Genomic DNA, 71,929 nt, shown 5'->3' with positions numbered 1-71,929 from the left:
TCAGTCCATAGAAGACCTTAATTACTTAGGCCTATTAGGCTATTACAATACCTATTTGCTGAACTTAATGCCTGAGGGCCTTAGTTGAGGGAATACAAACCTCATATATAGGGTAATTATGTTTAATTACTCAAGTTGCATAAACTGTGATGAAAATGAACATGTATGAAATCACACTACTAAATTCTGGATTTAACTGAAATTAACCAGTTTCCTGGGATTGTCATTAATTTTCAGGGGGTGTGACAACAATGGTACCATTTCTTCAAAAATTCTTCCCGTCAATACTGAGAAAAGCAGCAGAGGCCAAAACAAATATGTATTGCATGTATGATAGCCAGGTTTTAACATCATTCACATCTTCGCTATACATAGCAGGGTTAGCAGCATCACTTGTAGCTAGCCGGCTCACAACAACATTGGGCCGCAAAAATACCATGGTGCTAGGTGGCTGCACCTTCCTTGTAGGTGCTGCCATCAATGGTGGGGCAGCCAATGTTGCTATGCTCATCTTGGGTCGTATCTTGCTCGGATTTGGGGTTGGTTTCACTAACCAGGTAAGTGATGTAGGTTTAGGCATTTGCACCATGTTTAATCTTGACTCACATTAATTGTGTAGACCCTTAAAATGTAAATGGATCATGTCATCTATCATCATCACTATATCCCTCATTAGATACTATATAATATGTACAATTTAGGACTTTGATACATTTTACAAAACAACCTCTCTCTCACTCCTTGTATCTGCCTAGGATACATTTCTACTCATTGTAGAAAAGGAGCCAGAAAGGCCCTTGTCAAATTTGTTTTGATTTAGGGATGTAATTATGACAATTCTTTGAACATTATACCAAATAGGACAAAACTTAGGTACAGTATTTTAGGTGCTGTTTTTTAGGTTCCACTCTTAAGATTTAGTCATATAGCTACTTAGCTAAAAAATACACTTCCATCTCATGAGGAAAAATTCATATAGCAAAATCTTAAAAGGGGAATCTAAGGAATAGCACTTAAGTACCGTACCTAAGTCTTGCTTTACCAAATAATTTGGTCTCTTACAAATACAATTAATCATGAATTTGTGAGGTTGAAGGAACAGTATATGTGGTCCGCACATCCAATTGAACAAAAATTAAAAGTTGGTCAGTTCACAAGACCTTTTGGCCATAGTTAAAGCTCATTAGTTAGTTAGCTCACTAGACTTTTGGAGATTTGAGCAGATGTATCGCCCTGTAGGCCTGGACTTAAAAGTAATGCGTAGTTTTGTGATGGTTTCAACAATATTGACATTTTTTTCTAATGCTACATATAGGCAACTCCCGTGTACCTCTCAGAAGTGGCACCACCTAGATGGCGAGGTGCATTCAATACAGGTTTCCAATTCTTCATAGGAATTGGGGTGGTTGCAGCCAATTGCATAAACTATGGCACTGCTAAGCACAGTTGGGGTTGGCGCCTCTCCCTTGGCCTTGCGATTGTACCCGCTGCCATAATGACAACAGGTGCACTTCTCATATCTGACACACCTAGCAGCCTAGTGGAACGTGGCAAGCTTGCACAAGCTAAGAAATCGCTTGCTAAAGTCCGAGGCAAAGACACTGATGTGGAACCTGAACTGGCTGATCTTATTAAGTCATGTGAGATTGCTAAAACTGCTAATCAAGAGCCATTCGTGACCATATTTGAGAGACAATACCGGCCTCACCTTGTGATGGCAGTTGCAATACCATTTTTTCAGCAAGTCACTGGGATTAATATAATTGCATTCTATGCACCGGTTCTTTTCCAATCGGTTGGTTTTGGTAGTGACTCGGCCTTAATAGCATCCATTATACTTGGGGTGGTCAACTTGGGATCAATCCTTGTGTCTACATTCGTGGTTGATCGGTATGGTCGAAGATTTCTTTTCATACTGGGTGGGATTCAAATGTTCGTCTGCCAGGTATGCATCAAATCTAGTTATTTGGTTGTGCAACATGCGGGTTTTAAGTTACTAACATTTCTAAGGCAGTAATGCACCACAAAATTTGGTTCTGCAACATGGAAATAATTAGGTTCTTTGCTTCTTGGCCAAGCCATTGACTTGTTAATTCTAGTAACATGCATTTTATTGAGCTACATGCCTATAATTAAAATTTAAAATTAGCCCAGTCTACTGATTCTCAGTCACTATATGTGTGGAATATTTGTGAAGGTCGCGGTGGCTTGTGTTCTAGAAGCTACAACAGGTGTTTCTGGCACCAAGCACATATCAAAGGGCTACGCTATATTAGTACTCGTGCTAATGTGCACCTATGCAGCTGGATTTGGTTGGTCATGGGGTCCTCTAAGCTGGCTCATTCCAAGTGAAATATTTCCTATGAAAATACGGCCCACAGGCCAAAGCATTAGTGTTGCTGTCAATTTCGCAACCACTTTTGTGTTATCCCAAACATTTTTGACCATGCTATGCCACTTCAAATTTGGTACTTTCCTGTTCTATGCCGGTTGGATTGCAGTTATGACCATTTTTGTTGCATTTTTCTTGCCGGAGACAAAAGGAATCCCTTTGGATTCAATGTATACAGTGTGGGAGCAGCATTGGTATTGGCGTCGGTTCGTCCAAAGGCAGCCTAGCCAAAATTTATATGATGGGAAGTGATTTTCACACTCCTTACCGCATTACCTCCCCGTATATTATTCATTCCACGTTTTTAAATGTAGACATCATGTATGAAATAATGTACGTTGTGTGTACAGAGTGTACATCAACAAGTATGAGAAGACAAATTACCATTATTTGAAAATATGCTTTACTGTGGCTCTTTAATGGGTGGAGAAATCCTGACTTGGCATCAAACAACTGCCTATCCTTAGATGTGCACCACTGTTTACAACAATAAAATAGTTAGATGATAAATTGCAAATTATGCCTTTTGAGGCGGTGGTGGTACATTCTCAATTTTTTTGTGTGGAGAAAATGTACATTCTCATGTTAATCTGCTGCAAATGCAGTTTTATGAATCATAGAGAGATTGTTTGTGTCCCCAAAGGTTCATTTCAATATGAGCCATTACAAGTAGACATATGATATGATCCCCTTTCAAAACCTAACTTGGGTGGCTCTAAAAATTCCTTAAATTAGACCTTAATAAGAGCCATTACATTTTGTTCACTAATTCGGTAATCGATAATTAGACGCAAATGAATTCACGTCATGAAAAAAATAAAAATCTGGTTTTCTTTCTTTTTGCTACAAACAAAATATATAAGCCTCCCCTGGGTCCCAAAAAAAAAAAAACTTTTAGGAGGTAAAATTTTCAAAAAAAAAAAAAGACTTGGCCCCCCTTAGTTTCATGAACCACAGCCGGCCAGCCCATGTAAATAAAAAAAAAAAAAAAGTAAAAAAAGAAAAAGAAAAAAGAAAACCCAACCGTCCAAAATGGCAAAACCAAACGGAACAAGCGAAAATGTGAAAAATGAAGGAAAAAAGAAAAGAAAAGAGAGAAGAGGGACAGAGAGTGAGAGGCGAGACTTAGAGAGATTCACGTTGCCGCTTACTCTCCCACCACGTGTGAGAGAGAGACCCATCCCCAAGGACAGAGCCAGGACTTGAAGTTAGGGGGGGGCGATTCTGTTGCTAGCTGTGTATGACGTCTTCAATCTTTGAGTCTACTGTTTGACTACTAAGGATTTTTGCTTAAAATTTTTTAAATGGCCAAGTTGTTTGTTTTGGGTAAAATAAATTAATTGGACTTAATTTTTTTATTTTTATAATTGGTAATTTTTGTTGTTGAACTAATTTTTTTGGGCTTGTATATTTTGCTTTAGATTTAATCTATTAATTTTTATGTTCTTTAAAAGGTGAAAAATGCTAAAACTACAAAATTTTTACAAATTGCTAATGTGGTGAGTGATTATTGATAAGTAAAAAATGATGCAAGTGTATGAACCAATAAGAATTTACTACCTCAATAAATTGTATAAACGTTGTAAAAACGTTTGTGGCTATAATTCATTGCTCTAGCCTTCACAATTTACAAGTATTTAATCCATCATTTCCTTCAAAACCTAATATAATATTCGCGAATCTCAGAATCTATCAATCTGTGCTTGTGGACTTGTGGTGGTGTCGGTAGTGGGATTTGGTGAGTGTGAGAAATATGGAGACAAGACAAAAACAAAGAGATGAATAAAGGCCAAGACCAAAGACCAAAGACAAAAGATAAAAACAAATCATATAATATAGAAAATTGTCACACAAATTTAAGAAAATAATAGTGATTCACTTGCGTCTATTGTTAACTCATAATGCTAAATTAGATAAATTTATAAATTGAAAAAAAGTGAGAAATACTAAATTTATAATTAAATGCATCATGCATATTACCTAGATTCTAGTATTTGTCTTTAGTTAGTAACAACAATCGTTTGTGAGATAATATATGTGACTCTTATTTTATTTGTAGATCATGAAAAAATCAACTACTACTAGGTATTTGTCTTGGTTGATATATATATATATATATATATTTTTGAAAGCTTGTCGATAGTTTATTAATTCTATATGGATGCGTATTTGAAAATTTTTTTTTCGCTTATCTCCATCCCCAGCTTGAAATATGAGTCCGTCCCTGTATATATATATATATATATATATATATATATAGTTTCTTGTTTCAAATTCTTCGCCATTATCCGAAGAACATAAAATATATTCTGGCGAGGATTTGATTTCTTTTTTTCCTGGATAAAATTAGATAGAATTCTGGTTTTTTGAAATTAATAAATAAACTTATTCATTGCCGAAACAAACCAGCCCAAGGGGCCAACCGGCCCATCCTTCTGTGAGTCTCAGAGTAAAAAACACAGCCCAAGGTGCTACATTATGGACTAACTAGTCACTAGTCGAGTAGCATCGCTAGGAATAAAAATACAGTACCAAATTATAAAACTAGATGGCAATGACAAAAACTCTTTTAAGTTTTAACAATAGCTTGGATTTCCCAATCTACCTCAGTAGAAAGATTTCTAATAGTTGAGATCAAAATAAGATAGTGCCCTTCATTATTATTATTCTTTATTCATGAGTAATGAGTATGAGTAAATGCCTTATCATTTGTGCTTTCAGAACAATTGAGATGATATAGCTTGATTCTAGTTCTAGATGTTCAAGCATGGCTGCAAAAGCAATAAATTCTGAAAAATACATCTGCATGTTAGCACACATCAATGTGCTCATGGTTCCATGAAATTTAGGATTGCGTCATGTCCAATTTGTTCATGCATTTATTGTGAATATATGGCGAAGTAATGAATGGACACCTGAATATAGCGAGGAAAAAAAAAAACAGAAGCCTTGTTCACCCTCATACTGAATTTTTGAGTTTCCAAGTTTCCAATTCTTTGGATAGTGGGACTAGACATGAGTGTGTCAACTGTAAACATAATTTTGGGTAGTAATCAGAGTGCCATGAGGCACAAATTTAAACTTTGCCATTAAGGACTTTTATTTATTTATTGAGAAACACCATAAGGACTTTTGGTTTGGAGGGATTGAGGTAAAGATTATACCATTAAGGCGATTATATTCAATGTAATGGTGCCTTAAACTCGACCTTGGGTTTGAGAATACTTCGATAATGTTTTGTTTTTGGCTAATGAGGGTGTACAAACTCCCAAGCTTTCTAAGAAATATTTGATAATTTTTAAATCAGTGACTCTCAATCCTTTAAATCTAGTTTTTATTTTTGAGAAACAATCAATTGAATGGTACGCTAACTTGCTGTAACTAGATTATTTATTAACTTACGAAGCAAGTGGAATCAGGTGTTTCAAAGTGTGATCTAATTTAACCAATTACAATCCCCAAAAATGTCAGTTAGGATCTAAGATTTAATTCTTTTGAAATCTATATAGTGCTTATGTTAGCACTCCTTAGTCACACGTTTTATTAGGGTGGTAAATGAACCAAGTTACTGTATTTGTGAACAGTTCGAGCTCAACTCAGGAAAAAACTTGTTTATGTTCGTTTGTTTAGAAAATAAGTTAAGTTCAAGTTTTAAGTTTAAGCTCAATTATTAAATGAATCAAGTTTAAACATAATAATGTGTTCATGAACAAGCTCGTGAACATGAGGGTTCGATTTAACTATATGTAATTTTATATTTTTATATGTGTACTTATCTAAAAATATATTTATATAGACTTAAAATTTGATTGTATAAGTTTATTAATAGGTTCATATGATATTATATTATTATTTGTAGATTATTGATGATATAAAATAGTCTATTTGTCATAAAAATTCATAGAATTGTGAAAAGTAAAACATTTTAGTCATGATTTCACAATATATAGGAAAAAAATAAGTTAATCAAGTAGCCCGCGAACAAGTTCGAACTTGTTAGATAAGAAAATGAGCTAAACTTGAATATAAAATTTTGTTTGGTGATAAACTTAGAATCACTCTTGTTTGAAAAAAAAATTGAATAATAATCAAACTTAAACTTTAAATTTTAATACTTAACTTGGTTTGGTTTGTTTATAGATTAGATGATTTATTTAGCTTAATTATAATGTAAGAGAAAATGGGTCAGACATGCTTGCAAAGGAGGTAAAAGGGAAGTGCTATTCAGTGGAGACAAAATTCTTATTCTTTTTCTCTGTGTACGAGAAGTTGATCACAATTCATGTAAGCAATCAGAGCAGAGAAAGCAAGACTCAACAGATATAGCTGAAGTTCAAGAAGCAATATCTGAAGCACTTGTAGTTTAGTAGTACTGTACATAAAACGACATGTAGTTTAGCTTAATTTTTTTCTTTTTTGTTATTAATGATTCACACATGAGTGAGGTGTTTAGTCACATGTGAGAGTGGTTGTTGTGATTCTGTTAGTTTTGTTAGTTAGTTGCTTTTCTCTTGGTTGAGCCCGATACTGTCTATAAAGGCATAAGCTAAATTAATTCAATACAATTTCAGTTTTCTCAAATTTCTGATTTTTCATATGGTATCAGAGCAAGTCTCTAGACACTTCCATTTCTAGGGTTTGTCAAATTTGGAAATTTTCATTTTCTTGTCCACCATTGTTGCTCTCTTCAAGCTTTCTCAAATCTTTGCTGATTTTCTTCAAGCTTTTCATTTTTCTTTAATGGCTGACACAACAGCAGTTAACACTTCCACCACTGAATCTTCATCTTCTTTGCAAAATTCATATAATCTCAATGATCCTTTATTTTACATCTTGGAGAAAATCCAGGGGCTCTTACTTCTCAACCATTAATTGGAGGAGAAAATTATCCTACTTGGGCAAGATTAGTGGGAAAGTCTTTGATTGCCAAGAATAAGCTTCGTTTTATAGATGGTTTTTTAACCATTTCTTCTGCATTGGTAGATTCACCAACAGCTGTTCAAGCATAGATTCGTGTTGACAATATGGTTGGTACTTGGATCATCAATTCAGTTTCACCAAAGCTCCAAGCTAGCATCATATATAGAGATACCGCGCTTGAGATTTGGATTGATCTTAGGGACACATTTAGCCAAGGAAATGGAACTAAGGTCTTTAATATTTAGAAGAAAATTGCTGAGATTCATCAGAGAGAACAATCACTCACTGATTACTTTACTCAGCTTAAAGTTTTGTGCGATCAGCTTCAGAATCTTAGCCCATTTCCTCAGTGCACTTGTGGCAAGTGTGTGTGCAACATTAATTAGAGGTTGAAAAGTCTTCAAGCTAAAGAATCCACAATGAAGTTTCTCATGGGAGTAAATGATGCATTTTCTCAAGTCAAAACACAAATCTTGCTAATGGATCTATTGCTTTATGTCAATAAGGCATATTCTTTGTTCATTCAAGAGGAAATGCAAAGGTCTGTCACCAATTTTGTTAGGGTTGAATCCACTGTTTTGGCTACTAAGTGTTCAGGCAACAATCCTAAAGGGAAAGAAAGACCTTTATGTACTCATTGTGGGAAATTGGGTCATACTATGAATAAATGTTACAAGCTACATGGTTTCCCGCCAGGTTACAAATTTAAGAACAAGAATGTAATGGCTCATCAAGTTTCATTTGTTACAGACCAATTCCAAGGTCATTACCTTGCTCCAAATGCAAATCATAATTCTGTTGCTGCTCAAGCACCTGCCTTTACATCTGATTAGTACCAACAACTTCTATCTTTAATTGGTTCTTCTTCAATTGGAGTTCAACAGGCTTCACCAGTTCAAGACCTCCATATGGTGTACATTGTATCTTTGCCATCCAATGGTGTTGTAGGTAATGCTTCTTACTTAACACATTCAGTCTTTTTTGCTAAGGTTGTGAATAAAAAGGCTTTTGGTGTTGAAACTTGGGTTATAGACATTGGTGCCATAGATCATATAGTATGTTCAATGCATTTATTGACTTCTTTTATGGAAATTTCACCCACTATGGTTGAATTGCCTAATGGGGAATTTGCTCTTGTGACTCTTGTTGGTACAATTAAGGTTTCATCCTATATTACCCTCACAAATGTCCTTTGTGTGCCTTCTTTTTCATTCAACTTGTTATTTGTCAGTGCCTTGACTCATTCTCAGCCCTTTTGTCTTGTGTTTCTTTCAACTTACTGCTTTATACAGGACCTTACCTACTGGAACACGATTGGAATGGGCCAAATGCATGATGGGCTTTACTTGTTACAAGGATCAAGACTCTCTAAAGCTTTTAAGTCCCTTGATGATTTTCTTCTCAGGCATAAGTTCAGCTCATTTACTGCTTTTTCTTATTCTGTTTCACATGCCAACTTGTATTCCTTATGGCATTCTAGACTAGGACATCCATCTGATATGAAACTTCACTCTTTAAGTCATCTTTTTCCTTTCTTGCAAAACTGTTGTACTAAAGATTGCAATATATGTCCATTGGCTAAGCAAAAGAGGCTGCCTTTTCCTTTTGATAATAAAAGAGTATGGATGTTTAGGGGCCATTTTTTGTTCCTACTACTGCTATGCATATATATTTTCTTACCATTGTAGATGATGCATCAAGGGCTACTTGGGTTTTTCTTTTAAAAGTTAAATCAGAAGTTAGGCCTTTGATTGTTTCATTTTACAATATGATACACACACAATTTCAAACTACCATTAAGTCCATCAGAACTAATAATGCTTTAGAATTCAATATGGTTGATTTTTACAATTCTAAGGGCATTATTCATCAACAAAGCTATGTTTACAGTCCATAACAAAATTCAGTTGTGGAGAGGAAACATCAGTATATCTTAGCCACTGCTAGGGCCTTGCAAATTCAATCTAATCTCCCTCTCATTTTTGGGGGTGATTGTGTTCTCACAGCTGTCTATTTGATCAATAAACTTCCTACTCCTTTTCTGCAACATAAGTCTCCTTACGAGGTTCTTTTCAAACAAGTCCCTTCTTATTCTCACCTTAGGACTTTTGGTTGCCTTTGTTTTGCTACTAATGTTAGTCCACATAAGCATAAATTCTCTCCTAGGGCTAGGAAGTCAGTTTTCTTGGGTTATCCTTTCAATATTAAAGGTTACAAGTTGTTTAATATTCAATCCCACTCTATTTTCATCTCTAGGGATGTGGTGTTTCATGAATTTGTTTTCCCTTTTGCTTCAAACACTAGCATTCCTTCCATTGATCTGATTCCTTTACCTAGCATTCCACCTATTTCTTTTGTTTTTCTTGATTCTACATCTTTTTCATCAATCACTGCTGATTCCATTGTATAGATTCATCATGATCTTGATACAGATGATTAAGCTTTTTCTGATACTTTCGATCATGTTATTTCTGATGCTCTTGATCAAGATGTTTTTGATACTCCAGTTGTGCCTCCTGATGTTCCTAGAAGGTCTACCAGAGTTTCTAAACCTACCTCTTACCTTAAGGCTTATCATTGTAACCAAGTCTCATTAGCATCCATTTCTAATTAGTCCCATTCAGGTACTTCCCATCCCATCTCTTCTTATCTCTCTTATGACAATTTATCTCCTGCCTACAAGTCCTTTTGTTGTTCTATTTGTACTACCACAGAACCTAAGTTCTTTTCACAAGCAGTCTTTGACCCTAAGTGGCAAGAAGCCATGGATGCTAAAATTCCAACTTTGGAAGCCAATAATACTTGGACTATTACTACATTACCTCATAACAAACATCCTATAGGGTGCAAGTGGGTCTATAGGATTAAGTACAAGGCAGATGGGTTTATTGCCAAATGGTTCACTTAAAAGGAGGGCCTGGATTATCTTAAGACTTTTAGTCCTGTTGCCAAAATGGTTTTTGTGAAGTGTGTGCTTGCAGTGACTGCTGTGAAAGGTTGGTTAGCCAACTTGATGTGAATAATGCATTTCTTCATGGTGACTTGCATGAAGAAGTGTACATGGCTCTTCCACCAGGATTTCACAACAAGGGGGAGCATGGAGAGCAGCTTGTATGCAAGTTAAACAAATCTCTTTATGGCCGCATGTAGGCTTCTAGACAATGGTTCTCCAAATTTTCAAGTACACTAATTCAGCTTGGATTCACTCAATCTAAAGCAAACTACTGTTTCTTTACCAGGCAGCAAGGAACTTCTTTCATTGTTTTATTAGTGTATGTTGATGATGTTTTCATAGCAAGCAATGATAAAGAGCAGATTGATCAGTTTAAGGTGTTGTTGAATTAGAAATTCAAATTGAAGGGTTTAGGTGAGTTGAGGTATTTTCTTGGTTTGGAGGTTGCTAGGACAGCCAAAGGCATCTTTTTGTGTCAAAGGAAGTATGCCCTTGAGATTTTGGAGGATGCAGGACTTCTTGGTTGCAAACCTATCAAGATTCCCATGGATCAGAACCTAAAGCTTAGCAAGTATGAAGGTCTATTACTTGATGATCTAGGAAAGTATAGAAGATTGGTAGGAAGATTGCTATACCTGACCATTATTAGGCCTGACATCACTTACTAGGCATAAGTTAAGCCAATTTATGGCTAAACCAAGAAAACCACATCTTGAGGCTGCACTTAAGATTCTGCAATACTTGAAGAGTGAACCTAGGAAAGGTATTTTCTTCTCAGCAAGTTCAGAGCTTCATGTGAAAGGTTTTACTGATTCAGACTGGGCTGTATGTACTAAAAGATCAGTTACTGGATATTGAATATTCATTGGAGATTCATTGGTTTCATGGAAATTAAAGAAACAGTCCACTGTTTCTAGATCTTTAGCTGAAGCAGAGTATAGAGCAATGACCATTTCAACTTGTGAAATTGTTTGGATTCTCTATTTGCTTAAGGATCTTCAGGTATATCACAATAGAGAAGCTTTGTTGTTTTGTGACAGCCAAAGTTTTGGTTCCAAAAAAGATTGAAAGAGACCTTAATACATTTAGATTTCCCTGTGAAATTTCATATAATCAAAATCCAATTCGGCAGTTCACCTTCCAATTCGTACGGTTAGAGAAAAACCCGAACTTTCTCTTCCTACACAAGCCCCACTGTTCTTGAACTATATTTTATTTTTTTCACAGCTACCCATTTGTTTTTTGAGCAATTGGAAGCCCAATTCTTGCCGATCTAGATTGGGTCTGGCAAAAACTGTATCTGGGTTCTTGAATTTATTACAAAACTTCATTTGGTTATACTTTATAATCTTTCTTAGTTAAATTAAGTCTTACTACAAGTGTAGTTTTGCAGCCAAAATAGGCATTTGTCCCTTTCGCCCAAAAGATGTAGCAAAATGTCCTTGTTTTGAAACTCAATTTTTAGAAAATCAAATAATGTGAGAAATTTTACATGGAACTCGAGTTCCATGTTTTTTTTTTTTTTTTTTTTAAAGTTTGATTTCACATAACTCGATTTTCTAAAAATCGAGTTTTTCATTGAAACTCAATTTTTAGAAAATCGAGTTTAAAACATGGGCATTTTGCTAGATAGTTTCAAAACATGGGCATTTTGTTGAAAAGTTTTGGCGAAATGGACAAATGCCCATTTTGACCGTAGTTTTGCTTAGTGCAAGTGCGTTTAATTTTAGTGCTTTAATTTCCCATGCTATTTACTATTTTAAAAATATTTATGTTTTATTCGAGTTAATTCAATTATGCATTCAACTATGGTTCACTTTATTCAATTCCGTTGGATCATGTCTAATCAAACACACTCCATCACGCTTTGGTTTGAGTTCTCCAAGATGAAAAACATTTGTCACCAACATTTAGGTGTTTACATTTCTCCCATGTTCATCGTTAAGAAAATAATGTAGCTCATAGTCATGATAGGTACGGTAAGAGTATTACTAATTTTTTGGTTTGGATAGAAGAAGTTCCACCATAAATCCATGATTTCATACAAGCCGATTTGACTTTCCTAGCTTAATGAGAATTTCAGTCTTCTTCTCTAACAACAACCCAAAAAAAAAAAAATCTAACCGATTGTCTCAAGTCAAAAAGCATTTCACAAGACAAACACAAGCAAATCTTATCCCATTGAGCTAGTATATATGGTAGTTTTACTTGGTGAGGATTTTAATTGGAGAATCAACATATTTAGGAAACAATATTACTTAAGGTATATTGAAAAGCCCTTTTTGCCTTATCATTATGATTGAGTGTTTGTAAGCGTATCTACTGATTCTAATCATATAAAGAATTAGACAGAGATAGAAAAACATATTACAATTATCCCAACAAAAACAAAAACCTATTACGTAAAGTGGCTCTCAAAAAAAAAAATTTGAAAGTGAAAAAGGAAGGGGCTTTGCATTGGGATCTTATAAATTAACATAATCTTAAAGGGTACACCAAAAATAACTGATACTTATTTTGTTCTGCTGGTTTAAACTGATACACACTTTAGTAAAATATTCACTACTTTCGCTATATAGAAAAAGACCATACTTAGCTCAATCTACTTGTACAATGTACTTTAAAAAAAGAAAAAAATTATGCAACTTTCCAAACAAAATTTTTATATTAGCAAAAGAAAGTCTCATTGAGGCTTTGAGTTTTGTTTAAATAAATTCAAGGGAGAGCTGCAGTGTTTAATATATGCTTTAAAAAAAATAAAAACAAAAAAACTTTTGAGAATAAACTAGTAATGCATGAAGTTTATTGATTGTTATTGTGCCATAGAAAAAAGATGTGAACCATTTTCTGTATGTGTGTTTAACTCGATTAAAAAGGTTGGAGATAACTAATCGAATAGTTGTCTTAAATATCCTGTAAATGTAATGTCTTGCTTCCCAACAACATAATTATTTATAAAAAAAAAATTGCATGGCAGAAAGAATATTAAATACAGAATTTCCTGCTCACAAAAGTGCACCTTTATGAGAAATAAGTGATTTGGGAAAACTGAAATTGCATTGAATTAATTTAGCTCATGCCTTTATATACAATATCGGGCTCAACCAAGAGAGAAGCAACTAACTAACAAAACTAACAGAATCACAACAACCACTCTCACGTGTGACGTGTGAATCACTAATAACAGAATAGGAAAAATTAAGCTAAACTACAGGTCATTTTATGTACAGTACTACTAAACTACAAGTGCTTCAGATATTGCTTCTTGAACTTCAGCTATATCTGTTGAGTCTTGCTTTCTCTGCTCTGATTACTTACATGAATTGTGATCTTGATACTCCCCCCCAAGATGGACCGTGGGTTGATAAATGTTGACCAGTCCCATCTTGGACAGAAGCTCTGAAAACTGTTTATGACTTAAGGCTTTAGTGAGCAAATCAGCTAATTGTGACTGAGTTCTGACATGAATAGGCTTGACAACTTTCTCCAGCACCTTATCCCTCACAACATGACAGTCTATCTCTATATGCTCTGTCCTTTCATGGAAAACAGGATTAGAACCTATGTGAAGAGCTGTTGATTGAGATGCCTATTTTCTCAAATGGCACCCTTTTGATTTTTTTTTTCTTTTTTTATAAAAAAAATTTAAAGTAATAGTTAGAACACTCTATTGGGAGATTCTGGCATTTTACCCTTAATTTTTTTAAAAATTGGCAATATGCCCCTGCTTGCAAACTATATAGGGGCGTGCCCCTGTTTCGATACTCTATTACCCTAAAATCGAGTTCAATTAAATACTCGATTTGTAGAAAATCGAGTTATGCCCGATCAAACTTAAAAAAAAAAAAAAAAAAAAAAAAATTGCATGGAACTCGAGTTTTAGGAAATCGAGTTCCATGCAAACAAATTTTTGTAAGTGTGAATCGTGTGATTGCGCCATATTCAGGGAGCCCTACAGTGGCGTTTTTAAGCTTTATAGTGACATTTTAAAGCCCTATAGCGGCGTTTTCCTGCAAATTTTATATAAGTGTGATTGCCCCATATTCAGGGTGTCCTATAGTAGCGTTTTTAAGCCCTATAGTGACGTTTTAAAGCCCTATAGCGGCATTTTCCTGCAAAATTTTTTTAAAAGTGTGGTCGCCCCGTTCAAGGAGCCCTTAGTGGCATTTTTAAGCCCTATAGTGACGTTTTAAAGCCCTATAGTGGTGTTTTTAAGCCCTATAATGACGCTTTTAAGCCTTATAGCGGCGTTTTGGAACTCGACTTCCCTAAAATCGAGTTCCATGCTTTTTTTTTTTTTATTTATTTATAGTTTTATTGGGCATAACTCGATTTTCTATGAATTGAGTATTTCATTGAAACTCGATTTTAAGATAATCGAGTATCAAAACAGAGGTATATCCCTATATAGTTTCGAAATAGGGACATATTGCTAAATTTTTTTAAAATTAAGAACAAAAGGCTAGAATCTCCCACTCTATTGATGCTTGACTTAATTTGGGTCTTTTTATGATAAGGGGTGGGACATTTTTATAAAAGAGTGAGACCTTTTTGTTATGTGGGCCTTCGGCCTAAGTCTAAGTGGCTTAGGCTATAGGCTGATCCCGGACGGGACACCCATGATATCATTTGGCCTTGCTACCATCCCTTGTGAGGCTAATATTGGGAGGTAATTAGAATGAGTAGTATTTAACTATTTATTACACACACGTCCATACACATTTTATTCTGAACTGAAATTGTGAGTTAGTGACATTATTTAACTTAAATCATGTCTCCAACTTAAGATTTCAATTCAAAATTAAATGTGTGTACGGATCGTGTATAATATCTTTTATCCGATCACAATTAATGTTCCACTAAAATGGATCAGTATGTTTCCATCTTTTACTCAATCACAATTAATGTTCCACTAAAATGGATCAATATGTTTCCACGCATTACAACGTTGACAGTCCAAAGCACATCTTAATATCCACATTTCTTTCATGCATCTTTTTTCTTGATTTTTTTTAAAATTTTTTTTTTTTTTCTGGTGGGACACTTGCATCAAAAAAGTAATTGCAATTAAGTTTAGCAGATTTTACCAGTGATTTGTTGATGATAAGATTCAAACATTTCCAATTCTGATATATATGCGAAGAGTAATTTTGAGGCTACAAGTTACAGCTAGTTATGAGAAGAAGAGAGGCATAAAGAAAAGCATAAATGAAGGGAAGTGGGGTGGGTTGGGAGCATTAAACATGATGAAGAAACCGGTGATGAGAGTGACGAATAAAGCGAGGGTGTTTCGATGGACATCCTTGAATTCTGCATTGAAGTGAATTCAAGATGAGTTAATGAAGGCAGTTGGACTTACTTGAAGTTGAACCGTCTCTCTCTCCTTCTCAATGCTTTTAATGGCTTGGGTCCCTTTTTAACTTCTTTCCCCAATATTTCTTCTCTTAATTTTTCTCATTTTATTTTCAATTTTTTTGACATGGCACTTTACAAAACTAACCTCAGTTTGGGGAAAAAAAAATTTCTGTCCTAACTTTTAGAAATTAAATTCTATAACAACTTATGTAAACTCTTTGGTTTATACCCTCCAATAAAGACACGCCGAATCATTATATTACTAAAATATAAATACATTTGATTACACATGATAAAATCTCAATAAATACCATATTTCAAGTTTTAAGTAAAATGTTGATGTGGTATTATTACGTGTAGTATAAAGTATTAAGTTTTAAGTAAAAAGTTAATGCAGCAATCTTTTATTAGATAGTGTAAAACCTATATTTAATTTGCACCACTTTCTTACCAAATTCATACTCTTATTTTTAGTGCAGTCCTAACATATCTTCTACTACTACTAGCAATGAAATTTGGCTGTATGGTCCATCTAGGACATCAATGTACTTGTGGTCGGTGAAATTTGGCCAAGCCAAGGACAACCCTTAATGTCTAATCGTTGACGCATCTGCTAAGATCTTTTACGGAACAAAGGAACTTAATTGATTTCATCAAAAAAATAAAAAAGGAAAAAAAATAAAACTTAAATGATAAATCCCGTGACATGGGTTTTACTTTGCTGCTTGTACTCTCCAAGTTATGACTTCCGAGCAGAGAAGTTTATAATAGTTTCGCAACAAATTTTAAGTTGTTATTGATTATAATTTGAAATCACTATTGATACTATTTTTCTGTTCATTAGCCACTTATGATTTGTTGTGAAAAATTGTTGGACATAGTATTTCTCTTTTCAAGTATGATATCCCCTTTTATCACGATGAACTTTAGAAAGTATTTTTTTGTCCATAAATAATAGTCAATAATAACCTACTACTTATGATTTACTATGAAAATATTATGAACATAGTATTTCTCTTTTTGAGTATGGTATCCTCTTTTATTACGGTGAAGTTTAAGAAATATTTAGTTGAAACTTGAAAATATACATAGCAGGGATGTATTAATCTTTAAATTTTCCACTTAACTCTCTCTTTCTCTCAAATAAGAGGTTTTGTTTTTGATCATGTCTACATAAAAAAATCGATTGGTATTTTAGTATATGATGATAAATAACTATTATCATTGAATCGGCGTTATAAATTAGAATCATTTCATACTTATATAATAAAAAGCCAAAAGCCTTATATCAACACATCTCTTGATATTTATAATGAAAGTATTTATTGCTATAACAACTAGGAGATGGGGAATTGAATTAAGGCTCTTCTTATAAATAAGACCAGACAATACCATTGAGTTGCAAAACTCTTGAAAAATAATTTAATATTTCATGAATCCAAAAAGATGAATGTGGTGTCACAATTAAAGTGGTTATTCAGGTTATTCCTTAACGAACCTAATGCTCTAAAAAATAACCATTTTTGCATTCTTAGGAGATTTTTCTCACATTTTGATAAGAATTAATACATAATTAAAATATGGCCTTAATAAAAGAATATTAAATATTCAATTATAACCATAAGTATAAGTGCTTATTGGGTGTGGGTAACAAGAGTCAGGGTTCAAGTTTTCAGGAGGAAGATTCACACACATATATACTTAGATTAGGCTAGAGTAAAATTTTATCTTCTATATATATAAAAAAAAAAAAAAAAAAAAAAATTCAATTATAAGCTAAATGCATCTTTTTCAATTTTTTTTTCTTTTTATTTTACAATTATTAATAATTCACGTGCACAAATTCAACATGATTATTGTATATGTATGTTCTTGATATTTGTGCATAGTTTCATTTTATTATTAAAAAATCATTTTTTGTTGAATGTAAAAGAAAAAAAAAAAATCTTAAGGTAAATAGTCAACAAAACCCTTTTTTTCCTTTTAAAAATCTTGCATTGGAGTGGATAATTGAATATTATGGTGTGTGAAAAATGTGTATGGAGATGGGGTGACGCCTAAGCGCACAGGGCAATTACGAAAGAGATGGACACTAACGCGCTTCCAAGTGGGATAATTGAACAATTAATGTTCCCCTTAGAGTCTTAGACCAAACCATAAACAAACTTAACTCATGGGACTGGTACCTGGGTTGATTGAATAGCTGGGAGTATTGAAAGCTTTTATAGGCTAGTTCTTGGAGTGATTAATATAGGTCATCCATGAATGTAGTTTCGTTTTAAATGGCTGAAGGGGGGGTGTTGGGAGCTTTAAAAGTTCTAGTTCTTTGAGTGACCAAACTGTGGAAGTTGGAGTTATTGTCTATATTAAAGATCCATAGCATTCTAGTCCTTCAACTGTATATAGACTCACCACATTTAATGAACCTATTCTAACTCCTCTCACCGCCTCTCATTAAACGAAAACTTGGCTTTTCGGCTTTTGGCTTGGCTTACCTTATATCAGTTATATGTACTAGTATGTTCTCTCATGTCTCCAAAATCACATTGATATCACTAACGTTGGGGGTACCGGCCTATTATTGCGTACTTTGGGAGGCATCAAAATCAGGTATCGCAGTTTAGTAAAAGCATGAGGTTGAGTGTTTGACCTGGATGAAAAGGAGCTTACTTTCAAGTTGGTTTGGATTTCACGTCCTTGGCTTTAAGGGCAGGCTTGCAGCTGTGTATAGTAATTGAAGAAGAGCCAACTTAATTAGAAGCATGTACGTCATGCATAGGTGGGCTTGGAGCTGTGTAATTGAACAAGAGCCAACTTATTAGTCCTACATTCAAAGTTTGCTCCTATTAGATTCTCATTTGCAGATATAGTTGAACACAGCCTATATAACCAAAAAAAACATTTACACAATTTCATCACTCTGTCTAAGAGAGAGAGAGAGAGAGAGAGCGAGAGAGATCTTTGAATTGCAGCTATGGTTTCTTTGCAACCACCCCTTTCTCCAGATCGAAGAAAGGAAATCCCAGAGTTTGAGAATTCATCAAAGAAGAGAAAGATGGAAGAGTCACAAACAGAACAAATTTTTGAGAAGAGATCAAAAGCTGAAGGCACAAAGTCTATATTTGATATCGAGCAACACCTAGAGACTCCATTACCTTTGGAGTGGCAACGATGCCTTGATGTTCAGGTATACCCTACACATGTTTATTGATATTTGGTTAATATATTGTAAGATACTCCTGGTCCAATATGATGTCAAAACTTGTACAAGTGTGCTCAAGCCAAATTAATATAGTACATGTACAGCATATAATTCTAACTTATGAAATTTTTGTCATTCTTTGTATTATGCAGTCAGGTCAGATACACTTTTACAATTCGAGGACCCATAAGAGAACATCAAAAGATCCAAGGAAGAGTCCTGAACCAGCGAGTCCTGATGATCATATGAGCTTAGACCTCAGGCTGAACCTACCATGCGGGTCACTCAGAAAGAGCCATGTGGAAGACAATTTCACCAAGCATAGTTCAGGTAGTCCTGCACTTGGTTCAGGTGATCTATTCATGGAATCCAGCACACCAAAGAAAAAATTGGGAGGGTTAACAAGTTGTCCATCGTGGTCGGCATTTGAAGGGGATCACCAAGAAATGGTAGCAACTGTGTGCACAAAGTGTCACATGTTGGTCATGCTTTGCAAGTCCTCTCCTGCATGCCCTAACTGCAAATTCATGCACCCACCAGATCATAGCCCTCCGACCCTATTCAAGAGAAGGTGTACCCTCTTGTTCTAGTTGAAAAACAAAGCCTAGTTTAGCTTAGGATTTGGCAACCGCTCCAAACTTATGTTACAACTACATATTTGTCTTTAAAAGCAAATTAAAGTATCTTGCCAGGCTTTAGTTTTTCCACCTCTGGGAAAAAGAAATGACTGCTCCAAATGAGGAGAGACTAAGAGGGTATAACTAATATAAATAGTGCATATATACCAAGTGTTTTATCCTCCTAAATTTGTCTAATGCACATATTAGCTAGGCACCTTTGAGACTCTGCTTACGATGATATATGTATATTAGTTGAATTAGTTCTCAAGAATAAGAACATACCCTCAACCTGCCTCAGATTCACATAAATGTTACAAAGATCAAATTAAGTGTTATATCACATTTCTTATATAGATACCATATTGTATTCATATAATTTAAAAGTAGATGACTGAAATTTATAAAGTTGCAGTAATAAATTGTAGTGGATATCGAGATATGCTTCCAGTTGGAAGTTGCTGAACAGTGTAGCTTGGATGCTTTCATTCAGGGACAGATGAAATTTTAATGGCAAGTCCATGAGTCATAATTATTAATGGATCATGCTAACGAGTGTCTTTAAGGCATTGATTAACAATTTAGTTAAAAAAAGTTTTTATGGAAAAAAAATAAATAATTAATGTTTTGACAGCTTTTTTCATTTCCTATAAAAGTGATGCCAAAATTTTTCTAAAATGGATTGTTAATTAATGCTCTAAAGACACTCGTTAGCATTTCCCATATTATTAATTATCTGATGCATGAAACTTTTTTTTTTTTTTTTTGAGAAGACTGATGCATGGAAACTGTTTGTATATAAATATATCTAAAAACACAATAAGTTGGTCCCTCAAACTCTCATAGTGTTGCCTGAAAATAGCGCACCTACCTGGAAAATATAGTTGTGTAAATATTCCATTGTGCAATTTATGGATAAGGATAAATATTATTGCACAGAGCTTAATGCAAACACTTTTACACAAATAAAAAATGTGCGTATTAAGGTGTGTGTAATAAACCCTACTCAATTAGTGTTTATATTGTGTTGTAAGGGTAAGCTAGTGATGTAGAACAAACCACCATGACCTCTCTAGACTCTCACATGTACCTGAAATCATCGTGTAAGGCAAAAAGACACTAGTAGAAATCATGAGCATCGGAGTTAGAATTGCATGAAATTTGGCAAGCTAAAGTGAAACGGCCTTTTGAACAATAGTCATGATTTCATGAGGTACCCCATGAAAATAGCGAATACCTCCGTTGAGGCCCTAAAAATTGCGATTTTTCTGTTTATAGTAATTTTTGTTTCCTTAATAACTTTTTACTCAAAAGTCAAAATAAAGTCCCGCTTGTTTTGGGACAACCCTTAATGTCAATAGTTTATGATTTTGCATTTAACTCAACTTTACCATTTTTGATAAATTTCTGTATTTTGTTACCTAATCATGTAATTAGTGCGAATTAAGGTTTTAAATGTTTTTCTCAGTATTTATATGTTTTGTAGCCATGAGAGGCAAATTAGACTATTATCAATAAACACAGACTTTTGTCAATTTTATTCTCTGGTGGATTCCAGTTTTATCATCTTATGGATTCAAGGAACCTCTCGTGGATTTGAGGTTTATTACCTAGAAACTAACAGTTTAGTTTCTGTTTAATTAAGAGAGCAACGTGTGTACTTTTTTCATACTTCTGCGACGTCAATTGGTATTAGAGCCTTGACATACCCTGGTCTGATGGCTAACCAGCGAGATAGTGACCACCACAACAACAATGGCACCAACGACGTCGACAACACAGTCCTCACTAGGGTTGAGTTCCTTGATTTTCGTGATGAAAATCAACAGTTTCGTGATTCAACCCAACAGAATCTGAACCGGATTCAAGAAGCGCTTACCACCCTATTTACTCGAAACCCTAATCGTGATGACGAGGAGCGATGTGATAACCAAGCGAGAGTATTTGGATTGGGTTAGTGAGGTTGAGAAGTTTTTCAATTATATGGGTACTCCATAATATAAACAAGTGTGTTTGGTGGCATACAAGTTGAAGGGATGAGCATTTGCCTGATAGGATCGTGTTCAATTAAACCGTACCCGTGAGAGAAATTTTTTGATACAATCACGGAGGAGGATGAAGAGATTAATAGCAGACCGATTCTTACCACCAAATTACTAGCAGGAGTTATTCAGACAGTACCAAGATTGTAGGCAGGGTAACCGGATAGTTAATGAGTACATGGAGGAGTTTGAGATGTTGGCAAATCGCAATGATTTGGAGGAGACTAGAGATCAACAAATATCCAGATTTGTATATGGGCTACGAATGTCCATCTGAGATTAGATATCCTTACAAACCCTATATACTTTAAATGAGAATGTAACATTAGCTAAGAAAATAGAATATCAACATCTCAGGGTAGGTTCGAAGTTTTCCAATCACAATTCGAAGTCATTCAATTCCATTGCTAACAAAGGTAAACAACCCATGTTTACACCATGATCAAAACCCATGGTTAGGGAGAGTAGTGGTGTCAACCAGTCCACAGTGGTAGTAACAGGTTTCGTCGTACAGTCGTCAATGAACATTAACCCCTATGCTAAGCCAACTGGGAATAAATGCTATAGGTGTGGAGAACCAGGACATCAATCTAGTACTTGCCCTAAATGAGCTGCAATGAATCTGGTGGTGGTTGAAGAGGGCGAGACAAAAGGTGAACAGGAAGGTGAAGATGTGTATAATGATGCTGATCCATATGCCTATGACCTTAATGAGGTCCAAGATGATGAAAAAGATGTGCCATTAGGGAGATCCTTAGTGATTCAAAGGTTGTTGCTCACACCAAGGGTGGATTACAGTGATCAACGAAACGAGATCTTTCGAACGCGTTGCACCATCAGTAGAACAGTCTGTGATTTGATCATTGACAATGGCAGTGTGGAGAATATCGCATCTAAGAGTTTGGTTATCAAGCTAGGACTGAAGACAGAAAAGCATCCATCTCCTTACAAAATAGTTGGATCAAGAAATGTACGGAAACTCTTGTCACTCAAAAATGTCATGTTACTTTTTCTATGGGTAAATGCTATGTAGATGAAGTAGTTTGTGAAGTTGTTGAAATGGATGCATGTCATTTAATATTGGGTAGACCTTGGCAGTATGATGTAGATGCTATTTATAGGTGTAAGGATAATGTATATGTGTTCTTTAAGAATGGCAAAAAAATTGTCCTTGGTCCTATTAAGGATAGCAACATACCCAAAGCTTCTAAAGTAGAAGGAAAGCCATCTCTTTTCATAGTCAACAATGAGGATGAGTTTGGCAAAGAGTGTAAGGAGATGAAATAGGTTTATACAGTAGTTGTGACAGATGGAGTGCCGAAGAAGGTTGCTGAGACACCTGAGACAATTCAACCAAGAGTTTGAGGAGCTTTTTTCAAAGGAGCTGCCTACAGGTTTACCACTAATGCGCGACATCTAGCATTGCATTGATCTAGTTCCTAGAGTTAGTCTACAAATCTGTCGCACTACAGGATGAATCCTTAAGAGGGTTAGATTCTACATGGGCAGGTGGATGAGCTTCTTAGCAAGGGGCAGATTAGGGTATGTGTGTGGATAGTCGAGCCATCAACAAGATCACAGACGGATATTGATTCCCTATTCCCCAGCTAGATGATATGTTTGATATGCTGAGTTGATCGAAGTGTTACACCAAGCTGGATCTCAAGAGTGGGTATCACCAGATTTGAATTTGACCTAGAGATGAGTGGAAGACAGCATTCAAAACAAATGAGGGATTGTATGAGTAGATGGTAATGCCTTCTGAACTGTCCAACACTCCCAGCACTTTCATGAGGTTTATGAATTAGGTATTGAAACCATTTATTGGGAAGTTTGTGATAATTTATTTTGACGATATCTTGATTTACAGTAAAACAGAAGCATCTTACTATAATTATGTGCAAAAAGTATTGATGGTGTTGTAGGCCAATGAATTGTATATCAACTTGAAGAAGTGCAGCTTCTTAATTGATAAGTTACTGTTCTTAGGCTATGTGGTTAGTGTGTATGAGATTCATGTTGATGAAGACAAGGTCCATGCAGTTAGGGAATGGCCAACCCCAAAGACAGTGAGTGATGTGCGGAGCTTTTATGGGCTGGCAACATTTTATCGAAGGTTTGTTCGAGATTTTAGTAGTATAGTAGCCTCAATTACTGAGTGTTTGAAGAAAAGAGGTTTTCATGGGAAAAGGAGGCAAAATAGAGTTTTGCCTTGATCAAGGAGAAGTTGAGCAACTGCTCTAGTTTTGGAATTGCCTAACTTTGATAAGGTGTTTCAGGTAGAGTGTGATGCATCTATGGTCGGGATAGACGCTGTTCTTTCACAAGACAACAAATCGGTAGCATTTTTCAATGAGAAAGTTTGTGAAGCACGAAGTCAATGGTCAGTCTATGAATTGGAGTTCTTTGTTGTAGTATGAACTCTTAAGCATTAGGAGCACTACTTGATTCAAAAGGAGTTTGTAGTATATACAGATCATCAGGCATTGAAGCACATTAGTCAAGCTAGCATTAACTAGATGCATGCTCGGTAAGTAGCTTATATACATCGCTTCCATTTCACATTAAAGCACAAGTCTAGTGTCACGATTAAGGTGGTAGATGCGCTCAGCAGGCGAGCATCTTTGTTGACCACACTACGTACTGAAGTTGTAAGATTTGATTACCTCAAAGAGCTATACAAGAATAATGAGGATTTTGGTGATATTTGGGGTAAGTGTCTACAAACTCATACTGCTGTCAATAGTATATATATCCAAGATGGTTTCCTCTTTCAGGATAATCGATTATGCATCCCTAAAAGTTCATTGAAGAAGCAGATTATTAGGGAGCTGCATGGAAAAGGTTCTGGTGGATATATGGGTAGAGACAAGACTATAACACAGGTGATATATAGAAGCAGCTAATAGAAAGATATGAGAAGATGTAATCTAATGGCGGAATTCTCAAAATTCACCTCTAATAAAAAGATATTGAGTAAGATTGTAACCTTAAGCTATAACTAATTTTGTAACTAAATTTTGTCCTTATTTTATTTTGTGTTTACAATGGTTAGATTATTTAAATAACTTCTTTTTTTCTTTTCTTTTTTCTTTTTTCTTCTCTCCCTTTCTCATTTCTTCCCGTTGCTCCTCTCTCCTCACACTCTTCACTTCTCCCACTCTTCCTTCAGTTAAGTGTTGCTAAGTGCCAAGGGTTTAGAGGAAAAGGTGGTGGGCTCAGTCCCTGGTGGGAAGGCGGCCGTAATCTGAAACTTGCAATCAAGGCAATATGGTCTGACGGCCAAGCAGGCGATGGAATACCATTACCATCAATGCTTTCACGGTCAACAAGCTCCAACAAACTTTCAACAATCAAACTGTTATCTGATGGGAAGCATCATATGGTTAGTAGCAAAATAAGCATGGAACAAAATTAAACATACTTACAAATAGTTCAAATTCCAGTAATTAAGAGGCCCTTTTCTGTTTATACACCTAAAGAAAGAAGGTACATGAACTAAAGGTCGAGGATCTCCCACAAAGTAAAAATAAAAATAAAAATAAAAATCATTGCAACCATAAAAAAGAAAGAGAATTTAAGATGGAATAAATTAAGTCTGTTTAGATGCCAAAATATATGATTTCAAGGTTAAGGCCCCTTGGGGTGTAGAGTAATCAGTCTAAAAATTTGCAATGAACAGGATCAAACTAAAACAAAGTTGAGAATATTTAGAGGATGTCAGTCTCTCTTTTGCATTTCCAACGCTGCAAAAGATTCAATATCCCAGACATAGGAAAACAGGTGCTTAGTGGCCTTTCCTTATATTCAAAACTAAGCATTAAAACGTTTGATGACATGGGAAGATGATCAGTTAAGATATGAAAAGCACAGATTCTTCTTTGAAGAGAAGTAATCTTCAGAATCACTCAGGAGATAATTAGTTAAATTTGTTTTTGATATCTAAACGGGCCCCAATACAGCCACATGATAAGACTCATTTCAATGATTATATACTATATAAATGGAATGCAATACTTTTATTTTGTTTAGCAGCCGATGCATCCCAAGCAATAGGTTTGATTGCATATCAATCACATGCAAAAAATGTACAAAACATGGTAAAAATGTCACCAAGAAATCTAGACGAGATACTAAAATCATCCATATAGGCAAATTTTTTGCTATAAAAATTTCATTTGGTTCAGAGAAACGACATCTAAACCTATTACATTATAACCACTAAAAGTAACATTAGCATTCAATAGGGAGACACCTTCCACAAATTCAAGCATCATTTGGATTTTATTGGGGTTTGCAATCAAAGATAGCCCTTAGGGCTTTGGTGGAGGTGCTGAAGGATTTCATTTTGTATAGAGTTTCATTTGCAAGTTTTAATCAAATTCAAGCCAAGGTGGAGATTTGGTGACGTGGCTTGACTTTGGTTATAAGTCGGTGGACTTTTCCTATTCGAGTGTATCAGGAATACCACGTAGCCAAGCTTAATAACAGTGTATCCTATTTCATTTTCTTGTGCGGGCAGATTAATTAACATGTATCCTATTTGGTTTAGGACTTTGAGTCCTCTAATTGGTTTTTTTCCTATGTTGTATCCTTGGTTAATTGAGGGAGAGATCTTTAGGTGTAGTTGAGGTTTGGCTTTTGTGAGCTTTTTGGTTTCGTCCTATGTCATTCTCTAAGCCATCTTTTGGAAACCTCGCTTCTTGTAATTAGAGAGCACAAATTGCAAATGTTCTTTCACCAGTATTTATTAGGTTTCCTAAATCCTAATTACTAGAGAAATATAAATGTTCAACGAGAAGGAAGTTGTCATCAATGAATCAAATTATTTAAAAATATAGATATTCCAATGAGATGGAAATTGTCTTAAATGCAAACCAAATTATTAACAGGCTGGACTCTTAGTAGCTACTAAAAATGATGTAAGGTAACAAATCACATCCAGAATACCTGTGTAGAATATGTAATCTAAGGTGCCGAAGAATTTATCTGAGAAGTAGGTAAATGCAGGTTCACTGGTTTGGCTATTCATCTTCCTCCGTTGTTCCTCAACCCCATCTGAATGTAAGAAAGATGAATATGCACTAACCTGGAATAGAAATTTTCAGGGATTAATACTTAATCCAGTAATAACAATATATTGACAGTAGTATAGTATTCACAGCATGCAGATAACAGTAATAATAACATTGAAATGGCAAGACTACAAAATACCAACAAACACACCATCCACCAGCATATTAATTGTCAAGAAACAGTGAATATAATCCAAAAATAGCAAGGGCATTTATAATATCCCAAAAAAATCAAAAGTAAAACAATTGCCATACCAGGGACAGTGAATGATGGAGTTTGAGATACTGATATATACCCAATGGATCATTTGCCTTCTCAAAAATACAATCAACGCTGCCCTTGACTACAAAGTTATGAGGATCACTGCAATGTTGAATAAATTAATCAATTTCATCTTCTGCCCATGTCATTGATGTCAATCTTAGTGTATCTCTCTGTGATCTTGACACAACATATTAGCTTAAGCTTTTGGGACTGAGAGTTGATATATTCTAGGGCTGGCTATGCCCACCCCCACCCCCACCCCCCCCCCCCCCCCCCAAAAAAAAAGAAGAAAAAAATGTAGAATATTATTATTAAAAAAAAAGGATTCATTTGTTAGGCTGAAAAGCTCCAAAGAAATCAAAGTAAATATGATTTCATATCATATATTTTCTTCATTGTTGTCATTTTTATCATTTATTAGAGTCATCAAATGAAGGAAAAGCAATGTCCAAGGAAACTAAATCATGATGAGCAAATCAAAGCAGATAATAATCTCTTGATTGTTTAAAACAAAGACCAACAAGGTCTAAAAATAGTATAGGGAGAACACAAATTTTCTTCCATTTTTAAAAATAATAATAATAATAATGTTGCTCATAAGCAACTTCAAAGTCTTTTCAGTGTGAGCCACTTTGCCAGTAACAAAAGACTTACCTTCCAGGACGAGAGTTGTAATCCCCACAAATTATTAGAGGAATTTGTTGTGATTGGGCAATTTTCTCAAGTCCGTTCACAAGGTGTGCAACCTTATGTCATAAAAGAAGAAACAGTCAAATCAATATGGTTTATTTCGAATCAAAATGTATACAAGGAAGAGATTTACATTTTTTTTTTGTGATTTGGGGTTAACAGAAGCATTTTTCACACAAACAAAAATAAAACTCCAGCGCAAGATAACAATGTTTAACGTGGTTTGGTTAACTCCAAAACTACAACCACGGGCAATGCCAATCGAAATCCACTTTCAAGTTTATGGATTACAACCACACTTAACCAAACCTCACAAACCAAACTCACACACTCACAAAAACACCACTCACAAACCTCACAAACATAAATAAAACCTCTCACAAATACAAAATAATTGACAAACCTCACACACAAATTCAATCCCAAAACCTCAATAATTCTCTCACACTAATAAAAGAAACAAAATCTCAACACACGTACATGGATATCATTCAACCTGAAAAATCTACTAAACTACTCTTTAAAGAAACCCACTCATGTTCTTTAAAAGTTCTTCTCCTCTCTCCATGTGGGAGGACCCATGGCAAAAGCCACCAAACTATCGCAACGATGCCTATTTATAAGGCGCCAATTCTAATTCTTGATCGAAATGGAATACCAAATTAATTACTTCTTCAATAAGGAAAATTTTATTTTCCTTTTTTTCCACACCAATGAAGCCTAAACCATTTAAATTAGGAATTGGAGGCATAATCTAACAATATTAAATGGTACCTGAAATAATGTTACATCTTCATGACCTTTACTCCAATGTACGTGGGTGTTTGCCTGGTGATAAAAGGCATGAGTGCATCAGCATTCCCAGAATTAGCAAATCAAAGCTGTTGGAGATGAAAAACATACAGTACCACGCATATTCTAGATTGAAAGGCATCCCTGTTACTGCCATTTTGTAGTGATTCTAATACAACAACTAGTGCAACATTGTCCTGCAAAACCCAATAAAAAAAAATAAAAAAAAGTGACAAAAGGAACAGATTATGTAGAAACAAGAGATTTAAGAAGATAGATCACAGTGAAGACTACATAAGAAATTAACACCTTTGATGTAAGGCGATGGCTGCCTTTGAATCTGATTTTAGGCTCCAAAGCGTTAACCACTGATGATGCCTCTTTATCAAACTCAAGCTACAATAAACATTTCAGAGTCATTAAGCCCTTTCATAAATAGTTAAATACCAAATTTTATTTACATAGATTACAGTTTTATCACCTCATATTTCATAATTTCTTTGAACAGCTTACTATGGTAAAATGTTGCACACCCATGATTTGTTGATTTTTCAGACTCGGCTGTAAAAAGCTGCAAGATAAATCTAATAATTTGATTTTCCTGATACACTTGGAAAGATGTGTGGCTAAATGTAATGAAAAATAAGGAATTTTATCATTATTCAATTTGAGTGACCATATAAAAAAAATTAATGAATTTTATGTTCTGTGACTTGATCTATGAAACATTTATTATAGATATAGAGGAGATAATGCAAGCATGGATGGGTGTCAAAAATATTGAAACATAAAAAGCCCAGGATAAGTTCCATCTCCATATATTGCAACCATATAAGTAAATTTTATTTTTTCAAATGATAAAAAAAAATGGTATACTGACATTTAAATATATGTAAACATAAAATCTTTATGTGGTTTTTTTTTTTTTTTTTTTTTTTGGGGGGGGGGGGGGGGGGGGGTGGGGGGGGGGGGGGTTGGGGGAGCTAATTAGGCTGTTCAAAAATTATATTTAAAGAAAAAAAACCAGAAATTTGCATAAAATGCAACTATGCTACATTGTGCATCACCATACTTATTCTTTAGAAGAGCATACTGTTTGGGAAGTCAAATGTCCATCAATGAGAAGAAACTTCTAACAACTAATCATCAATGCAATCAAAGTGAATTGTTCATAATCTTTTTAGAGTTCAGCCTTGGAATTGATTAAGGATAGAATTCCTTGCCATTTCTCCGCAAGGGCTGAATTTCATTAAATTTCTTTCACCCATGATCACTTACTGCTCACTCCATTCCAACCTTGTGTGGTGCCTAAGGCAAGAGACAAATGCCCGCACTTTTGAATCTTTGAGGATCAAGTTTTTTCACTGTATAATTTCAAGCTATTGCTTTTGGACTAGATGGCTGCAACTGATTGCTTTGCTTTTACTTTGCTGCTTGATTTCTTAGATTTTCTATAAAAAAAATTTCTGGTGTTTCTCTTGTATATATAGCTGGGTTTCCCCGCTTTCCACACTTTTCAATGAATTATTACTTTATATTTTTTTTCTTTCAAAAAACAATATTATGCTTCTATAATTCTAAATCCAAGAATTAATTGTCATACATGTACAGTTAAGCCACAGTTTGGATAAATGAAAGCAAGATCATAATTAACTGAAAGTAGCTAAACTTATGACTGGGTTAGGTCAAGATAGGGTAGATAGGGGTTTAACATTTATTGTTAAAATATTAAACTGTTGTTTAGTTAGGTTTGTCAAATAGCAATTTCCATGTGTTAAATATACCCAAGATCAGATCATTACAAAGAACAAGTTACTAATGAAAATATCTGTAATGATATAAACTAAATATATCTGATATCAATTAGGGGGTAAGACTTCTTATGGTGAATTCTATTGATAAGAAAAAAGAAATGTCAGCTTGAAAAGTTTTCAAGTAATTAACAATTTTATTAACAGAAAGAAAACACAAACTATAAGCATTAGTAACTATCAATCTATGAATCATGACAAGAAAGTCATGCTGCTACAACACTGGATACTGCTCAACAAAATTACAATGTGAAGCAAAGAAATCAATAGGGTTCAAGAAGCACTTCTTCAGGCAACTGTCCTCCAATCTTGCCCTAACAAGTTAAATTTTGTCAAACTTTCCAAATTTCAAAGCTTTACTTATAGCTCTTCCACAAATAATAGATGGATAGATAGATACACACACATATATTTTTGTTGATTTTACGAATGTAATTGATGAGAATTGTATCTGCAAATTGTCAACTTATGGTTACAGTTCTTCAATTTGTATCAGTGCATAAACAAGCTCCCTCATCAACTAAAAAGAAACAGAGCTAGCCTCTGTTCTTTGTCTCTGACATATAGCTAATATATGGATGTTAAGAAAAAACTGGTTTTATGTGAAATGAACTACTTATTTTCTAGAAACATGTATGGCACATATACAAGTAAGTATGCTCCCAAATTTAGACAGTTAATTGGGTTGCTATTTCAAAGTTGCCACAAATTAATCATTTTAACAACACCCAAATAGACCTCTTCTTCAGATTATAACTCATCCAACCTTCCAACAGATTTATGTTTAGTACAAATGTCCTACACAAATGAATGAATGTAATCAAGTCAGATTTCAACCATACCCCGGCTCCAGTTTTTTTCTTGTACATAACTGAGTATCCAAGTTTTTTCAGCTCAGGCTCAAAGAAATTTTCAAAATGGTCACACTGTACCTGCACATAAACAAGGAACAATATATAAAGAAAAAAAGGCAGTATGCTACCAGCTTACCAGGCACACTAGATTCATTTTTCATATTAAATATTCCAGAAAACATATGCAGATACACAGGTTAAAAAAAAAATTACCTCCTGAAGACAGAGTATATCTGCATCATATTTAATGATCTCTTTGAGCAAATTCTCTTGACGGTATTCCCATGCAAGAGCCCATTTTGGGCAGTAACCGAGAGCATTAATTGACAACGAATCAGCAAGGATATTATAGGACAGCACACTAAAAACTACATCATTAGAAGATTGGGCTTTAAGATTCAAGTTCAAAGTGTTCTGCAGATGGATCATTTTTCGAGGAGGATGAGAAGGTTTAATCACAGGATCAGTCACTACAATATTATCTAGAGACAAACGAGTACCCAGTGAAGAGTCTACAGCTGCAGAATGGAGCCTCAATCTAAAATCACAATCATACAGTGTGGGTACATAAGTATTCGAGGAGCCCACCTTAATCCATAAGTTATCTTCTTCCACCATTACTGAATTCTCATCAAGTACTGAGCCATCAATTAAGTTTGGCCAAGAGCCAGAACTCCTGAGTTTCTTAACATCTTGCTGATTGCCGGTTGAATTATTTCTAGCAGCATTAGCTGCCCAATGATGATATTTCTTATGTTTATTCCATGCATCCGAGAAGCACTTTGAAGAGCAATGGTAGCTTTTCTCAACTGATGCATTCAATTTTGCACAAGAGCTGCACTGAACAGTAGCCAATTTATGACGGTGTACAGAACAAGGAATGCTATGTCGATACCTATACATATGTAAGATTTTAAAAAGTTAAGTTTTGGCACTCACTAGTTACTATAATTCAAAGACCACCATGTATCATTCAACTAATGAACTAAAAACCAATGCTAGTGTACCATCTTTTAACACAAAAACCTTCAGTGTCAACACATGCGTTTGAACACACGCACAAAAAGCACTACCTTCAAAGGAACCTTTTGGTGCGAGGAAAAGAATGTTATTTAACACTGAAAAATGAAGCAATGATTGGTTGCACTCCATGAAACTTAACACTGAATTTGTTACAGTTTTTTTTTTTTTTTTTTTTTTTTTTTTTTTGTTGCTTCCATCCATACTAAAATCTGATTGATAGCATTGACAAACACTATACCGCAATTCCAGAAATTAAAGATAGAAATGAGAGAGTAATGATAAAGAAAGTCCCTTTTTTCACACTTTACTGATTTGAGGACAATATCCATACAACAAAGCCTTTATATGGCTATGCAACCATGTTATTTTGTTCTTCAACACAAATGTCCATTTTTCTTGTACATTATGCTTCTTATTGCTTAATTTCAACATTGAATCATGAAAAAAAAAAAAAAAAAAAAAATCTACCCACGTCAGCCCAAATTACTTTCCTAAACCAAAAATCGGGACAGCCCAAATTTTCATTTTGGTTTGTTGTCAAAGTTTTCTCAATTACCAAACAGAACTCAATGTCTAAGAGATTGAACCATCTTACAGGCAATGGAACTAAACAAAAACAGACAAACAAACAAACTAACAAAAAAATCCAAAACAAACAGAAAGTGTTGTTTAATACCGCTTACTAGTCTTTCAATATTTCACTTCTCTTTTTTTTTTTTTTTCTCCGCAACCAAACAGAGAGTTATGCATACAGGAACATGTAAACATATAAGCACATGGTTTTTAATGAAATTACAAGAGATAAAGAAAACAAAGGAGGAAAAGATCGAAAGAAGAAGAAAAAAGTGGAAAAAGAGAAGAGGAGGAACCAGGTGTAAACGAAAGAATGTGGTGGCGGTGGGAGAGAGCCAATTGTATGATATGAATTGACAAGTTTGGTTTCAGTGGTAAAGATTTCGGAGCCGATGACGGGTTTGTTGGACGACAATGTCACTGACACTTCCCATTGCAAAGTGTTGGAGTCTTGGTCCTCTTCGAGAGCCATTTTTTTTTATTTTGACTTTGAGCGCCAAATAATTCAAGCTAACTAACAAGCTTTGTTAGTGATTACTACTACTTTGGCAAGAGAAAGAGTGGGAGAGGGAGGATTAGATGGTTTCTTGGCAAATGGGTTTGAAGGTTTTGAAGGAAGAAGGCAGAGGAGTTTTTGGGTTTGTGTTAAAAAAGGCGTTTCGTTTTGAGAGAGTTTGAAAGAGGGAAAGGGCTTTTTGCTTTTGCAAAGTGGTAAGTGAGTGAACTAACTTCTGTATGAAGGCTACTGAAAATAGGAGCAGAATTTAGCGGTGTCTGTAATTAAATACCCTTGGGAATGATTGTTATCTAGTCTGCAAAAGTGGTGGTGGTGGCAAAAATATTAAATTCACCAGCATTATTTTGTTTATTTTATTTTATTTGGCGGGCCTTTTCGGTCCAAATAGGACTTTGACCATGATATAAAAAAGGCTTGCCTATGCGGATCCTACATTAATAAAAACTTCAATTAATGGGAGAAAAAGCACCATAAAGCTGGCATGAAAAAATTGGACAAAATTGCATTTTGTAGGCTACTGAAAAATGGAGCAGAATTCAGCGGTGTCTGTAATTAAATACTCTTGGTCTTGGGGATTAGTTGTTATCTCGGACTCCTTTTTTTTTTCTGCAAAGTGGTGGTGGCGGCGGCAAAAATATCAAATTCACAAGCATTATTTTGCAGTTAATATGTGTCCTAAGAGCTGTCAAAATAGTAAAATAATTTTTCCTTTTTTCATAAAAATTTCTTAAATGGTCACATGGTTAGCGTGAAAAAGTATCACATGGTTGGCGGAAAAAAATTGGATAAAATTGTTCGCTTAAAGAAGACACGGCTGGCTAGGGGGCATTTTCCTTCTTGGGGCAAAATTGTCCTCTTCACACATTTCTCTGTATTTTACATTTATTTTCTACCAAATCTTATTTTACTAATATTTTCCTATTTACTTTCCTTCACTTTACCAATATAAAATAAATAAAACTCAATCTCTTCCCCTTTTCCAATATCAAAGAGAATAAGGAAGGAAGAAATGTCAATGAAGGATTAAGAAATTATTAAACAAGGTATCTTGTATTTTATTTGATTCATATTCATTTTTAAAGATAAGTTAAAATTAATATGATGTTAATTTTTATTTTTGATATATGTATATTGTAGCACTAATGGATGAGAATGTAGTTGCAAGTGAGACTTAATACTTTGCTTCAAAAGATTGTTTTAACTTAAATGAACCACTTCAAGAAAGTAATATAATTTTATTTTATTCGTGATATTACATTTCATTTATCATAGGATATTTTTAAACTCTTGTTTTAATATAGCGCCAAAATTAATATGATGTTAATTTTTATTTCTAATACATATATTATAGCACCAATGGATGAGAATGTAGTTGCAAGTGAGACTCATTACTTTATTCCAAAAAATTGTTTTAACTTAAATGAACCCTTCAAGAAGGTATTATTATTTTATTTTATTTGTAAATTTACATATCATTTATCATAGAATAAGATGTTTATACTTTAAACTCTTGTTTTAATATAACACCAATGGATGACAATGTAGATGCAAGTGAGACTCGTCAATTTGTTCCAATTAATTGTTTTGATTTAAATGAATTGTCTCAAGAAGGTATTATTATTTTCATTTTATTTGTAATATATAATTCATATATCATATAATATGATGTTGATTTTTTTTTTTTTTTAATATAGCAGAAGTTGATGATGATTTGATTGCAAGTGAGGTTCATGGAAGTGTTTCAAAGAATTGTGTTGAATTAAATGAGCTTCTAAATGATGGAAAAAATAATAATACTTGTGGAGATGAAATAATTGTTTGAAATGATTGTCCAATAGATGAAATGAGAGTTATTGAAGAACATGAAGGTATAAATTCAATAGAAAATGACTTTGAACCTTTTGTTGGTCAATATTTTCCTAGTGAAGAAGAAGCTTTCATTTTCTATAGAAATTATGCAAATCAATATGGTTTTACAATTCAAAAAGGTTGTACTGAGAAAAAGAAAAGGAGAAATAGTAAGATGTGATTTCTTTTGTCATCGACAAGATAAACAACCACTAAAAATGGTGGATCCATCTAAGGAGAAACGAACTAGGAAGTCTTTAAAATGTGAATGTAAAGCTCATCTAAGTATCATTTCGCAAAAGTCATTTGATATTTTTTCTCGAGAATGGCATGTCACTAAGTTTGTTGTCGACCACGATCATGATTTGTTCTCCCCTTCAAAAGTGCGATTTATTCCAACTAATTGAGTTACCACTATAGATGATGAAAAGCACATTTTCTTATTGAAAGCTAGACTTTCAATTAGAGAGGTAATGCATGTTATGGAACTTAAGAGGTATTTGAAACATGGACAACTTCCATTTTTTCAAAGGGACATTCGTAATATTTATGTGAAAATGAGGAAGAATGCAAAGTTGCTAAAGAAGAGAACTCTAGATTCCAATATGCATTTTATAACCGATGAAGAAAATAGATTGGAGCATATTTTTTGGTCACTTACTCATTGTTTTGATTGGTACCAAAAATATAGAGATGTGGTTGTTTTTTATACTACTTATAAGGTGAATGCTTATTATGTACGCACCCCTAATTTCTTCCCATCCTCCTCTTAGAAGATGGTGGGTCCTTAGGTTTCGTCGCTCATTAGGTCCTTGGCAACATGACTCATGTGTGCTTGTGTATCTAAGGTGGGGTATGTATATGTGAGTCTCTTTTTCTTATTTTTATTTTAGGAGTTGCCACCAACCATTAGTTTTATTAAGGGTTGTCAATGGGCCAGGTCGGGCTAACCCTGCCCATTTTTACTTGGCCCATGGGCACAATAGGTTGGGCATAATGGTCTATTAACTAGTTAATGGGCTAGGTCGAGTTGGGCCAAAAGAAAAAACCTCAGCTCATGACCCTACCCATGGGCAATGCCCATTTTGTCTTTAGCGAGTTGGGCTACCCATGGGCTTGTGTTAACATATTATTTTATTATTTTTATAAGGAAAGAATCAATTTTTTATAAGGGAATAATCAATCTATTTTTTTAAAGGAAAGAATTAAAGAATTTAATACTTAATTACAAATTTTTTTTTACAGTCAAATCTATTTAATTTTTTGTTTTGTTGATGGAAACCTATTTAAATTTTTTTATTTATTAAGGTTTTAAATAGTTTTTTTATTTTTTTAATAAAAAAGATGTCAAATGGTTAATTCAAATTTGCTAGACCACTAGAAAAATATATATTTAGTAAACTAAGTTTAGCACAATTACTTTAAGTACCTTAGTGGTTGAGGGAGTTCTTTTAAGAATTTTCTCTATAATATCTTAAGATCAATCCTTCATACACCTTCTATATATTTTTGTTATGAATTATGAGTTATTGGGTTGGGCTACTGGGCTAGCCCACCGAGTACCCATGGGCATAAAAACCAAATTTTAAGGGGTTCATTAATTAAGGGAAACCAAAAGTCTTTGAACCAAAAATCTTGGACTCGGAAGTTTGGCTACATGTGAGGAAGGTGTTAGGTTCCCTACAACGCCTATCCAAAGATAGTACCTCATTTTAATTTATTCCAAACACTAACTTTTTATGAAGAAATAGAATACTTGGCATTTTGATTTTTTTTTTTTTTTGAAAAGTTTTTTTGTAAACAATATACGTATATATACATGTGAGTAAATATTTATGTGTGAATAGTAACTCCAACAATATATACAATCAAAACATGTAATATACGTACATAAGCAACATATGACAGGAAGAGCATATGAATACGCTATACAATAGTATGTGAGTATCTATTTATTACATAATTAGCATGTGAATACTAAAACTATACAAAATGAATACAAAGAGGGGGGTTGGAAGAATAGCACCTTGTTGTCATCTACCATTTTCTCGTTTTTTATTCATACAAAAAGATGAAAAAAAAAAACTTATTAGTGCAAAGAATTTTTAGGGACAATATAAGCCTATAGGATGTTCAAAGACTCAAGAAAATGAGCCCTAAACACAAATCCACAAATAACATCTATTCTAAGAAAAGCTTGAAGAGAAAAGTTACCACCTTAACTTTGTTATTTTGGAAAAAGTATATTTTTCTTAGAAAATATTTTATTATTAAATGAAAAAAAAAATTAACATGGTAAGAATTATTTCAAGAAAACACTCTCTTTTTTAAAACTCCTCTTTTGAAAACATGTATTTTTGTTGGGAAGCATTTTTTTGAAAGCATATTGAGAATACACATTTTTAAAAACATTGGAAAACATTTTTTTTTCTATACTATTATTTAAGGAGTTTTTTCTGTTTGGGATCCTCATTTTTTTGGTTTAAAAATGTCCCTACACCCTTATGTTTAAGTAAAAACAAAACTAAAGGATAATCTGGTAGAATACAACTCCAATTCCTACTAAAACATTTCCCAAAAAATAGAGTCACTCTCCTATTGATTTTCAAGTGTTGCACTTGTAGTCATTTTTGGCTTGGAGAGTCCCACATTGGAAGGAAAGCCTTTCTCTTCATGCCATATAAGGGATGACCAATGGTGATAGAGTACCATTGGTCATCCCTTATATGGCATGAAGAGGAAGGCTTTCCTTCCAATGTGGGACTCTCCAAGCCAAAAATGATCACCATTGGTCATCCCTTATATGGCATGAAGAGAAAGGCTTTCCTTCCAATGTGGGACTCTCCAAGCCAAAAATGACTACAAGTGCAACACTTGGTCTAGGCAAAAATTGTCCCCACAACTATCTTTTAAGATTATAAATAAATTCATAAATAATTCCCATTAAAAAATTATTAAGAAAAAAAATTAATAACATGAAAGCCTTTTCTACTAATTTTAAATTAAAAAAATTAAATTAAATTTTTTTTTTTTAAATTTGAAGCGTGTCAAATGGGTTGGGTTAGGTCAACCCGCTTTATTAACAGGTCGGGTTAGGGTTGAAGGATCATGACACGATTATTAAATGGGTCGGGTTAGGGTTGAGCCATTTAGCCGAATACCCCTACCTCGACACGACACGAACCCGACACGCTAACCCGAATTGACACCCCTACTCTCCAAGCCAAAAATGACTACAAGTGCAACACTTGGTCTAGGCAAAAATTGTCCCCACAACTATCTTTTAAGATTATAAATAAATTCATAAATAATTCCCATTAAAAAATTATTAAGAAAAAAAATTAATAACATGAAAGCCTTTTCTATTAAAAAAAACTAGTCGCTAACCTGTGCGATGCACGGGAAATGTATTGAGTACAATATATAATTTAATCTTTGTTTATTTTACTACAACACCAAAATTGAATTTGTAAAATAAAATCATATAACTAAAACATTTGTTAACAGCTATACGTTTCAGACATTTATTAAACTATATTATTATTATTATTATTATCAACTTAACAGTATTTTAATATATGATACCAACATGCTTCAAGAAAATGTCCAACACTGAAAACAATTTCGAAAACAAACTCAACTAAACAGTTTGATGAATAAATATATTACAATCTATAATATAAGCCAAGAAATAAACTTTGAAACCAATATGAACAAAATCCACGTCAAACAAAACCATTTCGATCATTAAGAATATGACTCACTAAAGTCATGAAAAACACAGGATTCATTACAAAAGAAAAAAAAAAAAAAAAAAAGAAGCATCTTTAGTCTTTATAGATTTTGCCTAAGTACCTAGATACGATGACACATACTCACACAAAAATCATTAAAGAAAGAATCAAAGAACATACACAACATGTACATACGCTATGAAAGTAAAAATAAGGAAAACAAAAGAGACGTAAACACGGACAATTAAAGAAAAAATATAGGAAAAAAAAGTTAGGAATAGAAATATAAGATAAAGATGGGTTACCCTCAAAAAGAATAATCCATGGATATTCATTGAAATCTTCTAGATAATTTCTGATAATAGAAAAAATAAAACCCAAAAGTTATGATGTTAAAACTTCCAAAAGGCCAAAAAAAAAAAATTTTAAAAATCAGAAGATTCAAAGCTTCAAAAGTATTGAAATAAAACAATATATATATATATATATATATATAATTACGCAATAGAGAAATACAATAGAAAGAAGGGAATCCATGATTATAGCTTTTCTACTATTGAAATTGGCCAGACAATTAAATGTATTGAAAAAAATGAACTTAAAAATTCATATGTAAACCAAACAATTAGAAGATTTTGAGCCAAGAATTTATTAAAACAAAACAAAAATTATGTGACTACACAATGGAGAAATATAATAAACAAAACAAAAATTATGTGACTACACAATGGAGAAATATAATAAACAAAAAAAATATGTCTACACAACATAGAAATATTAGAGAAATATGAGTTACCTTTTAAATGTTAAAATTCAAAATATTAAAACTTTTAAAAGGTTAAAAAAATTTGAAGATTTAATTAAAAGATTCAGGCCAGCAATTAAATAAATAAAACAACAATTGACAAACTTATAAGAAAAAGCAACAAATCTATAATTTTTATTGAACAAATCAAATAACCCTAACCTTGATGTATTGACCGAAGAAGGAGAGGAGTCCAATACATAAGTGGAATATGTGAATTGTGAAGCATGAGCCGCCCTAAAAAAAAATCTTGAAGAAAAATAAGTTTTAAGGAGAAAATTGTGTTGCGGCAAAAGAAGATAATAGCAGATCTAATCATAAAATCTAAAATAAAAAGAATTTAAAATAAAAATAATAAAAAAATAGTGGTGACCAATGGCCATACATATAGATATAAGATATTGACCAACCTTTATAAAAAGATGTCAGTTTCAATATTCACTTTGTGGTGAGGGTCCTCAACCCAGCAAGTGCCATCTCTCTGGACAAGAATCCCTAATCCCCTTTTCCTTTCTTCCTTAGTTTCTCTTTTCCATGACTCTCATACCTTGTAAAACCAACGTAATTTATAGAGACTAAAATTAAGGTGGGCGTACTCTTTTTCTCTATCTTCATGGAATATTTACAATGAAATTACTAATACAGTGCAATGAAGTTGCTCATATTTTGGAGGGACTTTTACTGTCAATGATTTGAGTAGGAACGGTCATAACTAATAAGCATTGTCAATGTTCATAGTTAGAATATTTCTACGAAACTTACTGGTAATTAAGTTTGCTTTGTGGAGTAGGTTAGCGTTGGAGACTTGTTGATTTGGAAGAGACTGGTAGACAACTTCGATGCTTTCAGTTTGGCCATAACCTTCTCTTCTAATTTTGGGGCTTAGGTTTTCTACGCAAGCAATTCTTAAATAGGAGAGAGTAAAGGTGGTGGGAGAGTGTCCTTATTTGGCTAGAAGTCTAATTTGATTTGGAAAAAGAAAACAGTGATGAGGTGGAAAATTTAATTTAATTTAAATTTAATTTAAATATTGTGCTGACGTGGAAAATTATGGGAGCTTCAAAAGTTTCGGTTTTATATATATATATATATATATAGATTAATCCCCTTCAATAGTTGGTAGAGGGAAATTTCAAACAATTGAGCTATTACTGAAAAAAAAAATTATATTACAGCTAAAATATTGTGTTTACATATTTTTAGTGTCAAACCATCACAACTCAAAAGTAAGGTTGAATTATTATTTTGCGAAAATTTTATATAACAAATTATTGTGCAATTTTGTTATGTCCATAAATTTTAACATAGCACATGCTTCCACTTTTACTAAAATTTGATTAGAATTGCACATATTACTACAACTAGGTATTTTATTCATCACACTCCTATTATTTCTTATGTGTTTCGGCCATCCTGAGAAAAACAAACTTTGGTTTATATTTTTGAAAACAGATTTTTGTTTCTTGAAAACAATTTTCGGAAAAAAACAGATTTTTGGTTTTTTAAAAAAGACTTTGAAAACAGATTTTATTTATTTATTTATAGTTTTAACAAAAAAAGTTATTTAAAGAAAAAACAGATTTGTATTCCTAAAAAAGCAGTTCATAAAAAAAGCAGCTAGTATTAAGAAAAAATACAGTTTTATAAAAATAGCTCTATAAAGAAAACTGTTTTATAAAAAAAAAAAGTTTTATAAAAAAAACAGTTTCATAAAATATAGTTTTGTAAAAAAAATAGTTTTATGAAAAAGCAGATTTTTGAAAACAGTTTTATTTACTTTTGCAAACAGATTTTATAAAACAGATTTTAAAAAAAAAATATTTTGAAAACAGATTTTATAAAACAGTTTTGAAAAATAGGTTTTTTGGAAATCGATTACCAAACTGAAAACAATTTTTTTTGAAGGCCGAATAAAAACAGTAAAAAGAGGCTTTTTTTTTTTTAACAGTTAAAAAAAAAAAAAAAAAAAAAAAAGGAGTGTAGGGACACGATTATTTAACGGCCCAATAATGATGTTGGGCTCGTACATGAAAGATCCCTCACAATATGATTTGTAGAGAGTGGGCTTGAAAGGCTTGTCTTTGATTACGGGGCGATGGTCCGGTCCTGTTTTTAGAGGAATTCATGTAGAAAAAAGGAGTTGGATTTGAACATTTAAGCCCTATAGCGTCACCTCCTGAGGGGTTGGACTCCTCGGACTTAGTCCGAGAATCATTAAGGTCTTCCTCCGGTTATCCGGCGGTGGTTTTTCTTTCTGTGGTGTGCATACATCGTTAAGTGGTTTTCACCCCTGGAGTTTTTCTCCTCGAGGTAGGATGGGAGTCCTTGGTTTTTTTCTCCGTTGTTCCCTGCCCCCTTATCCAGATTACTTACTTTCTCTTTTATACTCGCCGACGCTCGCTGTCCTTCGTCCACGTGTAGGGTCAACCTTTCCAAGACTGATATTTGTCCCGTCAGTCTAATCCCAGAATCACTGGGGGTGATTGATAAAGCCGAAGAATCCGGCTCTGCTGGATGCAGAGTCTTATCTGGGAAGGGTAATAAGGGCAGCTTTCCCGAGATATTTTAGATCTTCTTTCCAGTTTAGTCCTATACCATTTTTGCCCTTCTTCTCGGTGGAATTTTGGGTCTGCCGAGGACTGAACTGTCCTCGGCAACATCTCCGGGCCATTTGGGCTTTATGTTATTGAGCTTGGGCCGTAGTCTTCTTTGGCTTGGGCCTTTGGACTTCCCACGAGCAGGTGGACCTGACCCATAAATTATTGGGCCCCACAAAGAGTTTTTACAAAACATTTTTTTTGAAAAGGTTCGGGTTCCCCCTTAAAAAAAGATTTTTTATTTGAAAAATTTTTCCTCTTTTTTTTTTTCCCTAACAAAAAGGGCACAAAGAAGAAATTAAAAAGATTTTTGTTTTTTTGAAAAAAAAACTTTGTTTAACAAAAAAGGAAGCTTTTTCTTGGAATGGGGTGTAGGGGAAATGTTTACCCAAGAATGTTTTCTTTATGGCACATTATTAACAAGAGAAATAAAGGACAACAACAAAATAAAGTGCAGAAAAATAAAAGGCTTGAAAAGTAAAGGGCTTGAAATTTAAATGACAAGAATGTAATTATAAGCATAAAAGTAAAGACTTGTAATGTAAATGACATAAAAGTAAAAGCTTGGAATACTGTAATTTGTAGAGTTGATTAAAATAGTTTTTTTTTTTTTTCCCTAAATAGAGTCTAATCTCTTTCAAGCCTTATATAGATCCTTCAACATAAAGAAGTGAGAGTTCTAAGCCATCATTACTCTTATGAGACATACCCATATTGTGCTCCAATGGAGGTTTAAAAGCCATTTAAGGGAGATAGTAGAATTTTTTTTTTAGGTGTCTAAATATAACAAACATACATACATACATACATATATATATATATATATATATATATTAGAGCAATAAAATAAAGGGGGATTGGGGATGTGCATGAAAATAAAAGGTATGACAAGAAATCTAAAGGTAATAAGTAAATCCCTATATGCCTAGGTGGGATGGGATTTCTTCCCCTTTAAGGCACTTCCTATGCATAGCCTAGGAGATGGTCCAATACCCATTTAGGATAACCAACACAAATATAATATTCAACAACAATATTAACATAATATATACAAGAGCATAGTAAAGTACAACAACTATTTACATAACAAAGTAAATAAAAGATTATATTTATATATATATATATATATATATATATGAAGAGATGATTACAATAGTAAAAGGGGAGGGATGGGTTTAGTTATTGATGAACCAAACCCATCCCAAAACCTTACCCACAAAAAAATTACAACAATGGAGAAAGGATGAGGCTTTTTGTGTAGGGTTTCCGAGAGAGAGAAAGAGAGATTTTTTGATTTCCTAAGGGTTTTTCAGATTTTTGTTTCTTTTTTTTTTTTTTTTTTTTTTTTTTTTTTTTAAGCATTAGTGTATCAGAATACACTAGTGTTAGCCACCCCTTCAAAGAGGTAGCTAGCATTGGTGTATCCTGATACACCAATGCTAGCCTCCCCTCTTATCCGCCTTATCATCAGCTTTTTTTGTCTTTTTCTGATTTTTGTATCAATATTCGTGCGGCTGTTAGGAGGCCTTTCTAAGCTCCGCTTTCTTCAAAATTTATATGCACGGAAATCTCTGGATGTCTTGTTTCTAATGGTCATAGCCTTGTTCGATTTGGAGCTACAGTCATCAAGATATCGTGCTCAAAAGGAAGGTGACACAAAACCAAGAAATTTTGAACTTCTTTTTTTGAAAAATTCATATCTTTCAATCTGAAGCTGATATCATCGAGTCCTTGTGGTGAAAATTAGATAAGATCTTGTTCTTCAAGATGGTCCAGCCCGCATGTTCTAGTTCTTACCCAATCATTTCAATTTATTGCGCAAAGTCAGGTCAAAAACTACTTGTTTTCCTGAAAAATACAATGAAGAGGTTATTAGGGTTTTGGTATTTTTGTGATATCTCTTTCTTTTTTATCGTTTCGGATTCATATCCTTATATCTCATTATATTACTAAAATATAAATACATCTAATCACACATGATAAAATTTCAATAAATACCATATTTCAGGTTTTAAGTAAAATGTTGATGTAATGTTATTAGGTGTAATATGATGTATTAAGTTTTAAGTTAAAAGTTGATGCGACAGTCTTTTATTAGATGGTGTAAAACCTATATTTTGCACCATATTCTTACCAAATTCAAACTCTTATTTTTAATGCAGTCCTAACATATCTACTACTACTACTAGTACTAGCAATGATATTTGGCTGTATAGTCCATCTAGGACATCAATATATTCGTGGTCGGTGAAATTTGGCCAAGCCAAGGACACCCCTTAATGCCTAATTGTTGACGCCTCTGCTAAGATCTTTTACGAAACAAAGGAACTTAATTGATTTCATTAAAAAAAAAAAAAACTTAAATTATAAATCCCGTGACACAAGGGTTTAATTTGCTGCTTGTACTCTCCAAGTTATGATTTCCGAGTAGAGAAGTTCACAATAATTTTACAACAAATCCTAAATTGTAAGTTGTGGGGCCCAATAATTTGTGGCCCTGACCCATTTATTAATTGGAGCCCAAGGCCCGAGCCGAGGAAGGTTATAGCCCAGGCTCGGTAAGTACAAAATAGTCTTGGGACATAGCCGAGGACGATTCAGTCCTCGGCATGTCCGAGGTCTCACTGGAAGGAAGGGCAAAAACGGTATAGGAGCAGCTTGGAAAAAATCTAAAATATCTAGGTCAATAGAGAAGGATACGCTGGAAAGTAGAAATGATCAGGGAAAGCTGCCCTTACTACCATTCAATACTCTGCACCTGACAGAGCTATACTCTCCAGCTTTTACAACCACCCCCAACCACTCTGGATATGGGCTGATGGGACAAGTATCAGTCTTGAAAAAGTTGATCCTACACGTGGACGAAGGATAAGGAACACATGCTAGTATAAAAGGAAAAGTAAGCAATCTAGAGCAAGGGTTGGGAAAAATGGCCAAAAACCAGAGCCTCCCAGCTCGCCTCCAGGAGAAAGGCTCATAGGGCGAACACGATTTTAATTACGTATGCCCGCCACGAAAAACCCACCGTCTTGTGACCAAGGCCTAACCTTTCAAACCCACGCTCTATAAATGATATTGTTTGGGCCTTTTTACGTACGAACTCAACACTGTTACGGGTTGTTACCGATCGTGTCCTCACATAAGTTATTATTAATTATAATTTGAAATCACTATTGAAACTTTTTTTTTCCCATCAGTAATTGCCAATAATAACTTACCACTTATGATTTGCTGTGAAAATTTGATGGACATAGTATTTATCCTTTTGACTATGGTATCCCCTTTTATCACGGTGAAGTTTAAGAAGTATTTTTTTTGTCCATCAGTAATGGCCAATAATAACCTACCATTTATGATTTGCTATGAAAATATTATGAACATAATATTTCTCTTTTTGAGTATGGTATCCCTTTTTATTACGGTGAAGTTAAGAAATATTTAATTGAAACTTGAAAATATACATAGCAGAGATGTCTTAATCTTTAATTTTTCCACTTAACTCTCTCTTTCTCTCAAATAGGAGGTTTTGTTTTGATCATGCCTACATAAAAAAAATCAATTAGTATTTTAATATATGATGATAAATAACTATTATCATTGAATCAGCGTTATAAATTAGAATCATTTCATACTTATATAATAAAAAGCCAACAGCCTTGTATCAATGCATCTCTTGATATTTATAATGAAAGTATTTATTGCTATAACAACTAGGAGATGGGGAATTGAATCATGGCTCTTCTTATAAATAAGACAATTGAATTATAAAACTCTTGAAAAATGATTTAATATTTCATGAATCCAAAAAGATGAATATGGTGTCACAATTAAAGTGGTTATTTAGGTTATTCCTTACTGAACTTCTTTTTTTTTTAGAGAGTTTCAACTTATGGCGTCTGCTCCTGATGATAGCTCTTTATCATCAGACTAAAACACCAATCAGTTTTTGGTGTAGGCGAGAATTGAACCACAGATCTCTTATATAACTATTAGAGACTTTACTAGTTGAATTAACTGGAAACCACTATTCCTTACCGAATTTAATGCTCTAAAATTACCATTTTTTCATTCTTAGGAGATTTTTCTCATATTTTGATAAGAAATAATACATAATTAAAAGATGCCTTTAACAAAAGAATATTAAATATTCAATTATAAGCTAAATGCATGCTTTTCCAAAAAAAAAAATTCTTTTTGTTTCACAATTATCAATAATCCACGTGCACAAATTCAACATGATTATTGTATATGTATGTTCTTGATATTTGTGCATAGTTTCATTTTATTATTAAAAAATCATTTTGTGTTGAATGTAAAAGAAAAAAAAATCTTAACTTGAGGTAACTAGTCAACAGAAACCCCTTTTTTCCCTTTTAAAAATCTTGCATTGGAGTGGATAATTGAATATTATGGTGTGTGAAATATGTGTAGGGAGATGGGGTGACCCCTAAGCGCAGGGCAATTAAGAAAGAGATGAACACTAACACTAACACTAACACGCTTCCAAGTGGGATGATTGAACAATTAATGTTCCCCTTAGTCTTAGACCAACCATAAACAAACTTAACTCAAGGGACTGGTACCTGGGTTGATTGAATAGCTGGGAGTATTGAAAGCTTTTATAGGATAGTTCTTGGAGTGATTATTTAATATAAGTCATCCATAAATGTAGTTTCGTTTTAAATGGCTGAAGGGGGTGTTGGGAGCTTTAAAAGTTCTAGTTCTTTGAGTGACCAAATAGTGGAAGTTGGAGTTATTGTCTATATTAAAGATCCATAGCAGTCAAGATTTATAGGTTATTGTCATACATTCAAAGTTTGCTCCTATTAGATTCTCACTTGCAGATGTAGTTGAACACAGCCTATATAACCACAAAAAACATTTACACCATTTCAATGATTTCATCACTCTGTCTAAGAGAGAGAGAGAGAGAGAGAGATCTTTGAATTGCAGCTATGGTTTCTTTGCAACCACCCCTTTCTCCAGATCGAAGAAAGGAAATCCCAGAGTTTGACAATTTATCAAAGAAGACAGAAGAGTCACAAACTGAACAAATTTTTGAGAAGAGATCAAAAGCTGAAGGCACAAAGTCTATATCTGATATCGAGCAACACCTAGAGACTCCATTACCTTTGGAGTGGCAACAATGCCTTGATGTTGTAAGATACTTCTGGTCCAATATGATATCAAAACTTGTAAAAGTGTGCTCAAGCCAAATTACTACAAGGACCCATAATAGAACATCAAAAGATCCGAGGAAGAGTCCTGAACCAGCGAGTCCTGATGATCATATGAGCTTAGACCTCAGACTGAACCTACCATGCGAGTCACTCAGAAAGAGCTATGTGGAAGACAATTTCACCAAGCATAGTTTAGGTATTCTTGCACTCTGTTCAGGTGATCTATTCATGGAATCCAGCACACCAAAGAAAAAATTGGGAGGGTTAACAAGTAGTCCATCGTGGTTGGCATTTGAAGGGGATCACCAAGAGATGGTAGCAACTGTGTGCACAAAGTGTCACATGTTGGTCATGCTTTGCAAGTCCTCTCCTGCATGCCCTAACTGCAAATTCATGCACCCACCAGATCATAGCCCTCCGAACCTATTCAAGAGAAAGTGTACCCTCTTGTTCTAGTTGGAAAACAAAGCCTAGTTTAGCTTAGGATTTGGCATCCGCTCCAAACTTATGTTACAACTACATATTTGTCTTTAAAAGCAAATTGAAGTATCTTGTTAGGCTTTAATTTTTCCACCCCTAGGAAAAAGAAATGACTGCTCCAAATGAGGAGAGACTGAGAGGGTATAACTAATATAAATAGTGCATATATACCAAGTGTTTTATCCTCCTAAATTTGTCTAATGCACATATTAGCTAGGCATCTTGAGACTCTGCTTACGATGATATATGTATATTAGTTGAATTAGTTCTCAAGAATAAGAATATACCCTCAACCTGCCTTAGATTCACATAAATGTTACAAAGATCACATTAAGTGTTATATCACATTTCTTATATAGATACCATATTGTATTCATATAATTTAAAAGTAGATGACTGAAATTTATAAAGTCGCAGTAATAAATTGTAGTGGATATCGGGATATGCTTCCAGTTGGAAGTTGGTGAACAGTGTAGCTTGGATGCTTTCATTCAGGGATAGATGAAATTTTAATGGCAAGTCCATGAGTTATAATTATTAACGGGCAAGATTTAAGTACAGTATTTAAGTGTTGTTTCTTAAGTTTTAAGATTCTACCATGTGGATTTTCTCATGAATGGATGTGTTGCCCAAAAATACGGCACCTACTTGAAAAATATAGTTGTGTACATATTCCATCGAATGGGCATGCAATTTATGGATTAGAATAAATATTGTTACACATACCTTAATGCACACACACTTTTACACAAATGAAAAATGTGTGCATTAAGATGTATGTAATAAACACTACTTGATTAGTGTTTATACTGTATTGTAAGGGTATGCTAGAGCTGAGGATATGCACCATTTGGTGTCCTAGGCTGAAATCACTGGTAATTGCATTAGTAAAAATGCCCATTATTTTATTTGCCCTATGTGACTAATACAAATAGACAACAAAAAAATGTAAGGTATGCTAGAGTTGAGGATGTGTAATACAATTTACACGGAAAAAGGTACAAATTCAGCTCCTATAACAACCATCATGTGAACAACAAAGAATGACAATATTACATCTAGGAACAGAGTTGCTGGGCATCACTATAACCACTATCATGACACCTATGATTTGAGGCAAAAATGCATGTATTGTATACAAACTACCAGACTCTAACTTTCCATCCTAATGTAAATTTCTTACAGAAGTAACCAGTGCTGCCTAAGTGCTGCCAAGTGCCATGGGTTTAGAGGAAAAGGTGGTGGGCTCGGTCTCCAGTGGGAACGTGGCCGTAGTCTGAAGCTTGCCATCAGGGCAATATGGTCTGATGGCCAAGTAGGCGATGGAATACCAATATTACCAATGCTTTCAAGGTCAACAAGCTCCAACAAACTTTCAACAATCAAACTGTTATCTGATGGGAAGCATCATCTGGTTAGTACGTAGCAAAATAAGCATGGAACAAAATTAAACATACTTACAAATAGTTCAAATTACAGTAATTAAGAGGCCCTTTCAGTTTAGACACCTAAAGAAAGAAGGTACATGAACTGAAGGTCGAGGATATCTCCCACAAAGTAAAAGAAAAAATCATTGCAACCATAAAAAAGAAAGAGAATTTAAGCTGGAATAAATTAAGTCTGTCTAGATGCCAAAATATATGATTTCAAGGTCAAGGCCCCTTGGGGTGCAGAGTAATCCGTCTGAGAATTTGCAGTGAACAGGATCAAAGTAAAACAAATTTGAGAATATTTATGGGGTTTGGCTTTTGTGAGCTTTTTGGTTTCGTCCTATGTCATTCTTTAAGCCATCTTTTAGAAACCTTGCTTCTTGTAATTAGAGAACACAAATTGCAAATGTTCTTTCACCGGTACAGTATGAGGCTTCCTAAATCCTAATTACTAGAGAAATATAAATGTTCAACGAGAAAGCAGTTGTCATCAATGCAAACCAGATTATATAAAAATATTGACATTCCAATGAGACGGAAATTGTCTTAAATGCAAACCAAATTATTAATAGGCTGGACTCTTAGTAGATACTAAAAATGATGTATGGTAACAAATCACATCAAGAATACCTGTGTAGAATATGTAATCTAAGGTGCCGAAGAATTTATCGGTGAAGTTGGTAAATGCAGGCTCACTGGTTTGGCTATTCATCTTCCTCCGTTGTTCCTCAACCCCATCTGAATGTAAGAAAGATGAATATGCACTATCCTGGAATAGAAATTTTCATGGATTAATACTTAATCCAGTAATAACAATATACTGATAATAGTGTGTAGTATTCACAACATGCAGATAACAGCAATAATAACATTGAAATGGCCAGACTACAAAAATACCAGCAACCACACCATCCACCAGCATATAAATTGTCAAGAAACAATGAATATCATCCAAAAATAGCAAGGGCATTTATAATATCCCAAAAAAAATCAAAAGTAAAACAATTGCCATACCAGGGACAGTGAATGATGGAGCTTGAGATACTGAAATATACCCAACGGATCATTTGCCTTCTCAGAAATACAATTAGCTCTGCCCTTGACTACAAAGTTATGAGGATCACTGCAATGTTGAATAAATTAATCAATTTCATCTTCTGCCCATGTCACTGATGTCAATCTCAGTGTATCTGTCTGTGATCTTGACACACCGTATTAGCTTAAGCTTTTGGGACTGAGAGTTTATATATTTTAGGGCTGGCTATGCCTACACCCACCCCACCCCACCCCCCACCCCCAAAAAAAAAAGAGAAGAAAAAATGTAGAATGTTATTATTAAAAAAAAAAAGATTCATTTGTTAGGCTGAAAAACTCCAAAGCAGTCAAAGTAAATATGATTTCTTTTCATATATTTCCTTCATTGTTGTCAGTTTTACCATTTATTAGAGTCATCAAATGAAGGAAAATCAATGTCCAAGGATACTAAATCATGATGGGCAAATCAAAGCAGATAATAATCTCTTGATCATTTAAAACAAAGACCAACAAAGTCTAAAAATAGTATAGGGTGAACACAAATTTTCTTCCATATAAAAAAAATAATAAAAATAATGTTGCTCATAAGCAATTTCAAAGTATTTTCAGTGTGGGTCACTTTGTTAGTAACAAAAGACTTACCTTCTAGGACGAGAGTTGAAATCCCCACAAATTATTAGAGGAATTTGTTGTGACTGGACAATTTTCTCAAGTCCATTCACAAGGTGCACAACCTTATGTCATAAAAGAAGAAACAGTCAAATCAATATAGTTTTTCAAATCGAAATATATACAAGGAAGAAATTTACATATTTGTTGTGATTTGAGGTTAACGAAAGCATTTTCAAACAAAACAAAAATAAAACTCCCACGCAAGATAACAATGTTTAAAATGGTTTGGTTAAGCCAATCGAAATTCACTTTCAAGTTTATGGATTACAACCACACTTAACCAAATCTCACAAACCAAACTCACACACTCACAAAAAACATCACTCACAAACCTCACAAACATAAATAAAACCTCTCACAAATACAAACTAATTCACAAACCTCACACACAAACTCAATCCTGAAACTCCAATAACTCTCTCACACTAATAAAACAAACAAAATCTGAACACACATACATGGATATCATTCAACCCCAAAAATCTACCAAACTACTATTTAAAGAAACCCACTCATGTTCTTTAAAAATTCTTCTCCTCTCTCCATGTGGGATGACCCTGGGCAAAAGCCACCAAACTATCACGACAATGCCTATTTATAAGGCGCCAATTCTAATTCTTGATCAAAATGGAATACCCAATTAATTACTTCTTCAATAATAATTTTTTTTTCCTTTTTTTCCAGACCAATGAAGCCTATACCAATTTAAATTAGGAATTGGAGGCATAATCTAACAATATTAAATGGTACCTGAAACAATGTTACATCTTCATGACCTTTACTCCAATGTGTGTGGATGTTTGCCTGGTGATAAAAGGCTTGAGTGCGTCAGCATTCCCAGAATTAGCAAATCAAAGCTGTTGGAGATGAAAAACATACAGTACCACGCATATTCTAGATTGAAAGGCATCGCTGTTACTGCCATTTTGTAGAGACTCTAATACAACAACTAGTGCAACATTGTCCTGCAAAACCCAAAAAAAAAAAAAAAAAAAAGTGACAAAAGGAACAGATTATGCAGAAACAAGAGATTTAGGAAGATAGAGCACAGTGAAGACTACATAAGAAATTAACACCTTTGATGTAAGGCGATGGCTGCCTTTGAATTTGATTTTAGGCTCCAAAGCGTTAACCACTGATGATGCCTCTTTATCAAACTCAAGCTACAATAAACAGTTCAGAGTCATTAAGACATAAATAGTTAAATACCATATTTTAATTCACACAGATTACAGTTTCTTCACCTCATATTTCATAATTTCTTTGAACAGCGTACTATGATAAAATGTTGCACACCCATGATTTGTTGATTTTTCAGACTCGCCTAAAAAAAGCTGCAAGATAAATCTAATAATTTGATTTTCCTGATACACTTGGAGAGATGTGAGGCTAAATGTAATGAAAAATAAGGAATTTTATCATTATTCAATTTGAGTGACCATATAAAAAAACATTAATGAATTTTATGTTCTGTGACTTGATCTATGAAACATTTATTATAGATATAGAGGAGATAATGCAAGCATGGATGGGTGTCAAAAATATTGAAACATAAAAAGCCCAGGATAAGTTCCATCTCCATATATTGCAACCATAAAAGTAAATTTTATTTTTCAAATGATAAAAAAAAATGGTATACTGACATTTAAATATATGTAAACATAAAATCTTTATGTGGTTTTTTTTTTTTTTGGGAAGGGGGGTGGGGGTTAGCTAATTAGGCTGTTCAAAAATTATATTTAAAGAAAACAAACCAGAAATTTACATAAAATGCAACTATGCTTCAATGTGCATCACCATACTTATTCTTTAGAAAACATACTGTTTGGGAAGTCAAATGTCCATCAAAGTGAAGTGTTCAGAATCTTTTTAGAGTTCAGCCTTGGAATTGATTAAGGATAGAATTTCTTGCCATTTCTCAGCAAGGGCTGAATTTCATTAAATTTCTTTCACCCATGATCATTTACTACTCACTCCATTCCAACCTCATGTGGTGCCTAAGGCAAGAGACAAATGCCCACACTTTTGAATCTTTGAGGATCAAGTTTTTTCACTGTAAAATTTCAAGCTATTGCTTTTGGACTAGATGGCTGCAACTGATTGCCTTGCTTTTACTTTGCTGCTTGATTTCTTAGATTTTCTATAAAAAAATTTCTAGTGTCTGTCTTGTATATATAGCTGGGTTTCCCCGCTTTCCGCACTTTTCAATGAATTATTACTTTATATTTTTTTTTTAATAAAAAAATCTCATGCTTCTATAATTCTAAATCCAAGAATTAATTGTCATACATGTACAGTTAAGCCACAGTTTGGATAAATGAAAGCAAGATCATAATTAACTGAAAGTAGTTAAACTTATGACTGGGTTAGGTCAAGATAGGGTAGATAGGGGTTTAACATTTCTTGTTAAATATGTTAAACTGTTGTTTAGTTAGGTTTGTCAAATAGCAATTTCCATGTGTTAAATATACCTAAGATCAGATCATTACAAAGAACAAGTTACTAATGGAAATATCTGTAATAATATAAATTAAATATATCTGATATCAGTTAGGGGTAAGACTTCTTATGGTGAGTTCTATTGATAAGAAAAAAGAAATGTCACCTTGAAAATTTTTCATGTAATTAACAATTTTATCAACAGGAAGAAAACACGATCTATAAGCATCAGTAACTATCAATCTACGAATCATGACAAGAAAATCATGCTGCTACAACACTGGATATTGTTCAACAAAATTACAATGTGAAGCAAAGAAATCAATAGGGGTCAAGAAGCACTTCTCCTGGCAACCGTCCTCCAATCTTGCCTTAACAAGTTAAATTTTGTCAAACTTTCCAAATTTTAAAGCTTTACTTATAGCTCTTCTACAAATAATATATGTGTATATATATATGGATAGATAGATAGATAGATAGATACACACACATTTTTGTTGATGTTATGAATGTAATTGATGAGAATTGTATCTGCAAATTGTCAACTTATGGTTACAGTTCTTCAATTTGTATCAGTGCAGAAACAAGCTCCCTCATCAAGTAAAAAGAAACAGAGCTAGCCTTTGTTCTTTGTCTCTGACATATAGCTAATATATGGATGTTAAGAAAAAACCGGTTTTATGTGAAATGAACTACTTATGTTCTAGAAACATGTATGGCACATATACAAGTACGTATGCTCCCAAATTTAGACAGTTAATTGGGTTGCTATTTCAAAGTTGCCACAAATAAATCATTTTAACTACACCCAAATAGACCCCTACTTCAGATTATAAATCATCCAACCTTCCAACAGATTTATGTCCTACACGAATGAATGTAATCGAGTCAGATTTCAACCATACCCCGTATCCAGTTCTTTGCTTGTACATAACTGAGTATCCAAGTTTTTTCAGCTCAGGCTCAAAGAAATTTTCAAAATGGTCACACTGTACCTGCACATAAACAAGGAACAATATATAAGGAAAAAAAGGCAGTATGCTACCAGCCTACCAGGCACACTAGATTCGTTTTTCATATTAAATATTCCAGAAAACATATGCATATCTAAACATTACCTCCTGAAGACAAAGTATATCTGCATCATATTTAATGATCTCATCGAGCAAATTCTCTTGACGGTATTCCCATGCAAGAGCCCAATTTGGGCAGTAACCGAGAGCATTAATTGACAACGAATCAGCAAGGATATTATAGGTCAGCACACTAAAAACTACATCATTAGAAGATTGGGCTTTAAGATTCGAGTTCAAACTGTTCCGCAGACGGATCATTTTTCGAGGAGGACGAGAAGGTTTCATCACAGGATCAGTCACTACAATATTATCTAGAGACAAACGAGTACCCAGTGAAGGGTCTACAGCTGCAGAATGGAGCCTCAATCTAAAATCACAATCAGACAGTGTGGGTATATAAAAATTCGAGGAGCCCACCTTAATCCATATGTTATCTTCTTCCACCATTATTGCATTCTCATCAAGTACTGAGCCCTCAATTAAGTTTGGCCAAGAGCCAGAACTCCTGAGTTTCTTAACATCTTGCTGATTGTCGGTTGAATTCCTACTAACATCTTGAGCTGCCCGACGATGATATCTCTTATGTTTTTTCCATGCATCTGAGAAGCACTTTGAAGAGCAATGGTAGCTTTTCTCAATTGATGCATTCAATTTTACACAAGAGGTGCACTGAACAGTAGCCAATTTATTACGGTGTACAGAACAAGGAATGTTTTGTCGATACCTATACATATGTAAGATTTTAAAAAGTTAAGTTTTGACACTCACTAGTCACTGTAATTCAAAGACCACCATGTATCATTCAACTAATGAAATTAAAACCAATGCTACTGTACCATCTACCGTACAGCCTCTTTAACACAAAAACTTCAGTGTCAACACAAGCGTTTGAACACACACACAAAAAGCACTACCTTCAATAGAACCTTTTGGTGCGAGGAAAAGTATGTTATTTAACACTGAAAAATGAAGCAATGATTAGTTGCAGTCTATGAAACTCAACACTGAATTTGTTACTCTTTTTTTTTTTTTGGTCCATCCATACTAAAATCCAATTGATACTGGCATTAACAAACACTATACCTCAATTCCAGAAATTAAAGATAGAAATGAGAGAGTGATGATAAAGAAAGTCCCTCTTTTCATACTTAACTGATTTGAGGACCATATCCGTACAACAAAGCCCTTATATGGCTATGCTACCATGTTGTTTTGTTCTTCAAAACAAATGTCCATTTTTCTTGTACATTATGCTTCTTATAGCTTAATTTCAACATTAGATCATGAATTGGAATGAAAAGGAAAAGGAAAAAAGAAAAAGAAAAAAGAAACATGAAAGAAATCAAGTCTACCCACGTCAGCCCAAATTATTTTCCTAAAACCAGAAATCGGGACAGCCCAAATTTTCATTTTGGTTGTTTTCTCGATTACCAAGCAAAACTCAATGTCTAAGAGATTGAACCATCTTACAGGCAATGGAACTAAACAAAACAAAACAAAAACTGACGAACAAACAAACAAGAAAACCAAAACAAACAAAAAGAGTTGATGGCCCATTTGGTTTCAAGAATCCACTCAAGTCTGTCTAATACCGCTTACTAGTCTTTCAATATATCACTTCCTTTTTCTTTTTCTTGTTTTTGTCTCCGCAACCAAACAGAGAGTTACGCATACAGGAACATGTAAATTATATAAGCACACGGTTTTTAATGAAACAAAGGAGTAAAAGATTGAAAGAAGAAGATAAAAGTGGAAAAAGAGAAGAGGAAGAACCAGGTGTAAACGAAAGAATGTGGTGGTGGTGGTGGAGAGCCAATTGTATGATATGAATTGACGAGTTTGGTCTCGGTGATAAAGATTTTGGAGCCAATGACGGGTTGGTTGGTCGACAATGTCACTGACACTTCCCATTGCAAAGTGTTGGAGTCTTGGTCCTCTTCAAGAGCCATTTTTATTTTGACTTTGAGCGCCAAAGAATTCAAGCTAACTAACAAGCTTTGTTAGTTATTACTACTACTTTGGCAAAAGAATGAGTGGGAGAGGGAGGATTGGATGGTTTCTTGGGAAGGAAGAAAGGCAGAGGAGATTTTGGGTTTGGTGGGTTTGTGTTAAAAAGGCGTTTTGTTTTGAGAGAGTTTGGAAGAGGGAAAGGCTTTTTGTTTTTGCGTAGTGTTAAGTGTATGAACTAACTATGAAGCAGAATTCAGTAGTGTCTATGATTATATACCCTTGGGGATTGGGTATTGATTGTTATCTCGGTCTCGTTTTTATTCTGCAAAGTGGTGGTGGTGGCAAAAGTATCAAATTTACCAGACACCAGCATTATTTTGAGTTGGTTGGCCTTTTCGGTCCAACTAGGACTTTGACCATAGATATAATGAAATTTAATAAATATTTCTAACTTTTTATCAATACATATAAAATAAATATATTAGTTAAATATACATTTCTATTTTTTAAAAACATTAAATTTTAAAAGAATTGTAAACACTACCAATTCAATAAATTTACATGAAAATATTTTGACTAAATCACACTTAACCTTTTTTTTTTTTTTTTTTTTTAATTCTGAGTTTAAGATTTTTCATTTTGATCTATTAAATTTTGTTTTTTTTTTTTAAATTGTCATTCCATCTTCTCTATAATTGATTTGACCGTTAAATGTCTACAAAATATTTTGTTTGTTGTGGTTTTTTCTCTCTCTTAATAATCAAATTAGTTGAAAACATGAACAAAATGATCTTTTAAAAAAAAATCAAATTGAGTGAACTAAAATGTGAAAAAGATTATAAAAAAAAACCTTAAAAAATAAAATAAAAACAACTCAAAATTTTAAGCTTCAAAAATATAATTTTTTTAATAAAAAAAAAACTCATGAATCATGTTACAATATTATATAATATTATTATTATATTTAATAACATCAATCATGAAAACCAACTAAATGTATGTGTATGTATTAGTGTATGTACATTAGTATATAAAATTCAATTAGTTTAATTAGTAAAATTTATTGTCATCAAATAAGAGATTTAAATTTTTTTTTTTGGTTAAAAGAGATTTAAAGTTTGAATCTTGTGTACACCATAAAAATCAATTAGTATATTAGCTTATAACCACACAAAAAAAAAAAATCATAGTAGGGAGGACATCAATATATTAAAAATCTATCTTGTCTAAAAAAAAAAAATTAAAATTAACCATATTATTGATCAACGAAGAAGATGGTCCAAACTCCAAAGATCCTATCACATAAACACGCGCCTTTTTGGGCCTTACCAATATCAATCAGTCTCTTCCTCTAGAACTGTAACCATAACCGCCTATAAAAAAAGTTCAAAAGCCACACTTTTCCCTCGCTCGCTGTACCGAATCCGAGATCATAAAATTCAAAAACAAAACACAGAGAGAGAGAGATGAGAATGGAGGAGGGATCACCAGAGAAGGCAGAGATGGAAAAGAAGGAGGAAGCTCTGAAATCGAGAGTCGCAGTTCGCTGTGCCAAAGCCGCGCTCCTACTTTCTTCGCTCAAACCGCTCCCAAATTCCACCGCCGACCACCACCACCAGGTCAACAATCTCTCCCTCTCTCTCTCTCTCTCTCTCTCTCTCTCTCTCTCAATTCGAGAATGTTCTAAACTTCAATTGTGACTGACAGGAAAAGAAGATGCTGGAGGTGAAGATGGAATTGGCGAGGGAGCGGCTCAAGAACAAGAGGATCAAGCAATGTGCTCTAATCGAGCTGGTTCTTGAGCTCGCTTTGGTTCTCTCTCTTTCCACTTTCTTCTTCATGCTCTTTCTCAGTCTGATCGAGCTGTGATCGCCATCTGTGCGGTTCCTTGAGCTCAGGTTTGAAAATCTAAGTCGTCCTTCCGCTGTAAACAATCACCTACTACTATTCCATCTACTACTACTACATTTAGGTCAATTCACAATCCTAGAAATTTGATTTTCCAAGAGAGGGAGAAACTGTGTCTCATTGAGTCAATTTCAATGGAAGGAATATGAAAATGTGAATCGTGCTTTGTTTCGCTTTCTCATTGTGCTTATACTATAGAATTGTTCAGACATATATTCATATATTCTATCAATTTGATTGGCTAGACCTAGATCTAGATTAGCCATAATATCTGTTTCTTATCTTGATCTACTTTCTAAAGATTGTTAGAGATGCTTTACGGTATATATTAATTTTCTTGCTTGTGATTGGAAGTGTTCATTGGCCTTTGAGAATCACAAGTCATCAGAGCTCAGATCAAATTTTAGTATCTATATTATAATATATTAAGGGAGGTTTTGGACCTTTTTCACAGACTTGGAGTGTTCAAACTTCAAACTCTTTGTCTTACATTAATATATTTTTCCTTAATTACTCTTACTTCTAAGATTTTCTTATTTTTCTCCATAAATCTCTCAATTTCTCCTTTATTTTCCACTCATGACCAATTTGACCCTCTTTTTTTTTTTTTTTTTTTTTTTTTTTTTAAGTTTTTATATTTTCTTTACAAATCCATCAAACTGTTCTTTATTTTTTACTCAACAATTTTGAACTTTGGTTTATATTTTTTTTTTCCTCCCTTATTTAGCCACTTCATCATTTTTTTTTTCCCTGAACAAAAAATCAATTAATTGCTTCTTTATTTTCTTTCCACGCATGGTTGTGACTTGCGAGTTCTTTTTGGATTCTCCTGCTTAGTTTGGTTGTTAGAAATGGGACATATGGATCCAATCATTTCTTTATACTAATTGAAAAGGGAATAAAAATGTGATAGCAAAATATTTCCAATATATATATAAACACATCTAAAGAAGTAATTGAAACTTCTTCGTGCATCAAACAAGTCAATGACTAGATTTACTAATAACTAAAAGAGGTCAAAAGCTGCGAAGAAGTCCAGCTTCTCTAAGCCTCTAACCATGCTGTGGCAAGGTGATTCACCTTATCTATTCAATTCCTTTTTTGAAATCATTACTTACTTCCCAAACGTGCTTATGTAGACCTTTTATAGTGATCTTGTTTCTTCTTACTAGTACGTAAGGGGCATCTAAATGCGGCAATTGAGTTGTTTGTACTTTCCATCCCTAAGCTATTCATATGACATATATGGCTTGCCTTTACATTCATTTACCTCTAATTCAGTAATATCTAACTCTTCTTAACAGGTCACAATCATCATCTGTCTTACTTGCACGTGCATAATCCCGATCAAAGTAAATAAACTGTCCCTTTGGAGGGGGGCCATTTTCTTTGTCAGGGTTTAATATTATAAAGGAATGCATTGATTTGCATGATAACACTTTTTTTTTACTTGTTTTCCAAGCTGAAGATTAATTTATCTTCTCTAGGTCTTAAGGATTATTTAGGAACTTGGGAAGAGTAAGGTAGGTCATATTAAGATTGATAAGAGGAAATTGTTCATCAATAGTGCCATATATACTGACATATAAAAAACCTAGAACACAAAGTTTAAGGTATTTTTGGCCCATTAGTCTGGTGGTTAGTTTCATGGGGGAGTGGATAGTGCAAAATACTTGGCTTAATTTCTATGTTGTAAGGTGGGATCTTTCCTTATGGTTTACTTAGGGGTGATGTTAGGGACACTATATAAACCAACTACAATTTGGAATGTTGTATTGGGAAAACTAGAGAAATAGTTGGTTGGGTGGAAGAAGTTGTATATGTGCAAAGGTGGTCATCTTACCTACTTATTTCTTGTCTCTTTTTACCATTCCTTCTCATCATGACTAACATGATTGAGAGAATCGTACATAATTTCCTTTCAGAGGGGAGTGGGGGGGAAGATGGTGAGTTTAATTTAGTGAGCAGGGATAAGGTGTGCTATCCTATAAAGTATACGGGGTTAGGGGTTCGGAAAGTCACGGCTTTTAACCACACTATGTAGGGTTAGTAGTTATGGAGATCAGGAGCAAATTTGATGCAGGGTTATTATGGAAAAATATGGGGAAAATTGGGAAAACAAAACTACATTTGCAGTAAGTAAACCTCATGGATGTAGCTTGTGGAAAGAAATTCAAGCCAATTGGGACAGATTCTATGTTTACTTGTCTTTTTTGGGTAGGGAATGGTAAGAGAATCAGGTTTTGGCATGAAGTTTGTTGTGGTGATCATTCATTAAAGGATTTGTTCCTGGAGTTATGTTTTATTGCTGTGGAGAAGGATGCTTATGTACACTTTCTTGTTACTTTTGGAAGGAATAACAGAAACTTGTGCTAGAACCTAAGATCCATCAAGGACTTTCATGATTGGTAAGCTAAAAGGGGCAAATGAATTAATGGATCTGATTCAACTTATTTTGGACTCTAGTTGGGAAAGGACAGTTTAGCATATGATCCTATTATGAGTATCCGTGAAATGTGTTTACATGTACGTTCCCCTGGAAAGGTGTGTGGGCGTAGCAAGGTACCTCATAAGTATAAGGTGGCTTTCTTTTGTAGAAAGCAGCCTTGGATTCCATACTAACCTTGGATAATCTTATTAGGAGGAAGATGGTAATAGATGTATAATGTTTATAGTTGTGAAAATACAGCATTTGCGTCTTCATTGTCCTACATCTCAATGGTCGTTCCTTGCATTTACAGTTTTTGGAGTAATATGGGTGATCCCAAGGTGTGTGATAAACTTGTTTACAGGAGAGGAGCATTTGGTCGACATCAAAACCATGTTGTCTGGCAGGCAACTCCTCATTATATAATCTGGACCATTTGGAGAGAGAAAGAGAGAAACCGTAGGACTTTTGAAACTGTGAACTTTGTTTGAATATTGCACTAGAATTGGGGAGGGTTTCCCGTAGCTCTATAGTTGTTTTTTTGGAACATGTGGATGTTCGTTTGAAATTCTAAGGAATCTCGTCATTTCCGTTTGACATTCTTTAAGGAAGCTCACCATTTTAAACTCTCCTTTCTTATAACAAGATATCTTTTGAACAAATGGATCTTCAGCGCAATGAGCATATCATTGGTAGATATCCTTGCTTGTACTTTCTACTTGTAGTGAATTGGTAATTTATAATATGCTATGTTGCTACATTGCCCTACAGATGAACTATTTCACCCCGCATGGCCACTAGGTTTTTTTTTTTTTTGTTTTTAAAAAAAAAATCCTTTTTACTCCTTAATCACACGTATGTAATGAAATCTCAAGCTGCTAGACCCCATCCTACCATACAAACCCTTCACTATTATGTTATCCTGGCTTTGGCTACCAAACTTCTAGCCAAAATTTGGGGTTTGGGTGAAAAAGTGTAAAGCTCCCAGCAACCAAGAACAAAAACGTGAAGCAGTATTAATTAGTGTATAGATTGAAGATAGTTTGATGAGCCTTTTATGAAAATATCATCGGGGGAAGATACGCCCATATATTGATGGCTAACCAAATCATACAAATATGGAATACTAATTGCAGCCTTAAGTACATTCCACTTTTTTTACGAAATTTTGTAATGTCATTCTTCAAAAATCAAAGCATTCATTTACAAAAGATGAAGTGTTTAACGTCCATCAGTGACAAAGTGATCAAATCAGAACCAGCAAAGTGAAACAGCAGGCGTCCTTCGTATTTACAGTGTTAAGAGAAGAACCAGCATCTACCACAATGCCATTCTGCTATCAATGAAGCAGTTCAAAAGAATCCCAAAAAGAATTTCTGACCTGGAAGAGAAAAAAAACAGTTCTAATGCTTCAATCTTATCCACATGGCAATCCTTAAGTATTCTATAATTATTTGCGGCAAGATAAAAATTCAATCAAAGAGATATAACCAAAGTGAGAATTATCTGGGTATGGCCAAACCAAGATCATATCAAACAAAACAATTATAAGCAATCCAGACTATCCAAGAAACAGAGGCAATATGTTCTAGATATGATTTATCAGTTTCATGCAGGTTATCCCATAACCTTCTTAAAAGTAATTCAATTTTTCATCATAATTATAAAAAAGGACATTTGAGCTATATGTGTTGAATTTGAAAGGAAAAAGCTAATATAATAAAGTCCAAACATGATTCTCTTCATTGGAGTGATCATTGTCGTATGCCTAAATGCAATGCTGAAACCTTTGAAAGAAAGAGGGTTCAATAACAAAATCCAAACAGGATTATCTTCATTGGAGTGTCATCATCATCAAAGGAGTGAAAAGGACACTAGGATTTGTTAAATAATCTTATTTATGAGAATGAAGAGATTCCACACTCATATTGGCTTAAGTGGAGACATTCGTTTCTCAAAAAAAAAAAAAAAAGTGGTGACATTCCACCAAATTGTCAAAATTCTGAAATCCTGAAGCTGATAATGTACAATTTATTCTTATTTCTAGAAAATTTTCTCACCTACCAATTCTAGCCAAAATGATATTTGAGAAATATATAATCCATCAAAAACATCAGTAGTGCAAAAGGATGACAGGCCCTGTGACTTAAAGCAAGAGATCTTTCGTTTGAAAGAAAAAAAAGGGACACCTATGTGCAGTGTCAGAGCATTGTCTAACCAAGCCATGCCAGATCTAATTGAGTAAAACATGATACATGCAGCGTCAGGGCCCTCATTAAGCCTGCCTTAAAAATTTAATTAGGGGACTGGATTTGCTCTTTCTCTAGTCACTAGCTGCTCCCAAAGCACTAAGCTCTAGCTAATAGGATAGGTTCCCAGCCATCACCTTCAGCTGCTAACAGTTTCAAAAAAATGCTTCATCTTCCCTTGGTGGAAAGTAATTTCAACTGAGCCATAATGCAAGTGATGACAGAATCATGGAGATCTATCTTATTATGTCTTCTCATAGGAACAGGCAATGGAACACAAATACATAAGCACTCAATAAAACACTGCCAATATGTATCAGGCTATTGACTAAGGTAAAAGAGGTTTAAGGAGTTGATTGTATAACCACATTAACTAGTGCCTGCAGAACTCTTTGGTGGAATTCGAATAGATTATGAATCTCAAGAATTTAGTTGCCTTAGCATGGCTTGGATGCAGAAAAATTAAATGTTATGATAAGAAAACATCTGGTTTGTTATAAAGATCAACGGCTAAAGGAAGTTCAAAGGCTAATTGTTTTCATTATGATTAAGAATGAGGAAGTAGCACTGAAAAGTGTTCACCATCATATTACTTTCTTTTTTTATATATATAAGTAATGGAAAATAAATTGTATTACTTATTGAAAAAGAATGAGGGAGTCACAGCATTTTTTAAAAACAAAAACAAAAATTACCATTAGAATGAATAATTGCAAATACCTCTAATCAAATGCATAGGGATCATCTGCATAGGGATTTAGAGACCCTTCTGAAAACAAATCACCTATGTTCGAAGGACGTGGATGACCTCCTTTGACTCCCTGCATAAGCAATTGACATGTAAGAACTTCAAACATGCAGAACTGAAGTTCATACAATGGCACAGTATTTAAACAATAAAGCATACTCTTGAAATGGTTTACTACCATCACATTTACTATATAGAAAGTGCTTGGAATACTCTCAAAAGCCATTCAAAAGAAATAAACAACTCAAGAATGAAAAATTGCAAACCTAATAGGGTGACCTAAGGCTCCCTTTCCAATGTCATTGGTAAGAAACTTAAGTAATGAAAAATGAATATGAGGAAGAAAATCTGGAAAAAAAAATATTATTTTCTTTATGGTCTACTGGTCTTGCTCTACCAAAAAATCAGTTTTCAAGCAGAAATGGTAAAATAAAATAAATGCAAAACATATTTTGAAAGATGAGAAAGTTCAGAAATAATTAATTTAGATTCTAGCTACCTTGACAAAACTTCTGGGGGTATTCGCTTTTGGTGTATTCAACTTTTTATGTTTTTTTGGGTCCTGGCATAACAGAACAAGGAAATTCAGCATGAGGAAACTTATTTAAAAGGAATATGCAAGGCTAGAAGCCAATCTGTTTACAAACAAATGCATTCTGTTAAAAAATATTCTTAGGCTTGATGGTGCTGCCAGATGGGCCAGTACATACCTCGAACATGACAGTACTTCTTGTTTTCCTTCGTTTTGTAATTGTTCTGCCATTAGAAGTTTCAACTTCATACTCATGGTGAGTTACCTGCCATCCGTGAAGTATATATTTAGAGGTTAGAATAGGCACGAGTCCAACTAAAATATATTATAAATCTATATTAACATCTTGAACCATCAAATATTTATTATCTGTTTTCAGCCAACTCAAATTTCTCTGTAACTAACCTTCTTATGATGCTTAGGAATACTCATTACACTTCCTGTGTTTACGTTCTCTACTTTCTTCAGCAACTTTGACACCGGTGTTTGTGTTGCTCCCAAGAGAGGAGATTCCTTATACACAAAAAAAAAGACAGACAAAAAGTGACTGTCATATCTCCTCTAAAGCAAAAATTATTGTGAAAGCAGGCACAATGATCTGCCATTTCTTTGTGTCACCTTCTCTTCGCCCTCTGGTCTTTCCAGAGCATGCTGACTTCTTTTGCTGCCTGCAGAATTTCTCATCTTGATTGATGAAATGGAGTGCTCCTATCAAATTGATCATGTTGAAAATGGTGTGTTACCACACATTGCATATTCATTGTGATAAATTGTGACTTTAAAAATTTTACACTCCAAACCTACACAAAGCAAACTCTTTACAATATGTTCTGCCACCAGCTATACAGAATATTAGAGTTATGTTAACTAGATATTCCACTATTTGCAATTAGTTATAATACAAATCACTCTCTGTACACTCTACCTCCCTTAAAAAACGAATATCTAAGAACTGAAATAAACTCATGGTAACATATTTGCAAAGATGATATTGCCATTTGAATAAAATTTTTGGCTCAAATGTTGCAATAATTGCAGGACTTTCCAGCTCCTCTTGGTGCAACATAAGAAAATCCTTGGAAGTTGTAATAAGAAAAATAATTTCCAGAAATTGTTGTAAAAGTATGTATTACAAAATTTTGTATCACATAAAATGAAAAAAAAAAAAAAACAATTTTGTTTTTTAAATGAAGCTTTTCTGAGTGCAGAATGTAAAGGCAGAAATTGAAATTTTTAATAAACTTTTAAGCATGTATAACTTTATTATTTCCCTCCTATGTGTTTTTACTTTAAATGATAAACTAGTGATTTTAACTACCTAAAAGCCACTAACAGATGTGACAGAGATAGTCAAATTAACTTACCTTACAAAAGATTAGTATTTTTTAATCAAAATAAATCTGCAAACATGAGTGTGGAATCTATTGATCATAGAAGCTAACCTTTTTTGAGTTCACTTCTTGGTCCTCTTTTGGCTTGTCACTCATCACTTTCCACTGCAATTGCAACAAAGCCCTCTGCCTGTCTTCCTGTAATATAATACATGCAAAACTTAAAATAAGGTGAACTGGTGGAGGTAATGCAATCAGATTAGCACTTCTGGAAATATATACTTTGGACTTCTGAAGATCCAACTCCTCTTGCAGCTTTCTGCACTCATCTTCATGCTCACATCTCAAAGCTCTCAACTGAGCTTCATGTTCATTCCTGAGCGACACTGTTTTCTGCACAAAACTCACATAGTATTAGCCATTGAAGCAAATTTGGGTGCTAAAGGTCAATAACTTGAAGCTAATGTACCTCTCTCAATTCATTTTCAGCTTCAAGTTCAGCACGTTTTAGCTCTTCAGTGTGGTCAGCTTTAAGTGCCAGTTCCTTTCTGTCATGTTCCTGTTGAATACGACTCACCTACAATGAACACAACCTAGGTCAATGTATTAATGAAGATTTTAAATTATATGTGTAGGCTTCTTCTGTAAAACTTGGAATAAACATTCATTAAAAAAAAAACTCAGAATAAACATCAATGCATATAGCAGGATTTTTTTTTTTTTTTTTTTTTTTTTTTTTTTATTGGGATAAGTCATATAGCAGATGTAGTAAGAAGATTGCAACACTTGTCCCTCAGAAGTTAGTACTTCCCCACCCCCCCCCCCCCCCCACAAAAAAAAAAAAAAAAAAAAAGAGAAAGAAAACTACAATTCAAAGATAAGGATGCATTTTTAACTGAGAATAATAAATCAAAAGTTGCTCCTGCTATTCAACCTAGAGCCTTGAGCATTGTCCAAGGATATGCAGTAGGAGTAGCTCATTACCTTCTGGGTGGAATTGCCACAACATGGGTGTACTTCTTATCAAGAAGTATTGCAGCAGGATAATGACTAAGAGGATTTGAAAGGCATTATGGCACCATGATTTCCAAGGTTTGGCCAAGGCTTAGCTCAGGAAATTTTTATTAATTGAATTTTATGTTCACTGGTAAATTCCATATAAACTTATCTAATAGGTTGGCTGACAATCCATAAAGAATACAACTTATAAACTCAATTAAAATTTGATATAAAATATATTAATTAACTCAATTAAAAGGTTAGATGATACCAACTAGAAATCCTGTATCTTACAGGTAGGCTGTGATGTTTTTTAGCACATAAGGAAGAATTACTCCCCAACATACAAAAATATTAATAATATCAGGGATTGCATGGGAAAATATAAGATATTTGAGATGAATAAATTCAAGTAATAAATTACAACAATAATCACATAAGATAGCAAATCCAATGTTATTGATGCAGCATATGCAGAAGCAGAATGATCAAAGACAATTTTTCTGATGCATACCAGAGCAGCATGTTCCTCCTGAACATGCATCAAGTATTGCCTTGATTCTTCTTTGCTCTCTGTGATTTTTTGGTCACATTTTCTTTCCATTTCTGAAACAATTTTGTCGGCCTGAAGGTTCAAATGGATGAGAATCATGATTCACAAAGCATATTGCAAAAAATGATGCTAAGGAGCAAACCTTCTCTTTTTCCATATTAACAATTTCCAGCTTCTCCACGTCATACTTCCTCCTTATGTCATTGATTGCCTAATCAATTTCAGCTGAGTATCAGTGTAAAGGTACTTGCATAAACTCAGTATTTGCATGTGCTAAAGGGCTTAAAACAAAACCTGATCATTTCTCTGAGAAATCTCTTTCAAATGCCTTGACAACTCCAATTGTTTACTCTCTAGCATCTGATCATATTGCTTCTTAGCTTCTGCAAGTTTACTTTCAGCAGCAATCAACAATTCCTGATTCTGCAATAACAAACAGGATCTTAGTATTCAGAATTTCTCATAACTCTATTTATTTTAAAAATATAACTGCTTTTAAAACCTCTTTCACTTGATCTTCCAGCTTCTTCTCTTGCTCCTCACATTGCATTATAAATTGTTCCTTTTCCTTTAAGAGATCATGCAGCTGACTGATTTGTTTCTCTTGCAAATCTACATGCTGCTTATGTTTCTCACTATCCTTTTGCAAAATATCTATTTCTTCTGCTTTTTTCTGTATCTCTGACTGTAATTTCTCTGAATTATCTTTATTCTCACTTACTAATGCTGAAATTTTCAGCAATAAATCTTGCTGCAATATATCATGAAACAAGCTCAGTAAAGCACTAAAGCATTCTAAAATGTGGCATAAATGAGTAAACAAAACTTACAGACCATTTTATTCTCAGATGTTCTTGAACTTTCTGACAGAGTATCAATTCTCTCCTCTAATTTGGACACCAACATTTCTGTTTCAATCTTCTTTGAGACCAGAGTTTCTGCTTCAGATTCCAATTTTTGAATTCTCTCCCCTGCTAAACGGCACTCCTCTGAAAGATGTTTCATAACAGACTCTTGGACTTTCTGAAGTTCGATGAGCTTATTGTTTAATTCCTGATTTACTAGTTGCAATGCATCTTTTTCTGATGTTGTGCATAAGAACTTATCATGAAGTTGATCATATTGTTTTTTGGCATGCGTTGCAGCAAGGTCTTTCTCCTGCTGGACCAGCTTAAGGCAAGAGTCATAAAGAGAGTTCAGATGATCAAACTTGTCTGAAAAAGTTAAGCTTTTTTTGTCCAATTCAACCAACTGTGCAGCAAACTCATGGACCAAACCTTCGAGGCTTCTTATCTCCTTGAATGAAATATCTAATTTTTTAGCTAAGTCTTCACTGCACAATTGGAAATCACTCTTTTCTTTCTCCAAGTTCTGCTGAGTGATTATTAATTGTTTAATTTCATCTTCTTTCAGTTTCAACTCAAGGTGCACCTCTTCCAATTTAGAGTTCAAACTCTCTGTCGCCAATCTATTGGCAGCTACAGTTGCCTCAAACTTCTCAATCATCGCATCTGTATGAAAAAAATCATGAAAAAACTTATTTATAAAGAAATCCATTGATTACAAATAGAAGTTGAAATTTCGTCAAAACCCAATCAAAATGAACAAAGGTGCAATCATGATTTGGTTGGCTCAACATGAGACAAAAACCTCACAGGTATGCCTTTAATGACAAGGTCATTGTTCAGCTGGAAGCAAAGATATGAAGAACCTCTCAAGGAGACAATATCTCAGCTCCATTAAGAAAGAACCTACTGAGGTTACGTATGAATGATAGAAATTGTCAAAGATTCAAGCAAATTAGCATTTCATTTCGCATGATTGGGAAGTTTTGGACAAAGCTAAGCATCTTAGAGTAAATGGTAGAAAATTATTGAGCAACTATGCTCCTTGCCATAAGTCAGAGGATATTGATGAGAAGAATCTTAAAGAAACTTGAACCACGGTCAAACATTGATAATAACACAGGGGTTTGATCCCCTTATGGCCTCAAGCATTGCTAAAGGTTTGCCTTATATTCAAGCATAGTAATATCACAAATTTATATATTTGCAAACATAATCAATTAGGGAGGAAATTGATTAGTTCTCAGTCCATTAAAATAAGAAGCTTTAGGAGGACTCCTGAAAAAAGTTATATATAGGGGGAAACAATTCTGTAGAACAAAGCCTATCTTTATCTTTCTGCTAATGAACATATAAGAATAGCTTATGTACCAATCAGTTTGGTCAATTCTCATTTTTCTATTCTTCTTTTAATTAAACATTAAAACATGTTGTAGGGGAGCTACCAATGGTAAATTAATTTTTATGTTTAACTTTTAAACTAGTAATAATACTTGGTACTAACAATAAAGTTGAAAATCCCTTCAATTTAACTCCAGAATAATGAATTAAGGAGACATGCTAATAGTGATAACAACCATAATAATAATGACTGTGACAATATGAAAATATGATAGTATTACACCAATTCACATCATTTTAAAATTTTAATGATAAAATTGGATAATTCCTCAAACAGGAAAGAGTGAAATACAGTGACTAGACTCTGAGTTTGAGCTGTGAAAGTGAACCTAGTATATGCAAATCTTAAGCTGTTTTGATACTAAAACTTCAAATATCTTCCAAAGTAATAAACAGATGATGGAATCAAAGCCTACTGAACTTCCTCTAGAATTGCTGTGAACTAAATTTGCTCAGTTATAATATTAATCTCATAATTTCAGTATGAACCAGCAGTCCAAAGAAGGAACAAGCTCTGAGTCTTTAGCAACATAAATGACAAATACCACCTAAAATCTCCGCCAAGAAAATAGTTACCTTTTTCCACTATGAGATTGGCAGTCCTACACATTTCATCTGTGTAAAGTTTATCTTTTTCCTCTTTCTCCATTTTGAGTTCCTCGAGTTCCTTTCCACCTGTAAGCAATATTCAATCACAATACCGAATGCCAGAACAACATGGCGCAAACAACCAAACACACTATCTTCAAAACAAATCTATATCTATAATTAACTAACTCGAATGATTATCATTTTAGAAACTGAATATATTTTACAGGAAATATATTTTGGATGAGAACACTCACGAATTCCAAGAGTTTCTTCTGTAGACTCTAACTTTAGGGACAGATCATGCATTTGTTGGTTCAAGTCATCAAGAGCGATTGAACTTGTGGATAGTTTTTCTTCAAAGAATTCCTTATCTTTCTCAGCTGTTAACGAAGGTAGACAACCATTACAACTGTGATCGTTAAGCACAATGTTAAAGGTTCAAGAGCTTAAAGTAAAACCTACCATCGTGAACCTGACCAGCCAAGTGCTGTAAGGTCTCGGTGAGTTGATCACACAGAGTCTTAGTTGAAGAGAATTTAGACTCCAATCCTTTCCAGAGTTTCTCGTCTTCTTTCTGCTTCACCTTGAGCTTAGCATTTTCATTGAAAGCATTCTGCAATTTTTCCTCTAATGCACGGATATTATCCATCGATTTCTTCAGCTTGTTGTTCTGAAATTATTAAAATTTTGAACCAAATTACTATTTGATTCAAAGTAATTACAAATATATAATAGAAAACTGTAATTATTGAACAATGATTTAGAAATTGAGGCACATGCAAAAACAAAAGTGCGCACACACAGACACAAAAACAAACACGCGCGCTCAGAAAGAGAGAGATCATACCGCCATTTCCAGATCAGTCTTCACGGAAGCTTGCTCCTTCACCAACTTCTCTGCAAACAAACAAATCAACCACACAAGTCACAAAATGTGCTCAATTTTCCGAGAAAATAAACCAAACAACCAAAATTTTCTGATCAAAACCTGCTGTGAGCTTCAAATTCGTGAAACTTCCTGATGAGATTGAATCCGAAGCAGGACGCGAAGAGAATGAGAAGCTCTTCGCGGTTCCTGTGGCAGATCCTGCGAAGGATTTGAACTGATCCAAACTCTTCATGCTTGGAAACCCTAGCTTCTGCATTTTCGAAATCGTAGATTAATTACAGCTATGAAACCCTAAAAATTCTCTATCTCTCTCTCTCTCTCGCTCTCGCTCGCTCTCTCTTGAACTCTTTTGAGTTCTGGTTTTTCAGAGTGTAGTTCAAATGATTTGGGCGCCAAGGCGATGCGTTTATATAGTAACCGGGTTGTACACGTGTACTATCACGTGAGGCATATTGACGGTTAATGGGTTTTAAATGTTTTATGGTGTGGATGACTCTACTTGATCAGCGTGGCAATCAATGCCGAAGTTTTATTTATTTTTTTTAGATTAAATTTTATTACATAAATTCTACGCATTAATGCCTTATATATTATATTTATGTTATTGAGCTAATACCAATTCAATCATTGTTATTTTTGTAGGGACACGATTATTTAGCGGCCCAAGAATGACATTGGACTCGTAAGTAAAAGGCCCTAACAATATGATTTGTAGAGAGTAGGCTTGAAAGGCAGGACCTTAATCACAGGTCAGCGGTTTAATCGGGGTTTCTATGGAAGCTTATATATGGGTGGACTTGGCTTGACTAGCTAAGCCTTCCATTAGTGCGGGTTGTAGGATTTGAGTCCTCGGACTGTCCAAGGAGCATTGTATCCTTCCTTTTCTCCATTTTGCAAGATTTTCCCTTCCCTCCCCGGGGTCCCTTTCTCCTTCGCTTTCTTTTCCTTTTATACTAGTGTCTATTTTCCCTTTCAGTGTCCACGTGTAAGTTTTACTTTTTGGGGCGCAGACCTGTCCTGTCAATCTATACCTAGAGTGGTTGGGGGCGGTTGGAAAAGTTAAATAGCATGGTTTGGAGTATGGGCCTATCAGATGCTGGATTCTGTATTAAGATGTTGGCAGCTTTC

At 34.1% G+C, this 71,929-nt stretch overlaps 5 protein-coding genes across 12 annotated transcripts in view; 3 read left to right on the top strand and 2 right to left on the bottom strand.

Annotated features, from left to right (window-relative positions):
• LOC126709314 (sugar transport protein 5) overlaps positions 1-2,920 on the top strand; it is an 8,163-nt gene extending 5,243 nt beyond the window's left edge. The window contains exons 2-4 of the mRNA XM_050409512.1: positions 238-557; positions 1,316-1,945; positions 2,198-2,920. Of these exons, the coding sequence (XP_050265469.1) occupies positions 238-557; positions 1,316-1,945; positions 2,198-2,644 (1,397 nt within the window). The 3' untranslated portion in view covers positions 2,645-2,920. The remainder of the gene's footprint in view (positions 1-237; positions 558-1,315; positions 1,946-2,197) is intronic.
• A 15,173-nt stretch (positions 2,921-18,093) lies between these two features.
• On the top strand, positions 18,094-48,266 carry LOC126709274 (protein CURLY FLAG LEAF 1). Of its 3 annotated transcripts, none has more exons than XM_050409442.1 (3): positions 18,094-18,807; positions 18,975-19,173; positions 47,463-48,266. In XM_050409442.1, the coding sequence occupies exons 1-3, from the start codon at positions 18,595-18,597 to the stop codon at positions 47,699-47,701; spliced, it is 651 nt and encodes a 216-aa protein (XP_050265399.1). In that variant the 5' UTR covers positions 18,094-18,594; the 3' UTR covers positions 47,702-48,266. The 3 variants fall into 3 exon arrangements, with proteins under 3 accessions (XP_050265399.1, XP_050265398.1, XP_050265397.1); XM_050409441.1 differs by having other exon boundaries at positions 18,103-18,807; positions 18,975-19,379; positions 47,669-48,266; XM_050409440.1 differs by lacking the exon at positions 47,463-48,266 and having other exon boundaries at positions 18,112-18,807; positions 18,975-19,839.
• LOC126709273 (carbon catabolite repressor protein 4 homolog 1-like) lies at positions 24,421-56,582 on the bottom strand. 6 transcript variants are annotated; one of them, XM_050409434.1, is made up of 11 exons: positions 56,151-56,582; positions 31,182-31,863; positions 30,957-31,046; positions 28,785-28,874; positions 28,613-28,699; positions 28,420-28,500; positions 28,286-28,339; positions 27,476-27,567; positions 26,812-26,920; positions 26,432-26,570; positions 24,421-24,846 (listed from the first exon to the last, which is right to left on the bottom strand). In XM_050409434.1, exons 1-11 carry the CDS (start codon positions 56,324-56,326, stop codon positions 24,650-24,652), a joined length of 1,797 nt encoding a protein of 598 aa, XP_050265391.1. In that variant the 5' UTR covers positions 56,327-56,582; the 3' UTR covers positions 24,421-24,649. The 6 variants fall into 6 exon arrangements, with proteins under 6 accessions (XP_050265391.1, XP_050265390.1, XP_050265392.1 ...); XM_050409433.1 differs by lacking the exon at positions 56,151-56,582 and adding an exon at positions 32,861-33,358; XM_050409437.1 differs by lacking the exon at positions 56,151-56,582 and adding an exon at positions 32,861-33,360 and having other exon boundaries at positions 24,696-24,839.
• Positions 56,583-57,570: 988 nt separating this feature from the next.
• LOC126709081 (uncharacterized) lies at positions 57,571-58,479 on the top strand. The gene is made up of 2 exons (XM_050409170.1): positions 57,571-57,946; positions 58,035-58,479. The coding sequence occupies exons 1-2, from the start codon at positions 57,794-57,796 to the stop codon at positions 58,194-58,196; spliced, it is 315 nt and encodes a 104-aa protein (XP_050265127.1). The 5' UTR covers positions 57,571-57,793; the 3' UTR covers positions 58,197-58,479.
• A 3,274-nt stretch (positions 58,480-61,753) lies between these two features.
• Positions 61,754-71,159, bottom strand: LOC126710000 (synaptonemal complex protein 1-like). The gene is made up of 19 exons (XM_050410382.1): positions 70,901-71,159; positions 70,760-70,809; positions 70,375-70,582; positions 70,167-70,292; positions 69,898-69,996; positions 67,910-68,586; positions 67,578-67,826; positions 67,370-67,498; positions 67,218-67,286; positions 67,037-67,147; positions 65,993-66,100; positions 65,806-65,916; positions 65,635-65,721; positions 64,811-64,900; positions 64,598-64,705; positions 64,371-64,457; positions 64,160-64,222; positions 63,633-63,733; positions 61,754-62,044 (listed from the first exon to the last, which is right to left on the bottom strand). The coding sequence occupies exons 1-18, from the start codon at positions 71,055-71,057 to the stop codon at positions 63,635-63,637; spliced, it is 2,628 nt and encodes an 875-aa protein (XP_050266339.1). The 5' UTR covers positions 71,058-71,159; the 3' UTR covers positions 61,754-62,044; positions 63,633-63,634.
• Between the last annotated feature and the right edge of the window lie 770 nt (positions 71,160-71,929).

The sequence above is a fragment of the Quercus robur genome, chromosome 12, assembly GCF_932294415.1.
Source record: "Quercus robur chromosome 12, dhQueRobu3.1, whole genome shotgun sequence".
NCBI lineage: Eukaryota > Viridiplantae > Streptophyta > Magnoliopsida > Fagales > Fagaceae > Quercus > Quercus robur.
Note: the sequence above shows the minus strand (reverse complement) of the source record. Positions and strands in the feature narration are given on the sequence as shown.

Excerpts from the sequence above, each read along its gene's own strand:
- LOC126709273 (XM_050409434.1), bottom strand. The coding sequence starts at position 56,326 with ATGGCTCTTGAAGAGGACCAAGACTCCAACACTTTGCAATGGGAAGTG. Across the intron at positions 28,700-28,784 it reads AAGAAATTATGAAATATGAG|CTTGAGTTTGATAAAGAGGC; the intron begins GTGATAAAACTG and ends TGTTTATTGTAG. Across the intron at positions 26,571-26,811 it reads TCCATCATTCACTGTCCCTG|GTTAGTGCATATTCATCTTT; the intron begins GTATGGCAATTG and ends TTTCTATTCCAG.
- LOC126709274 (XM_050409442.1), top strand. The coding sequence starts at position 18,595 with ATGGTTTCTTTGCAACCACCCCTTTCTCCAGATCGAAGAAAGGAAATC. Across the intron at positions 18,808-18,974 it reads AACGATGCCTTGATGTTCAG|TCAGGTCAGATACACTTTTA; the intron begins GTATACCCTACA and ends TGTATTATGCAG. Across the intron at positions 19,174-47,462 it reads TAGTCCTGCACTTGGTTCAG|GTGATCTATTCATGGAATCC; the intron begins GTGATCTATTCA and ends CACTCTGTTCAG.
- LOC126710000 (XM_050410382.1), bottom strand. The coding sequence starts at position 71,057 with ATGCAGAAGCTAGGGTTTCCAAGCATGAAGAGTTTGGATCAGTTCAAA. Across the intron at positions 64,901-65,634 it reads AAGAAGTGAACTCAAAAAAG|GAGCACTCCATTTCATCAAT; the intron begins GTTAGCTTCTAT and ends TCAATTTGATAG. Across the intron at positions 64,458-64,597 it reads TTCCTAAGCATCATAAGAAG|GTAACTCACCATGAGTATGA; the intron begins GTTAGTTACAGA and ends CACGGATGGCAG.
- LOC126709081 (XM_050409170.1), top strand. The coding sequence starts at position 57,794 with ATGAGAATGGAGGAGGGATCACCAGAGAAGGCAGAGATGGAAAAGAAG. Across the intron at positions 57,947-58,034 it reads CCGCCGACCACCACCACCAG|GAAAAGAAGATGCTGGAGGT; the intron begins GTCAACAATCTC and ends TGTGACTGACAG.